This window comes from Ranitomeya variabilis, chromosome 4, assembly GCF_051348905.1.
Source record: "Ranitomeya variabilis isolate aRanVar5 chromosome 4, aRanVar5.hap1, whole genome shotgun sequence".
NCBI classification, from domain to species: domain Eukaryota; kingdom Metazoa; phylum Chordata; class Amphibia; order Anura; family Dendrobatidae; genus Ranitomeya; species Ranitomeya variabilis.
This window is the reverse complement of record NC_135235.1, coordinates 674,683,778-674,755,866: the sequence shown is the minus strand read 5'-3', so window position 1 is coordinate 674,755,866 and position 72,089 is coordinate 674,683,778.

Genomic DNA, 72,089 nt, shown 5'->3' with positions numbered 1-72,089 from the left:
TTTACCCCTCTGGTTACAAAGCCGACACTAACACAACGTGATCGCAGATTTATTTTATTTTTTGTCTCTTGATTCTTGTGTTATAACATTTTATTATTGGAGCAGAGTGAAATCCGTCACATATTACTCATGTCACTTTTACATCACAAATACTTCTCAGGTTACAGACATAGAAGATTATTAGTAATTAGTAATAAGCTGTAATATCAGTGCTATAAAGATACAACAAATCCATGTCCAGTAATATTCTCAGGGCACAGGACACATCCCACCATTACACATCTCAGTGTTGGAGCTGGGGGGCGCCGTCCTGTGATTGATGGATAAATGTCTGACATTTTATTACCTCTGTAAGAAACACGACTTTATTGGGAATGTGAAATACCTATAAAGATGGCGCTTATCAGCCTGCAGATCCCTGCGGGTATGTAGGTGTAAGGGAACCTGCCATGTAATATAAGGCTAATAACGGCAGATATGGGGTTAATGTATAGGCTAATAGCGCTCTGACACTGTGAGTGAGAGGGTGAGAGATGCTCTCTCTGATGCCCCGGCAGTGCGGGAAATGGTATCAGACACGTTTTTGAGGCATTTTTATTGTGAACCACTAATCACATTTAAAAGAGTATGAATTCACGTGAAATCATGAATTTCAGGAAATTGGACTCAAACTCGATCCTCTGCGGATTGATCCGCTCATCTGTAATATATATGCATATATACTCCTTTCCCACATTAGTCGTATAAGTACGTCCAAGATCGTCTCCTCTACCTGTATGCTTCTGGCTCCGGCGATGAGCCTGCAACCTCTCTGGCACATGTCAGCTGATTTCATTAGCTGACACGTGCCCCTAACAGCCTCGGGTGGAATCATGATCCCCCCACAGCTGTTAACATGTTAAATGCCGCTTTTAATATATCACAGTGGCATTTAACATGATCGCGACGGAAGTGCGTCAGAAACCCCATCCATCGGCTCTCGTGTCACATGTCCTTGGGTCACCGATGGGTTGGTATGACAACACGGTGTCTGCAGGAGACTCCTGTGGTTGTTATTGTCTGATAGCTATGAGGGGCCGCCCAGCGGTCGGCGCTCACACCTGATGAGCATTTTAGCTACACATACTGTAGCAGGGCTAAAGGCCTGCTATGTGCAGCACAAGCGATCAGAAGATCGCAGCTTCAAGTCTCCTTAGGGGACTATTGAGTAAAGTAAAAAGTAAAAAAAAGTTTAAAAAAAAATAAATAAAAAGTTTAAATCACCCCCCATTCTTCCCATTCAAAATAAAACAATTAAAAAAAAAATAAAAAATATGTGTTTGGTATCGCCGAGTTCAGAATCGCCTGATCTATTAATATACAAAAATAATTAATCCAATCAGTAAATGACGTAACAAGAAAAAAAATCAAGACTCCTGAATTACGTATTTTTGGTCGCCGCAACATTGCATTAAAATACAATAATGGTATATTATCTACACCAAAATGGTATCAATAAAAACGTCAGCTCAGCTCGCAAAAAATAAGCCCTCACCCAGCCCCAGATCACAAAAAATGACGACTTTGTTCTTTACAAACTTTGGATTTTTTTTTCACTACTTAAATAGAAAAGAAATATCAAGAGAAACAAATCTTGGACCCGCAAAAGCTCTGGAATAAGCGCAAAACGGCTGTTGTCCTCCTTCACTTCCCGCTCCCCCTGCTGCTCTAAGGATTGTCCCACCACATGGAATAAATGACATTAGTTTTTTAAAAAGCTATGGGGAGTGCTGCTTTATATAGAAAAAAATCCTATATCAGCATGGGTTTATGAGAAATCGCTCATGTCAAACCAATCTAATCAGTTTTTATGAAGAGGTAAGCTATAGGATGGACCACGGTGAGTCATTGGACGTGGTATATCTCGATTTTTCCAAAGCGTTTGATACCGTGCAGCACAAGAGGTTGGTACACAAAATGAGAATGCTTGGTCTGGGGGAAAATGTGTGTAAATGGGTTAGTAACTGGCTTAGTGATAGAAAGCAGAGGGTGGTTATAAATGGTATAGTCTCTAACTGGGTCGCTGTGACCAGTGGGGTACCGCAGGGGTCGGTATTGGGACCTGTTCTCTTCAACATATTCATTAATGATCTGGTAGAAGGTTTACACAGTAAAATATTGATATTTGCAGATGATACAAAACTATGTAAAGCAGTTAATACAAGAGAAGATAGTATTCTGCTACAGATGGATCTGGATAAGTTGGAAACTTGGGCTGAAAGGTGGCAGATGAGGTTTAACAATGATAAATGTAAGGTTATACACATGGGAAGAAGGAATCAATATCACCATTACACACTGAACGGGAAACCACTGGGTAAATCTGACAGGGAGAAGGACTTGGGGATCCTAGTTAATGATAAACTTACCTGGAGCAGCCAGTGCCAGGCAGCAGCTGCCAAGGCAAACAGGATCATGGGGTGCATTAAAAGAGGTCTGGATACACATGATGAGAGCATTATACTGCCTCTGTACAAATCCCTAGTTAGACCGCACATGGAGTACTGTGTCCAGTTTTGGGCACCGGTGCTCAGGAAGGATATAATGGAACTAGAGAGAGTACAAAGGAGGGCAACAAAGTTAATAAAGGGGATGGGAGAACTACAATACCCAGATAGATTAGCGAAATTAGGATTATTTAGTCTAGAAAAAAGACGACTGAGGGGCGATCTAATAACCATGTATAAGTATGTAAGGGGACAATACAAATATCTCGCTGAGGATCTGTTTATACCAAGGAAGGTGACGGGCACAAGGGGGCATTCTTTGCGTCTGGAGGAGAGAAGGTTTTTCCACCAACATAGAAGAGGATTCTTTACTGTTAGGGCAGTGAGAATCTGGAATTGCTTGCCTGAGGAGGTGGTGATGGCGAACTCAGTCGAGGGGTTCAAGAGAGGCCTGGATGTCTTCCTGGAGCAGAACAATATTGTATCATACAATTATTAGGTTCTGTAGAAGGATGTAGATCTGGGGATTTATTATGATGGAATATAGGAATATAGGCTGAACTGGATGGACAAATGTCTTTTTTCGGCCTTACTAACTATGTTACTATGTTACTATGTTACTATACCTGCAGCATTGGACTGGAGCACTTTGGGCCCACCAGAGAAAATCATTCTTGTGGCCCGCTATGTAGCTACATTGAAATAAATACAAGACCACCAATTGTGCGGTAACACGCTAATATCAGGGTATAAAAAGGTAGCATACATCTTAATGATATAGCAGGGGTTGGGGTAGCCCCCTCATAGAAAATAATGTAGCCCTCATATTATAAAATGTAGCCCCCCTCATAGAATATAATATAGCCCCCTCATAGAGTATAATGCGGACCCCCCATAGAATACAATGCAGCCCTACAGTATTATGGCCACCACGTACGCCCTCGCTCACTGATATATACCGTATTTTTCGGACCGTAAGACACACCTAGGTGTTAGAGGCGGAAATTAGAGAAAAAAATTGAAGTAAAAAATGTGGTAAATTCTGTACTAATATCCCCCATCCTGGTATATATATTTCTCCAATCCAGGTAAACATAGCCCCCCTCATCACCATCCTGGCATGCATGGCCCCCTCATCACCATCCTGGTATACAATGTCCCCTCATCCCCATCATGGTATATATGGCACCCTGATCCCTATCCTGGTATATATGGCCCCCTCATCCCTATCCTGGTATACATGGCCCCCTCATCCCTATCCTGGTATGTATGGCCCCCTCATCCCTATCTTGGTATGCATGGCACCCTGATTCCTTTCCTGGCATACATGGCCCCCTCATCCCTATCCTGGTATGCATGGCCCCCTCATCCCTTTCCTGGTATGCATGGCCCCCTCATCCCTTTCCTGGTATGCATGGCCCTCTCATCCCTATCCTGGTATACATGGCACTCTGATCCTCATCCTGGTTTGCATGGCTCCCTCATCCCATTTCTGGTATGCATGGCCACCTCATCCCTATCCTGGTTTGCATGGCCCCCTCATTGATTTCCTGGTATACATGGCCCCCTCATCCCTATCCTGGTATGCATGGCCCCATCATCCCTATTCTGGTATACATGGCCCCCTCATCCCTATCCTGGTATGCATGGCCCCCATCCCTATCCTGGTATGCATGGCCCCATCCCTATCCTGGTATATATTGTCCCCTCATCCATATCCTGATATGCATGGCCCCCATCCTGGTATATATTGTCCCCTCATCCCTATCCTGGTATGCATGGCACCCTGATCCCTATCCTGGTATACATGGCCCCTGTCCTGAATCCCCAATGGCTAGGGATAGCACAGGATTAGCAAAGTATAATAAATATCGGACGAGCTCTAGGGTGATGGAACCTGGGCTGACCGCTGCCCTACGCCTGACAAACGCAACTAGAGATAGCCAGGGAGCGTGCCTACGTTGGTTCTAGACGCCACGCACCAGCCTAAGAGCTAACTAGTACTGCAGAGGAAACAAAGACCTCACTTGCCTCCAGAGGAATTAACCCCAAAGATATAGTTGCCCCCCACATGTATTGACGGTGAAATGAGAGGAAGGCACACACATAGAGATGATGTACACTCACCGGCCACTTTATTAGGTACACCATGCTAGTAACGGGTTGGACCCCCTTTTGCCTTCAGAACTGCCTCAATTCTTCGTGGCATAGATTCAACAAGGTGCTGGAAGCATTCCTCAGAGATTTTGGTCCATATTGACATGATGGCATCACACAGTTGCCGCAGATTTGTTGGCTGCACATCCCAAAGATGCTCCATACAAGTTGTTTACGCCAAATTCTGACCCTACCATCCGAATGTCGCAGCAGAAATCGAGACTCATCAGACCAAGCAACGTTTTTCCAATCTTCTACTGTCCAATTTCGATGAGCTTGTACAAATTGTAGCCTCAGTTTCCTGTTCTTAGCTGAAAGGAGTGGTACCCGGTGTGGTCTTCTGCTGCTGTAGCCCATCTGCCTCAAAGTTCGACGCACTGTGCGTTCAGAGATGCTCTTAGGCCTACCTTGGTTGTAACGGGTGGCAATTTGAGTCACTGTTGCCTTTCTATCATCTCGAACCAGTCTGCCCATTCTCCTCTGACCTCTGGCATCAACAAGGCATTTCCGCCCACAGAACTGCCGCTCACTGGATTTTTTTTCTTTTTCGGACCATTCTCTGTAAACCCTAGAGATGGTTGTGCGCGAAAATCCCAGTAGATCAGCAGTTTCTGAAATACTCAGACCAGCCCTTCTGGCACCAACAACCATGCCACGTTCAAAGGCACTCAAATCACCTTTCTTCCTCATACTGATGCTCGGTTTGAACTGCAGGAGATTGTCTTGACCATGTCTACATGCCTAAATGCACTGAGTTGCCGCCATGTGATTGGCTGATTAGAAATTAAGTGTTAACAAGAAGTTGGACAGGTGTACCTAATAAAGTGGCCAGTGAGTGTATATAGCTTTAGCAAATAGAGGCCTGCTGAAAACTAGAAAGCAGAATGACACAAAAGGGGACTGAGCGGTCAGCAAAAAACCCTAATCAAAAAAACCATCCTGAGATTACAAGAACCCATGTGCCAACTCATGGCACATGGGGAGAACCTCAGTCCACTAGAGCAACCAGCTAACAAAGAGACATTCTAAGCAAGCTGGACAAAAAACCAAACAACTGAAAATCAGCACTTAGCTTATCCTGAAAGATCTGGGAGCAGGTAGGCAGGAACCAAACAGAGCACATCTGAACACATTGATAGCCGGCAAGGGAAATGACAGAAAGGCCAGGTAAAATAGGAAACACCCAGCCTCTGATGGACAGATGGAAACCAAAGGCCGCAACCCACCAAAGTCACCCAGTACCAGCAGTAACCACCAGAGGGAGCCCGCAAACAGAATCCATAACAGTACCCCCCCCTTGAGGAGGGGTCACCGAACCCTCACGAGAACCCCCAGGGCGATCAGGGTGAGCTCTATGGAAGGCGCGGACCAAATCAGTCGCATGAACATCGGAGGCGACCACCCAGGAATTGTCCTCCTGACCATAACCCTTCCACTTAACCAAATACTGGAGTTTGCGTCTGGAAACACGAGAATCCAAGATCTTTTCAACAACATACTCCAATTCTCCCTCCACCAGCACCGGAGCAGGAGGCTCGACCGAAGGAACAACAGGCACCTCATACCTCCGCAACAACGACCGATGGAACACATTATGAATAGCGAACGATGCTGGGAGATCCAAACGGAAAGATACAGGGTTAAGAATCTCCGAGATCCTATAAGGACCGATGAACCGAGGCTTGAACTTAGGAGAAGAGACCTTCATAGGGACAAAACGAGAAGACAACCACACCAAGTCCCCAACAAAAAGTCGGGGGCCCACGCGGCGACGGCGATTAGCAAACTGCTGAGTCTTCTCCTGAGATAACTTCAAATTGTCCACCACCTGATTCCAAATGTGATGTAGCCTGTCCACCACCACGTCCACTCCAGAACAATCCGAAGACTCCACCTGACCAGAGGAAAAACGAGGATGAAACCCCGAATTACAAAAAAAAGGAGAGACCAACGTGGCCGAACTAGCCCGATTATTAAGAGCAAATTCGGCCAGTGGCAAAAAAGCAACCCAGTCATCCTGATCAGCAGAAACAAAACACCTCAAATAAGTTTCCAAGGTCTGATTAGTTCGCTCCGTCTGGCCATTCGTCTGAGGATGGAATGCAGACGAGAAAGACAAATCAATGCCCATCTTGGCACAAGACGTCCGCCAAAATCTAGACACAAACTGGGATCCCCTGTCAGAAACGATATTCTCCGGAATCCCATGCAAACGAACCACGTTCTGAAAAAACAAAGGAACCAACTCAGAGGAGGAGGGCAACTTAGGCAAGGGCACCAAATGAACCATCTTAGAAAAGCGGTCACACACAACCCAGATAACGGACATTTTCTGTGAAACCGGGAGATCAGAAATAAAATCCATGGAAATGTGCGTCCAAGGCCTCTTCGGGATGGGCAAGGATAACAACAACCCACTAGCCCGTGAACAGCAAGGCTTAGCTCGAGCACACACTTCACAAGACTGCACAAAGGTACGCACATCCCTAGACAAGGAAGGCCACCAAAAAGACCTGGCCACCAAGTCTCTTGTACCAAATATTCCAGGATGACCAGCCAACACAGAAGAATGGACCTCGGAGATGACTCTACTGGTCCAATCATCCGGAACAAACAGTCTTTCTGGTGGACATCGATCCGGTTTATCCACCTGAAACTCCTGCAATGCGCGTCGCAAGTCTGGGGATACGGCGGACAATATTACCCCATCCCTAAGGATACCAGCAGGCCCAGTGTCTCCAGGAGAGTCAGGCACAAAACTCCTGGAAAGAGCATCTGCCTTCACATTCTTTGAACCTGGCAGGTATGAAACCACGAAATTGAAACGAGAAAAAAATAACGACCAACGAGCCTGTCTAGGATTCAAACGCCTGGCAGACTCAAGGTAAATGAGATTCTTGTGATCAGTCAAGACCACCACGCGATGTTTAGCACCCTCAAGCCAATGACGCCACTCCTCAAATGCCCACTTCATGGCCAAAAGCTCCCGATTACCCACATCATAATTGCGCCCGGCGGGCGAGAATTTTCTAGAGAAGAAAGCACATGGCTTCATCACCGAGCCATTAGAACTTCTCTGTGACAAAACCGCCCCCGCTCCAATCTCGGAAGCATCAACCTCCACCTGGAAAGGAAGTGAAACATCTGGTTGACACAACACAGGAGCAGAAGAAAACCGGCGCTTAAGTTCCCGAAAGGCCTCCACGGCCGTAGGAGACCAATCAGCAACATCAGCACCCTTTTTAGTCAAATCAGTCAAAGGTTTAACAATACTGGAAAAATTAGCAATGAACCGACGATAAAAATTAGCAAACCCCAAGAACTTCTGAAGGCTCTTAACAGATGTAGGTTGTGTCCAGTCACAAATAGCCTGAACCTTAACGGGATCCATCTCAATAGTAGAAGGAGAAAAAATGTACCCCAAAAAAGAAATCTTCTGGACTCCGAAGAGACACTTTGAGCCCTTCACAAACAGAGAATTGGCCCGCAAAACCTGAAACACCTTCCTGACCTGTAGAACATGAGACTCCCAGTCATCAGAAAACACCAAAATATCATCCAAATACACAATCATAAACTTATCCAGATATTCACGGAAAATATTGTGCATAAAGGACTGAAAGACTGACGGAGCATTGGAGAGTCCAAAAGGCATTACCAAATACTCAAAATGGCCCTCAGGCGTATTAAATGCGGTTTTCCACTCATCACCCTGTTTTATCCGCACCAGATTATACGCACCACGAAGATCTATTTTAGTGAACCACCTAGCCCCCTTAATGCGAGCAAACAAATCAGTAAATAATGGCAATGGATACTGGTATTTGACTGTAATCTTATTCAGAAGGCGATAATCTATACAAGGCCTCAGGGAACCATCTTTTTTTGCCACAAAAAAAAAACCTGCTCCCAGAGGGGACGAAGATGGACGAATATGTCCCTTTTCCAAGGACTCCTTAATATAATTCCGCATAGCAGTATGCTCTGGCAGTGACAGATTAAATAAACGACCCTTAGGGAACTTACTGCCAGGAATCAATTCTATAGCACAGTCACACTCTCTATGGGGAGGGAGCGAATTGAGCTTAGGCTCCTCAAAAACATCCCTATAATCCGACAAAAACGCAGGGATCTCCGAAGGAGTAGATGAAGCGATAGAAATCGGAGGTGCATAATCATGAACCCCCTGACATCCCCAGCTTAGCACAGACATTGTTTTCCAGTCCAGGACAGGATTATGAGTTTGTAACCATGGCAGACCAAGCACTAGTACATCATGTAAATTATACAGTACAAGGAAGGGAATCACCTCCTGATGAACGGGAGTCATGCGCATGGTCACTTGTGTCCAATACTGCGGTTTATTCATAGCCAATGGTGTAGAATCAATTCCTTTCAGAGGAATAGGAACTTCCAGAGGCTCTAGACTAAAACCGCAGCGTTTAGCAAATGACCAATCCATAAGACTCAGGGCAGCGCCTGAATCCACATAGGCATCGACGGAAATGGAAGACAGTGAAAAAATCAGAGTCACAGACAAAATGAACTTAGACTGCAGAGTATCAATGGCAAAAGATTTATCAACCCTTTTTGTGCGTTTAGAGCATGCTGATATAACATGAGCTGAATCACCACAATAAAAACACAAACCATTTTTCCGCCTATAATTTTGCCGTTCACTTCTGGACTGAATTCTATCACATTGCATAGTCTCAGGTGCCTGTTCAGAAGACACCGCCAACTGGTGCACGGGTTTGCGCTCCCGTAAACGCCGATCAATCTGAATGGCCATAGCCATAGACTCATTCAGACCTGTAGGCGCAGGGAACCCCACCATAATATCCTTAATGGCCTCAGAAAGACCATTTCTGAAGTTTGCAGCCAGGGCGCACTCATTCCACTGAGTAAGCACCGACCATTTCCGAAATTTCTGACAATATATTTCCGCTTCATCATGCCCCTGAGAGAGGGCTAATAAAGCCTTTTCAGCCTGAATCTCTAGGTTAGGTTCCTCATAGAGCAATCCCAATGCCAGAAAAAACGCATCCACACTGAGCAATGCAGGATCCCCTGGTGCCAATGCAAATGCCCAATTCTGAGGGTCGCCCCGTAGGAACGATATAACAATCTTGACCTGTTGAGCAGGGTCTCCAGAGGAGCGAGATTTCAAAGAGAGAAACAATTTACAATTGTTCCTGAAATTCAGGAAGGTAGATCTATCTCCAGAAAAACACTCTGGAATAGGAATTCTAGGTTCAGACATGGGAGTGTGAACAACGAAATCCTGTATGTTTTGAACCTTTGCCGCGAGATTACTCAGGCTGGAAGCCAAACTCTGGACATCCATGATAAACAGCTAAGATCAGAGCCATTCAAGGGTTAAGAGGAGGTAAGAAGCAGCTAGACAGCAATTAAGGGCTAGGCAGCAAAACTCTGAAGGGAAAAAAAAAAAAAAATTTCCCTTGAACACTTCTATTTCTCCTGCTTCAGCCCAAACAATTAACACTTTGTGGGCTGGCTATACTGTCCTGAATCCCCAATGGCTAGGGATAGCACAGGATTAGCAAAGTATAATAAATATCGGACGAGCTCTAGGGTGATGGAACCTGGGCTGACCGCTGCCCTACGCCTGACAAACGCAACTAGAGATAGCCAGGGAGCGTGCCTACGTTGGTTCTAGACGCCACGCACCAGCCTAAGAGCTAACTAGTACTGCAGAGGAAACAAAGACCTCACTTGCCTCCAGAGGAATTAACCCCAAAGATATAGTTGCCCCCCACATGTATTGACGGTGAAATGAGAGGAAGGCACACACATAGAGATGATGTATATAGCTTTAGCAAATAGAGGCCCGCTGAAAACTAGAAAGCAGAATGACACAAAAGGGGACTGAGCGGTCAGCAAAAAACCCTAATCAAAAAAACCATCCTGAGATTACAAGAACCCATGTGCCAACTCATGGCACATGGGGAGAACCTCAGTCCACTAGAGCAACCAGCTAACAAAGAGACATTCTAAGCAAGCTGGACAAAAAACCAAACAACTGAAAATCAGCACTTAGCTTATCCTGAAAGATCTGGGAGCAGGTAGGCAGGAACCAAACAGAGCACATCTGAACACATTGATAGCCGGCAAGGGAAATGACAGAAAGGCCAGGTAAAATAGGAAACACCCAGCCTTTGATGGACAGATGGAAACCAAAGGCCGCAACCCACCAAAGTCACCCAGTACCAGCAGTAACCACCAGAGGGAGCCCGCAAACAGAATCCATAACAGGCCCCCTTATCCCTAACCTGGCATGCATGGTCCGCCCATCCTGGTATGCATGGCCCCCTCATTCCTGTTCTGATATGCATGGCCCCCTCATCCCTATCCTGGTGTGCATGGCCCCCTCATCCCCAGCCTGGTATGCATGGCCCCATCATCCCTATCCTGGTATGCATGGGATTGTCATCACCATCCTGGTATACATGGCACCCTGATCCTTATCCTGGTTTATATTGTCCCCTCATCTCTATCCTGGTATGCATGGTCCCCTCATCTCTATCCTGGTATGCATGGTCCCCTCATCCCTATCCTGGTATGCATGGCCCCCTCATCCCTTTCCTGGTATGCATGGCCCCCTCATCCCTTTCCTGGTATGCATGGCCCCCTCGTCCCTTTCCTGGTATGCATGGCCCCCTCATTCCCCATTCTGGTATGCATGGTCACCTCTTACGGCACACGGACGGCATGTTTACACGGACACATAGACTTATATTGGTCCTTGTCATCTGTGCTGCAGCCTTTTCACTTGCAGTTTTGTTTCCCATTCATTTGACTAGGGAAACAAACACTGAAAGACCACAGCAACAGATTTATAAAAAAAAGTGTCTTCTGGCCGGTGTCCGTGTCTGGCCAGTGTCTGTGTCTGGCCCCTGTCCGTGTCTGTCCAGTGTCTGTGTCTGGCCGGCGTCCGTGTCTGGCCTGTGTCTGGCCGGTGTCCGTGTCTGTGTCTGGCCAGTGTCCGTGTCTGGCTGCGTCCGTGTCTGGCCGGTGTCCGTGTCTGGCCGCTGTCCGTATTTGGCCGGTGTCCGTGTCTGGTCGGTGTCCGTGTCTGGCTGCTGTCCGTATCTGGCCGGTGTCCATGTCTGGCCGGTGTACGTGTCTGGCAGGTATCCGTGTCTGGCTGCTGTCCATATCTGGCCTCTGTCTGTATCTGGCCAGTGTCCATGTCTGGCCAGTGTCCGTGTCTGGCCGCTGTCCGTATCTGGCCGGTGTACGTGTCTGGCAGGTGTCCGTGTCTGGCCACTTTCCATATCTGGCCTCTGTCCGTGTCTGGCCGGTGTCCGTATCTGGCCTCTGTCCATGTCTGACCGGTGTCTGTGTCTGGCCGATGTCCGTGTCTGGCCGCTGTCCGTATCTGGCCGGTGTATGTATCTGGCAAGTGTCTGCATCTGGCCGCTGTCGGTATCTGGCCTCTGTCCGTGTCTGGCCAGTGTCTGTGTCTGGCCGGTGTCCGTGTCAGGCCGGTGTCCGTGTCTGGCCGCTGTCCGTGTCTGGCCGCTGTCCGTATCTGGCCTCTGTCTGTGTCTGGCCAGTGTCCGTGTCTGGCCGGTGTCCGTGTCTGGCCGCTGTCCGTATCTGGCCTCTGTCTGTGTCTGGCCAGTGTCCGTGTCTGGCCGGTGTCCGTGTCTGGCCAGTGTCCGTGTCTGGCCGGTGTCCGTGTCAGGCCGGTGTCCATATCAGGCCGGTGTCCATATCAGGCCGGTGTCCGTGTCTGGCCGCTGTCTGTATCTGGCCACTGTCCGTGTCTGGCCGCTGTCTGTATCTAGCCATTGTCTGTGTCTGGCCACTGCCCGTATCTGGCCGGTGTCCGTGTCTGGCCGACGTCCGTGTCTGGCTGGCGTCCGTCTCTGGCCGGTGTCTGTGTTTGGCTGCTGCACTGGGACAGCGTGGAATAGTATAGACTGCACTATTCCACACAATAGTATATTAGGCCCTGTTCACACTGAGCTTCTGCAGGGTGTCCGGGGGCTCTGCCTGAATCCCCCTAAAATAGGAGTCACATAAATGAATTCCATTTGTTTCTTTTTTCTGAAATTGACCGTCTGATGTATTTTCTTAGAGTCTCAGTTTGTGTTTTTCTTCTAGGGTCCACTTTTCTGTAGCAGTTGGGGCAGACGAACACATTCAGAAAAAAAAAAAAATCACATGGAATTCATGTGAGCTCCTTTCCTGTCATTGCAATCTATGTCTCTATACAGGATTCAGGCAGAACCCACCGGGCGCAGTAAAGACAGTGTGAACAGGCCGTAATGTAAAGCACAGGCATTAGACATTAACTGCTGATCTCTATTATGGCGACTCTACAATTACAGAATTATATATGCAGCACATATACACAGATATAAACTATACATGTACACATTACATATACTTTATACATATAGAAACATTCACTATATACTATATATACAGTATACAGACACATACACATATATCAAGTATATACACACAGAAACATTCAGTTTATATACAGTATGCTCACATACATATACGGTTTATACATATATATTTACACAATATACTGCGCACATGCAGTATACATATATAATAAATACACACACACACTGTATACTGTATGTACATGCATATACAGTACTTCAAGCTGTCATTGATGTTAGAGGGGGAATACACGGTAATAAGAAATGGGGTAGGTGAACTTTTGATCAGGGTCATTTGGGTGTTTTGGGTTGTCATTATGATTTATAAAGAGAAAACACAGTAGTTTGACAATAAATGGCTTCACCCAACCACTAACCATGAGTGGAGGAAAGGTTTTGGTGTTATCATTCATATTCTCTGAGAACAGGCCAAGAAAGAAAAAATTCTGACAGGGTATGTAAACTTTTGTGCACAACTATATATTTATATATTTACACACCGCAGATATACACAATCATACTATATACTGTATATATGTACACACATACTATATACACACATACACACACTGTATACTGTACATGTACACACGGATACACATATATATGTATACTTAGCAGGTCCTGCTGATTCACTTGTGCAGATCCCAGGACAGTGGTTTAGGAGCAGCCATGATGAGTAGGAGGGGACACAGAGAGGGCTGCAGACATCTTCCTGACCCCCGCGCCATCTAAACTGTGCTGTGAGACGGCCCCTCCCCCTCACTCTCACATTCTAACCCGACATTGCCGGCTATTAAAGTGAAATTAATATTCACTGCTCTCCACGCCCATGAGCTCATTTCTCTTTAGCAGCAGGCACAAGCTTTAGCCAGCAGCCAGCTCCTGCCTCCTGTCACCCGCTGCTCCCCCGCTGCTGGTGCTGGGCAGACCCCCTGACAGGCCCCATAGCAGCTGTGTGGTGTGCCGTTATTAGTGACACACCACTGGCTGTGGCCCCTGAGGCAGCGGGGGCCCTCAGCAGCTGCCGGCCCTGTATGCCAGCAGATGTCAGTGCCTGGGCCCACTGGAGAATGTTCCGGTGGGCCAGTCCGACCTGGTGTACATGTTTGGTATCTGCATGCTCATACTGACCTGGAGAATCATCATGGCAGGTCAGTTTTAGCATTTGGTGAACATAGTTAAAAAAAAATAAAAAACAATTGTGGAACTACTCTTTTTTTTGCAATTTGGCCGCAGTTTGATTTTTTCTCATTTTTCAGTACATTATATGGCAAAACCAATGGCGTCAATCAAAAGTGCAACTCGTCCCGCAAAACACAAACCCTGACATGGCCATAGTGACGGAAAATAACAAAGTTATGGGGCAAAAAACAGAAACACCCAAGGTGGTGAAGGGGTTAACTGATGTGATCTACTGGGTCACTTTATTATTATGGCGGAATTACAATTTGTTGTTTACCATTTCACTTCACTTGGGAATATTTTTCTCCCATTTTTCAGCACATTATGTGGTAACATGAAGGGAGACTTTCATTATTACTTTTCAGCCTGCAACAATCAGTCCTTCATGGGAAAATAATGTTTTATGATTTATGGAAAGGAAAAAGGAAGGAAACTGGAAAAATGTCCCAGTCTCCAAGGGGTTAAGAGGTGTGACATAGAGGAGGTCCCAGGAATATCCATTACACAGCAGCAGGGTGAGTGTCTCCTGTGTCTCCTCGCTCTCTGCTCAGGTCATTAGGATGGTCACCGAAGGCTCTTTCTAGCCTGGAGGGGATGGAGCTGAGGAAACCGTGTTGGAAATCTGGTGTCAGGAACACATAAATGATCGGATTCAGGCAACTGTTCAGATAAGCCAGACTGGTAGTGATAGTGGGTGCTATATAGAATGTACTGTAAGACCAATAATAGGTTGTTATGTAATATCCATAATACCAGGCTATTAGTGGGCAGATGTAATATGGAAACCAGCAGATGAAGAAACACGATATAACAGCGGTGATGATCCTGGAGGATCTCTGAGATCTCTGGGATCTCTTACTGTTTCTAAGTTTGTAGAAAATGGTGACATAAGAGGCGACGATGATGAGAAACGGGATCACACACATCATAACCAATCTGATCCACTGAATGGTCAGATGTAACTCTGGGTTATAAGGAGATATGGGATAATCATATACACACCATTCATATAGATCACCTACATGGTAGTCATGCACATAATACAGAGCACCGGCCACAGTGATGCTCAGCCCCCAGATGACAGCTGCAATGATTCTCACCAGGTTACGAGATCTATGGACTTTGGCCCAGAATGGCCACATGACGGACACCCAGCGGTCAGTACTCATGGCCGTAAGGAGGAGAACACTGGCGCTCATGTTCACATTAAACAGAACAATGTTCGCTACACAATATGCAACACCTGTGCCGAGAGAGTAATATGCAGCCCAGTCAGCAATTCTCAGGGGGAGAGATGAGCAGCACAGGAAGTCCGCGATGGCCAGGTGGAGGAACCACACAGCACTGATTGTGTTCTTCATCCTGAATCCGGCAATCCAGATGACTAATCCATTACCGATAATCCCGAGAGCAGAAACAATGCTGAATAATGTAATGGACGTCTTCTGCATAATCTTATCATAATCAATCGCGTCGTATCCGCCAGATGACCTGAGGAGACAGAACAGGGCAGACATTAGGGGAATGGAGAGTTTATAGTTCCATCAGTTTCTCCCTTGTACCTGGAGGACGGGGCTGACATCACAGTGGGGTCACACTGTAGGAAGGTAATAAGGCTAATCTGTAATACATATGGTCGTACATCCAGACACCTCCCAGGTAGAGGGATGGACCATGCACATTCTGGCCACGCCCCTGACCATGCCCATTTCCCTTTTCTCCCCCAGCAGGAGGAGTTGTCAGAGGGGCGCTAGCAATGAGGGACATTCAGCAGATGCCTGAGACTGCCAGGGGTAGACCCAAATCCAGGACTGTCCGCTGTATCCAGCACAGGTGGGACTAGAGATGGATCGATCCCGGTGTAACCGGCCAGATTATACCCCCCGCCCAGAATATACCTGGGGTTACAGTGTAACAGAGCTGAGCCGTGTGTGTACAAGGTGTACGGAGCAGAGTCGTGTGTGTATGGAGCAGAGCCGTGTGTGTACGAGGTATACGGAGTGGACCCGCGTGTGTACGAGGTGACCGGAGCGGATCCGCGTGTGTGTGCGGAGCGGAGCCGCGTGTATGCAAGGTGTACGGAGCGGAGCCACGTGTGTAAGATGTGTACGGAGCAGAGCCGTGTGTGTACGTGGTGCACGGAGCGAAGCCGCCTGTGTACAAGGTGTACGAAGCAGAGTCGTGTGTGTACAAGGTGTACGGAGCAGAGCCGTGTGTGTACGAGGTATACGGAATGGACCCACATGTGTACGAGGTGTACGGAGCTGTCACGATATTGTATGAAATATCATATAAGTTTAGTTTCTTTTGTCCGACCCCATGTTGTGTAGAAAAGGTTTTATTGCTCTAGTCGTAAATTCCAGGCTTTGGGCAAGTTCCTCATCTCCCCTCCCATTTAGAAGCAGCTAGAACTGGTAAAGAAGTTTCCCAGAATCCATGAAGTCCTTTGTTCCAATATTGTAAGATTCTGGGCCAACGACTGGGGATAAGAAAATAATAGATACATATTGTGAATCTCCCTCGGCGGTTCTGTCCGCCACTCTAAACATGGGCTTCTAACTTCATCAGGTATAAAGTAGGGATTTCTCTGTAATTATGCATCACAAATAGGACATATTTAATCTCATTAGAATGCCAACGTTAATACAAGATGAATGCTGGGTTTGTTATGACTATGACATGTTCTGTAGCGGAGTTATAGGTATTAGGCAAATTTAGGTTGAATTTAGTTAAACTGAAGAGATAAGAGGTTCTGGGAAAAGCAACCCTTTTTGGTGATGTCACCGAGCTACACTTTATAAGTTTCTACCCTCACCCTAGCCTAGAGTCTGTCTGCTGGAGTCTGTGTGAGCCTGATCTTACTCCAGAGTCCTGATGCATTGGGACATATGGGAACTTCACTAGCCTGGTTGCCTCAAATGATCTGAACACATGTAAGTGTTATTTCTCATTTAACCCCTGTTTGTTTTATAATTACCTTGTACATATTTGCAATTGTCTCTTTTGTAACATCCTTGTAATATTTTTATATAAACACTGCCTTAAACTTTTATGGAGTATAATGGTTAATACTAGTTCGTTCTTCTTGTTCTAAAACGTACCTTAAGCCTTCTGAAGAGAATTACGCTACTGTTTTGGGTTAGCTTCGGACCCGTTTAATCGAAGCTGGTGGCAGCAATACCGTGCACTGTGCCTTTGGGAGTCGTTGTAGCGACGGCGACATTGATAATTATTGTTCCTGCCTGAGTGGGAGTAGTTTATCGCGTCGCTGCAGCATGCCCAATAGCCAGTACATAGCAGGCAGCCTGTCTGGTGACTAATTACCCTAGGTGCAGTACCTAATCTGACCTGAGAGTAAGGGGGGCGCCAGAGAGCTGCAAGTTTCAAGTGGAACTGTAAGCGGGATATACATAAATCCCTGCAGTTTGTGGTATATTGTAGAGCAGTGGAATACCTAAAATAAGCCCCTGCTCTAAACTAAGAGGTCAATAGCCTTGTGTGTGGTTTTTTCATCACATTGTAGCAGTGGAGGGATAACTAAGATAAGCCCCCCTGCACATGTGATAGCCGTCTGTTGGCCTAAAGTCACCCCGATCCGTGACGTAGGGGTGACGGTCACGGTGTGAATCGTGACATAATTGGGTGCAGAGGTCTGGATTCCTGACACAGTTCAAAATTGGTAACAGGATTTAACAGGCAGCATTGCTTTGTTCAGTGGAGGAAAACTGTAATGAGTGGCAGACACAGTTCGTAGGCCCAAGTAATAAAGTGGGCCAAATAAAGTTCAAAATTGGTAACAGGAGTAAACAGGCGGCACTGCTTTGTTCAGTGGAGGAGGACAACAAGCAGCGGCAGACACCGTTAGTAGGCCCAACCAAGCAAGTAGGCCAAATACAGTTTAATATTTCCTATAGGCTGAAAGCCTGAAGATTGAAGCACAACTTTGTTCAGTGGAGGAGAACAGCAAGGAGCGGCAGACACTGTTAGTCAGCCCAACCAAACAAGTAGACCAAATGCAGTTTCATATTTGAAATAGGCCGAAAGCCTGAAGATTGAAGCACAGCTTTGTTCAGTGGAGGAGAACAGCAAGGAGCGGCAGACACCGTTAGTCGGCCCAACCAAACAAGTAGGCTAAATGCAGTTTCATATTTCAAATAGGCCGAAAGCCTGAAGATTGAAGCTCAGCTTTGTTCAGTGGAGGAGAACAGCAAGGAGCGGCAGACACCGTTAGTCGGCCTAACCAAACAAGTAGGCCAAATGCAGTTTCATATTAAAATAGGCTGAAAGCCTGAAGATTGAAGCTCAGCTTTGTTCAGTGGAGGAGAACATCAAGGAGCGGCAGACACCGTTAGTCGGCCCAACCAAACAAGTAGGCCAAATGCAGTTTCATATTTGAAATAGGCCGAAAGCCTGAAGATTGAAGCTCAGCTTTGTTCAGTGGAGGAGACAAGCAAGGAGCAGCAGACACCGTTAGTCGGCCCAACCAAACAAATAGGCCAAATGCAGTTTCATATTTGAAATAGGCCGAAAGCCTGAAGATTGAAGCACAGCTTTGTTCATTGGAGGACAGCTGTATTAAGTGGTGCAGACAGAGATAGGCAGTAGGCCTAAAATAAAAAAGTAGGCTCAAAGCAGTGTAAAATAGGTTACAGGGGTACACAGGCAGCACAGCTGTGTTCAGTGGAGGACAGCTGTATTGAGTGGCGCAGACAGAGACATGTAGTAGGCCTAAAATAAAAAAATAGGCTCAAAGCAGTGTAAAATAGGATACAGGGGTACACAGGCGGCATAGGTTTGATCAGTGGAGGACAGCTGTAAGGAGTGGATGACACAGTTAGTAGGGCAAAATAATAAAGTGAGGTAAATGTCTTCCCAAAAAATTTTCATACATAAACTGGTGGCATAGCTACGTACAGGGGTGGGCTCCTCTGCTGAGTAGCAGACAGTGGTAGTTGGCGCAAAGTATTAACTGGTGTAAATGGAGGCCAGGGCCCCTGTATATTTTTGCTGTCATCTATCAATCAAACAAAATTTAATTGGCAGTGCCATTGAAGGATTTAACAGCACAGACTACACAGTGGTGGAGCCGGGAGAGGAAAGTTTTGCAAGTGTTAGAGCGCAGTTTGAGCTGGGGGGGACACTCTCTCGTGGGCGGCGGTACTGGCCCAGGGCCCCTCATATTACCACGGTGTGTCTGACGCTGGTTGTGCACCACCACCGTCAGAGACACTTCATTGTACTATGAGGGACCCTGTGCTAGTGCCGTCGCCCAAGAGTTGGCACACCCACCTGTCCAGGCAAACGGCACTCGCACGGGTGCTTGCGCTAGGTGGTGACCACGGCCCTGTGGGGGGAGTCAGCCCATTTAGGGAGGTAAAAAAATGGCCTATGGTGGACATTCAGCAGCTGAAAATGGAGGAATTGGAGCAGTCAGTAAGAGGAGGCCAAAAGCAAGACCTTTTTCAGGCAAGCTACATGTCAGCAGGGGAAGGTGGGGCAAAATAATTAGAAATCCATGATTGGTTCATTTTAATGAAGGTTAAATCATCAACATTTTGGGTAGCCAGACGAGTCCTTTTTTCGGTCAGTATTGAACCAGCAGCACTGAATACTCTTTCTGATAGCACACTAGCAGCTGGGCAAGTGAGATCCTGTAATGCATATTCTGCCAATTCAGGCCAGGTGTCTATTTTAGATGCCCAGTAATCAAAGGGGAATGACAGGTGAGGGAGAACATCAATAAAGGAGGAAAAATAATTCGTAACCATACTGGACAAATGTTGTCTCCTGTCACTTTGAATTGATGCAGCGGTACCTGTCGTGTCTGCGGTCATTGCGAAATCACTCCACAACCTGGTCATAAAACCCCTCTGTCCAACGCACTTCTGATTTGTGCACCTCTAACACCTCTGCCATGTTGCCCCCTCCAGCTCGTGTGAGAACCATCACCGCCGCTGTGTGGAATGCCTGAACCAAACGGTCTACAAGAGTTGCTTGTTTGGTAGCCAATATTTGCTCAAGGTTCTCATGTGGCATGATATTTTGCAATTTCCCTTTATAGCGTGGATCCAGGAGGCAGGCCAACCAGTAATCGTCATCGGTCATCATTTTTAAAATGCGGGGGTCCCTTTTTAGGATACACAAGGCATAATCAGCCAGGTGGGCCAATGTTCCAGGTGTCAATTCACTGCTTGTGCTGGGTTAAGGAGCACTTTTTTTCAAATCAACATCAGTTGTCTCCCTCAAAAACCCTGTACCTGACCTTGCAAAGACACCAGTTTCTATTGCCCCCTGAGAAGCTTCCTCCTCCCATAAATATTCATCCCCATCATCCTCCTCCTCCTCTTCGTCCGCCACCTCGTCCAGGAGAGTTCCCTGTGCAGACAATGGCTGACTGTCATCAAGGCTTCCCTCCTCCTCGGCTGCAGACGCCTGCTCCTTAATGTGCGTCAAACTTTGCATCAGCAGACGCATTAGTGGGATGCTCATGCTTATGATGGCGTCGTCTGCACTTACCAGCCGTGTGCATTCCTCAAAACACTGAAGGACTTGACAGAGGTCTTGTAGCTTCGACCACTGCACATCTGACATCTCCATGACTGCCATCCAACTGCCTGCCCGTGTATGTGTATCCTCCCACAAATACATTACAGCATGCCTCTGTTCGCACAGCCTCTGAAGCATGTGCAGTGTGGAGTTCCACCTTGTTGCTACGTCGATTATTAGGTGGTGCTGGGGAAGCTTCAACGATCGCTGATGATTCTGCATACGGCTGGAGTGTACGGGCGACCGGCGGATGTGCGAGCAAAGTCTTCGCACCTTCAGGAGCAGGGCTGGTAACCCCAGATAACTTTTCAGGAAGCACTGCATCACCAGGTTCAAGGTGTGAGCCAGGCAAGGTATGTGTTTCAGTTCTGAAAGGGCTTTGGCAGCCATAAAATTCTTTCCGTTATCACTGACTACCTTGCCTGCCTCAAGATGTACACTGCCCAGCCATGACTGAGTTTCTTGCTGCAAGAACTCGGCCAGAACTTCCACGGTGTGTCTGTTGTCACCCAAACACTTCATTTCCAACACAGCCTGCTGACGCTTACCACTAGCTGTTCCATAATGGGACACCTCGTGTGCAACACTGGCAGCTGCGGATGGAGTGGTAGGGCGACTGCGCTCTGTGGACGAGCTTTCGGTTCTGGAGGAGGAGGAGGAGGGTTGTCGTACGCCTACTGACAACTGTTTCCTAGACCTTGGGCTAGGCAGAACTGTCCCACTATGGCTGTCACCTGTGGATCCTGCATCCACCACATTAAGCCAGTGTGCCGTGATGGACACGTAACATCCCTGGCCATGCCTACTGGTCCATGCATCTGTTGTGAGGTGCACCTTTCTACTGACTGATTGCCTGAGTGCATGGTCTTTGACATGCTGGTAGTGGAGGGCTGGGATGGCTTTTCTCGAAAAGAAGTGTCGACTAGGTAGGTCATAGCGTGGTACTGCATAGGCCATCAGGGCTTTGAAAGCTTTGCTTTCAACCAACTGGTAGGGCATTATCTCTAACGAGATTAGTCTAGCAATGTGGGTGTTCAAACCCTGTGTACGTGGATGAGGGGGTGAGTACTTTCTTTTCCTAACGAGAGTCTCTTGTAGGGTGAGCTGGAATGGAGAGGTGCATATGGTGGAACAAGCGGATTGAGAGAGGGTTGGTGATGGTATTCTCGATGTTGACCTACATACAGTGTTTCCTACCAAAAACCTTGTGATTCCCTGACTGCTTTGGCCTTGCGACGATACCTCCACATTTGCTGCTGGTGGTGTCCTAACCGGTGGGCTTACAGTGAGGGAAGCAATGTAGCATTGCTGACTACCTTCATTCTGAGCAGGTGCACCAATGGTATGGGCCGTTTGGCAGTTAGTTCAGGCTTGCAAGTGCATGCTGGTTAAATGTCTACGCATGCACGTTGTATTTAAATTTTTGAAATTCTGCCCTCTGCTAAAGGTCTTTGAGCATTTCTTACAGATAACTTTGCACTGATCATTCAGATCTTGGTTATAAAATTGCCACACTACACTCTTCCTACTATCGAATACCTTATCAGACATTGCACGCTGTGCTGCTTTCACCGGATGGCCACGCTGTCCTAAAACTGGTTTTGTTTTTGACACACATTTTTGGCCTGATACGGGCCTGCCAGATGAAAGATGTTGCGATGTTGATGCCTGCTGTGGCTCATCCTCCTCTGCTTCAGAGCTACTGCCAGCTGCACCCTGTTTCCCCAATGGCTGCCAATCTGGGTCAACAACTGGGTCATCTATCACCTCCTCTTCAATGTCCTGTGCACCTTCCTCTGTGTCACCGTGTAAGGTGCTATAGCGTTCAGGACGGGGCACCATAGTCTCATCAGGGTCAGATTCTGGCTGAGTACAGTGCAAGGGCAATGTTGTGATCTGAGTCAGTGGAACAGCATAAAAATCTAGCTGTGGCTGTGCATCTGTGCACACCATGTCTGATTCATCTTGTAATGGGCTGTGAACTATTTCCCTTTCTAACCCTGGCACGGTATGTGTAAAGAGCTCCATGGAGTAACCTGTAGTGTCACCTGCTGCATCCTTCACTTTTGCTTTGGGTGAAGGACACAAGGAAGCGACTTGTTCCTGACCGTGAGCATCCACTGAGGACTCGCTGCTTTTAAATTTGGAACTTTCGGAAGAGGAGGCGAAAGAGCTAGAGGCTGAGTCAGCAAGGAAAGCCAAAACTTTTTCCTGCTGCTCCGGCTTTAAAAGCGGTTTTCCTACTCCCAGAAAAAGGAGCGTTCGAGGCCTTCTGTAGCCAGACGATGACGGTGGCTCAACAACTCGAGCCTTAGGTGCTATTTTGCCTTTCCCACTACCACCAGATGCTCCACCACCACCACCAACATCATTACCAGCTGGCAATGACCGCCCACGGCCTCTTCCACCAGACTTCCTCATTTTTGGGAAAGTGTATGTCACGATATGGTATGAAATATCATATAAGTTTAGTTCTGTTGCTAGCAAGCTGTGGGCTAAACCCCCCCCCCTTCCCTTTCACTCAGCCAAGAGCTGCCTTGTCAATGTACACAGGTGAAGAAGTAGGGATTGCTCTGTAAATAATAGGACATATTTGATCTCATTAGAAAGCCCATCTTAATGCCAGATGAATGCTGGGTTTGTCACAACTATGACATGTTCTGGAGCGAAGTTATGGGCATCAGATATATTTAATGCACAGTGAGTAACCCTGACGAGGTAGGAGGGGTTGGAAAAGCCAGCCCTTTCTGTGAGGTCACAGACTGTAGGTTTTAAGTGCTGGCAGGCGTCCAAGAGATCATTTTGGAGTCTTCTTGTCCTTTCCTGAAGTGCCCTCAGCACGTCCAATGAGCTGGGATGTATGGTTGCCTGCAATGCAATGATCTGAGAAATGTGAGTGTTACCTTTTCTTCATTTAATCCTTTTATTTTCATAATTACCTTGTACATATTTGCAATTGTCTCATTTGTAACATCTTTGTAAAATATTTTTATAAAGCACTGCCTACACCTTATGGGGTATAGTATTTCATGCCAGTTATTTCTCCCTGCTCTAAACACGTACCCTGTCTCTAGAAGGGAATTTACGCTACTGTGTTGGGTTAGCTCCGGACCCGTTTAATCGGAGCTGGTGGCAGCAATACCGTGTACAGGCTGTTGGGTGTCACTGCAGCGACTGCGGCTTGATAATTATCGTTCCTGCCCGAGCAGGAGTAGTTATCGCCTCGCTGCAGCGTGCCCAATAGCCAGAACATAGCAGGCAGCCTTTCTGGCGACTAATTACCCTAGGTGCAGTACCTAATCTGACCTGACGGTAAGGGGGGCGCCAGAGAGCTGCAAGGTTTAAGTGGAACTGTAAGCAGGATACACAAATCCTTGCAGTTCATGGTATATTGAAGAGCAGTGGGATACCTAAAATAAGCCCCTGCTGTAACCTAAGAGGTCATTAAACTTGTGTGTGTTTTTTTATCACATTGTGGCAGTGGAGGGATAACTAAGATAAGCCCCCTGCACATGTGATAGCCGTCTGTTGGTCTAAAGTCACCCCAATCCGTGACATATTGGTGGCAGTGGTCAGGAATCCCTGTGGATTTCGTGACAAACTGCTGGCCACGGCTAAGGGATCTTGACAGTCACGGTGTGAATCGTGACAATTGGTGGCAAGGCGGTGGGATATTAGAGCATTAGTGATTTGGTTTGAGCAATCATTCCTCTCACTAAAAACTTGCAGAAAGTTCTTGTGAGGACTCTGCGCAAATAAGTTTGGGAGAACGAACTCAGTGCTTATTAGTTGTGAGACAATTGTGTACTGGTAATTATCCCCTCCCTTTCTCTTCGTTTTTCTATCCTATCTTTTATTTGGCAACCATGGCTGCAAAAGGAGAAGCCTGGTACACCCAGCAGAAGAAGGACACTCTTGCTGGGATATGCACGTACCATGGCCTGAACCCCCAGGGTAAGAACAAGGCTCAAATGGTCGCTGAACTGATGCAATTTGAAGCAGACCGAGCCAGGCCACAGAGCCCAGAGGATGCAGAAGCCAGCACCAGCGAACATGGTGGTGCAGCAGAGGTCCAACCACTGAATACGGGCCCTACTGGCAACCAGGGGGGCGCAGACCTCCTCCTGCAGCTGGCTCTGCAACAATGCTCCGCAGATGACCTAGAGAGACGCCTGCAGCTGATCCAGCAATACCAGGAGCGAGCCGAGCGAGAGGCAGAGAGAGCCGAGCGAGAGGCCCAGGCCCAGCGAGCCGAGCGAGAGGCCCAAGCGCAGCGGGAGTACCAGCTGCAGATGGCCCAACTGCAAATGCAGGGATCGTCCCAGTCCAGCCGTGAGCCCAGCAGCGCTCAGATACCTAAGCCCCGGCCTGACCACTTCCCTGTTATGGAAAAGGATGGGGACTTGGACACTTTTCTGCGGGCCTTTGAGAAAGCCTGCAGGCAGTACCAGCTACCTACACAAGAATGGGCACGATACCTGACACCAGGGCTGAGAGGCAAAGCTCTGGAGGCGTTTGCTGCCCTCCCTCAAGAACAAGATGGTGACTATGAGGCTATCAAGCAGGCCCTCATAGCCAAGTACCAGCTTACACCCGAGGTGTACCGTAAAAAGTTCCGGACCCTCCAATGTGGCCCACACGACAGTTACAGTGATGTGGTGCATGGACTGGGGACCCACTTTGACCAGTGGACCCAAGGACTGTCAGTGACCACCTTTGCACAGCTGCGCGACCTGATGATCAAAGACCAGTTCTTCCATCTTTGCCCAGCTGAGGTGCGACAGTTCGTGATGGACAGAGAACCCAAAGACGTGACGAAAGCAGCGCAGATTGCCGATGCCTATGAGGCCAACCGGAGATCGGAAGTGCTTAAGCCAGTCACCTCCAGCTGGAGAGGGGGTAAGCCTGCATCCATCGCCAGTACCCCTGCCAGCCAACACACCAGAGGTCTTGTCCCCGTGGCCAACAGCACCAGACCCACCACCGAACTTCGACAGTGTTACCACTGCAGGCAGCCTGGTCATATCAGTCCCCAGTGTCCAGTCAAGCAGAAGAACCCCCCCAGCCAAGGCCCCAGGGCCTAATGCAGCAGTTCTTTTGGTGGGTGGTGTGGTTGGGAGGGTGTGTGACAACGTACAGCACGTCACTGTGGGAGGCCATGTTGCTACAGGCCTCAAGGACACCGGGGCTGAACGAACCCTCATCCGACCCGAACTGGCGGCCCCTGAAGAAATCATTCCAGGGAAAACCCTAACTGTCACTGGGATTGGGGGCACCAGCTGTCCCTTACCGATGGCCCGGGTTTATATTGATTGGGGTGCTGGGAGCGGGGTGAAGGAAGTGGGGCTATCTGATAATTTGCCCACTGATGTTTTGTTGGGGACTGATTTGGGGAGGTTGGTTGCATACTACGTCGTTGACACCCCTCCCCAATCTGCTAATAAGGGTAACGTTAACCCTGATGATGATGATGATGATGGGAAATCGCATGTGTTACCTGACCATGCTTTATCTTGTAATGATGCATCTGTTAACCATTTTTTCCCTAGGATTGATGGTGAAAATGTTGTACCTGTGCCAACTGAATCTGATAATGATGTTTCTGTGCAAGTTGATGTGTCCATAGGTACAGGAGTGCTCAGCCACGTCGCTCTGCGGAGTGAGACGGCTGAGGAACCCCTGGCAGGGGCAAGTGTCGAGTGTCGGTGCTACAAGAAATGGGGAGATACATGGGAACCGTGAGGAAGGTGATGCCATGCAATTGACCAGTGCCACCGAGGAAGGTAACTGGCCCATAAGTAGCAATGCTCCTGCGGTAATGGGGGTGGATGGGGAGGTAGAGCCCATAGCAGCGTCGGCTGATGGGTCTGTAGAAATCCCCGGGGAGACAGCCTACGTAGCTGCTGTCACCCGCAGTCAGAGTGCCCGGAACGCAGATACCTGTTTGCCTCCCAGACCCTCCTCAGTCATCAGCATGACTGAACCAGAGGTGAACCCAGAGCAGGTCCCAGAGGGCTCCCGTGGGGAAGGGACCCTGACGTCGCTTCTGGCTTCCCCTAGCCAGGAGTTTCAGGCTGCTCAGCACACAGATGCGAGCCTAGAGAGTTTGAGACAACTCGCCGGGACGCCATTCTCCGAGACTGATAAGGAGAAGGTGTTCTGGGAAGGAGGAAGATTGTACCGGGAGACAGTACCCGGAGAATCACAAAAGGAGTGGTTGAGGGAAAGACAGCTGGTCGTCCCGCAGCAATTCCGGGGTGAGTTGTTGCGAATTGCCCATGAGATCCCGCTAGCTGGACACTTGGGGATCAGCAAAACTAAGGCCCGGCTGTCTCAACACTTCTATTGGCCTAAGATGGGGACAGATGTGTCAAACTACTGCCGCTCCTGTGTCACCTGTCAAAGAGTGGGGAAGGCGGGGCCTGCTCTTAAGGCGCCCCTGTTCCCTTTGCCAGTGATAGAGGAGCCTTTCCAGAGGATTGCGGTGGACCTTGTGGGCCCGCTGGCCGTCCCCAGCAGCTCTGGAAAGTGATTTATTCTTACTGTGGTAGACTACGCTACCCGGTACCCAGAGGCAGTAGCTCTGTCTTCAACTAGGGAAGATAAGGTGGCGGATGCCCTGTTGGCTATCTTTGCACGGGTAGGATTTCCCAGAGAAATGCTTACTGATCAAGGGACCCAATTTATGTCTCACCTAATGGAGGCTCTCTGTAAGAAAATGCAGGTGAAGCACCTGGTATCGAGTGCGTATCACCCACAGACCAATGGCTTGTGTGAATGCTTCAATGGTACCCTCAAACAGATGCTACGCATGCTGGTTGAGACACAAGGGTGCGACTGGGAGCGGTACCTCCCACACCTGCTGTTCGCTTACCGAGAGGTTCCGCAGGCCTCGACGGGGTTCTCCCCCTTCGAGCTCCTGTATGGCAGGCGAGTCCGGGGACCCCTTGGGTTGGTTAGAGAATCCTGGGAAGAGGAGCCGAACCCTTCTGAAGTGTCCATAGTGGAGTATGTCATGCGCTTCCGTGACAAGATGCAGACCTTGACGCAGTTGGTGCATGACAACATGACGCAGGCTCAGGCTGATCAGAAGCACTGGTACGACCAGAACGCCTGGGAGCGGACCTACCACGTGGGTCAAAAGGTGTGGGTGCTGGTCCCCGTACCAACGGATAAGCTATAGGCAGCCTGGGAAGGCCCGTACGTCGTCCACCAACAGCTCAACCCGGTCACCTACGTGGTCACGCTTGACCACACTCGGGGTAGGCGAAAGGCCTTTCACGTCAACATGATGAAGGCTCATCACGAACGTGAACCTTTCGTCCTACCGGTCTGCAGTCCACCCGAAGAAGGGGAGGAAGACACCCTCCTGGACATGCTGGCCCAAGCCAAGGCCGGTGGGTCCATTGAGGACGTGGAGGTGAGCGCCTCGCTAGATGAACCACAGCGGTTGCAGTTGAAAACCACCCTGGAACCCTTCCGGGTCGTGTTCTCCAACCGGCCGGGAAGGACTGAGTTAGCCGTCCACGAGGTGGATACCGGGAATCACGCCCCACTACGGCGAACACCCTATCGAATCTCTGACCAGGTGCAGCAGATTATGCGCCAGGAGATCGATGAGATGTTACAGCTGGGGGTGATTCGACGGTCAAAGAGCGCGTGGGCCTCACCGGTAGTTCTCGTGCCAAAGAAGGACCGGACCACCCGGTTCTGCGTGGACTACAGGGGGCTCAATGCCATTACAGCCTCTGACGCGCACCCAATGCCGTGCATCGAAGAGCTGCTTGAGAAGTTAGCGGGCGCAAAATACCTGACAATAATGGATCTGAGTCGCGGATACTGGCAGATTCCCCTGAGCCCCGAGGCGCAGGAGAAGTCAGCCTTTATCACACCCTTTGGACTGTACGAGTCCACGGTCATGCCCTTCGGCATGAAGAATGCCCCTGCCACTTTCCAGCGGATGGTCAATCTCCTGCTTCAGGGACTGGAGAAGTATGCAGTGGCGTACTTAGATGACATTGCCATCTTCAGTCCCTCCTGGGATGAACACCTGCAGCATCTCGAGGAGGTGCTCGGGCGAATTCACCGATCAGGACTGACTATCAAGCCGGGAAAGTGCCAGATGGGCATGAGGGGGGTTCACTACCTGGGGCACCGGGTAGGTGGAAACACCCTAAAGCCAGAGCCTGACAAAGTGGGCGTGATCGTGAACTGGCCCACTCCCAGGACCAAGAAACAGGTGATGTCCTTCCTGGGCACTGCAGGGTACTATAGGCACTTCGTGCAGCACTATAGTAGCCTGGCAAAACCTTTGACGGACCTCACCAGGAAGAAGCTACCCCACATCGTCAACTGGACAGATGGCTGTGAGGGGGCCTTCCAGGCGTTGAAAACCACACTGTGCAACACCCGTGTGTTGAAAGCAGTCGACAGCAGTCGACCATTCTTGGTACAGACTGATGCCAGCGAGTTTGGCCTTGGTGCTGTGCTCAGCCAGGTTGACTCGGAGGACCAAGAGCACCCCGTGTTGTACCTGAGCCGGAAACTTTTGCCAAGGGAAGTGGCCTACTCCACCATCGAGAAGGAGTGCCTGGCCATAGTCTGGGCCCTGCAGCGCTTGCAGCCCTACTTGTACGGTCGCACCTTCACTGTGGTGACCGACCACGACCCTCTGCGCTGGCTAAGCACCATGTGTGGAACCAATGGCAGGTTGCTACGCTGGAGCCTTGCCCTTCAGCAATTTGATTTCACCATCAAACACAAAGCCGGCAAAGAGCATGGGAATGCAGATGGACTCTCCCGCCAGGGTGAACCCACGGAGGTGCGCATGGAGGCATACCGAGAGGTTCTGCTGCCGTAGCGCACGCTAAAAGGGGAGGTGTCACGATATGGTATGAAATATCATATAAGTTTAGATCTGTTGCTAGCAAGCTGTGGGCTAAAAAAAAACCCCTTCCCTTTCACTCAGCCAAGAGCTGCCTTGTCAATGTACACGGGTGAAGAAGTAGGGATTGCTCTGTAAATAATAGGGCATATTTGATCTCATTAGAAAGCCCACGTTAATCCCAGATGAATGCTGGGTTTGTCACAACTATGACATGTTCTGGAGCGAAGTTACGGGCATCAGATATATTTAATGCACAGTGAGTAACCCTGACGAGGTAGGAGGGGTTGGAAAAGCCAGCCCTTTCTGTGAGGTCACAGACTGTAGGCTTTAAGTGCTGGCAGGCGTCCAAGAGATCATTTTGGAGTCTTCTTGTCCTTTCCTGAAGTGCCCTCAGCACGTCCAATGAGCTGGGACGTATGGTTGCCTGCAATGTAATGATCTGAGAAATGTGAGTGTTACCTTTTCTTCATTTAATCCTTTTATTTTCATAATTACCTTGTACATATTTGCAATTGTCTCATTTGTAACATCTTTGTAAAATATTTTTATAAAGCACTGCCTACACCTTGTGGGGTAAAGTATTTCATGCCAGTTATTTCTCCCTGCTCTAAACACATACCCTGTCTCTTGAAGAGAATTTACGCTACTGTGTTGGGTTAGCTCCGGACCCGTTTAATCGGAGCTGGTGGCAGCAATACCGTGTACAGGCCGTTGGGTGTCACTGCAGCGACTGCGGCTTGATAATTATCGTTCCTGCCCGAGCGGGAGTAGTTATCGCCTCGCTGCAGCGTGCCCAATAGCCAGTACATAGCAGGCAGCCTTTCTGGTGACTAATTACCCTAGGTGCAGTACCTAATCTGACCTGACGGTAAGGGGGGTGCCAGAGAGCTGCAAGGTTTAAGTGGAACTGTAAGCGGGATACACAAATCCCTGCAGTTCATGGTATATTGAAGAGCAGTGGGATACCTAAAATAAGGCCCTGCTGTAGACTAAGAGGTCCCTAGCCTTGTGTGTGTTTCTTTTTTCATCACATTGTGGCAGTGGAGGGATAACTAAGATAAGCCCCCTGCACATGTGATAGCCGTCTGTTGGTCTAAAGTCACCCCAATCCGTGACATATTGGTGGCAGTGGTCAGGAATCCCTGTGGATTTCGTGACAAACTGCTGGCCGCGGCTAAGGGATCTTGACAGTCACGGTGTGAATCTTGACAGTGTAAACAAACTATCAACCGTTATATGGTACTGTAAAGCAAGATAGAAGGTGTATATAAACTTTTTGATAATTTAACTCTCCCATGTGTGGGAGACTGCTGCAAAAAACAGGCCCACTGTATTACACTACACAGTATAAGTGGCAGAAAGTGGCTGGAAGATATACGCCAAACAGAACTGACCCAGATCCACTTAGTGGCAATATAAATCTCCCTTTTTATGTGTGGGAGACTGCGGCAAAAATAAGGCCCACTGTATTACACTACACAGTATAAGTGGCAGAAAGTGGCTGGAAGATATACGCCAAACAGAAATGACGCAGATGCACTTAGTGGCAATATAAATCTCCCTTTTTTGTGTGGGAGACTGCTGCAAAAATCAGGCCCACTGTATTACACTACACAGTATAAGTGGCAGAAAATGGCTGGCAGATATACGCCAAACAGAAATTAAGCAGATGCACTTAGTGGCAATATAAGTCTCCCTTTTTATGTGTGGGAGACTGCTGCAAAAATAAGGCCCACTGTATTACACTACATAGTATAAGTGGCAGAAAGTGGCTGGCAGATATACGACAAACAGAAATGACGCAGATGCACTTAGTGGCAATATAAAGCTCCCTTTTTATGTGTGGGAGACTGCTGCAAAAATAAGGCCCACTGTATTACACTACACAGTAAAAGTGGCAGAAAGTGGCTGGCAGATATACGCCAAACAGGACTGACGCAGATGCACTTAGTGGCAATACAAATCTCCCTTTTTATGTGTGGGAGACTGCTGCAAAACTAAGGCCCACTGTATTACACTACACAGTATAAGTGTCAGAAAGGGACTGGCAGATATATGCCAAACAGGACTGACCCAGATGCACTTAGTGGCAATATAAATCTCCCTTTTTATGTGTGGGAGGCTGCTGCAAAAATAAGGCCCACTGTATTACACTAAACAGTAAAAGTGGCAGAAAGTGGCTGGCAGATATACGCCAAACAGAAATGACGCAGATGCACTTAGTGGCAATATAAATCTCCCGTTTTATGTGTGGGAGACTGCTACAAAAATCAGGCCCACTGTATTACACTACACAGTATAAGTGGCAGAAAATGGCTGGCAGATATAAGCCAAACAGAACTTACCCAGATGCACTTAGTGGCAATATAAATCTCCCTTTTTATGTGTGGGAGACTGCGGCAAAAATCAGGCCCACTGTATTACACTACACAGTATAAGTGGCAGAAAGTGGCTGGCAGATATACGCCAAACAGAAATTAAGCAGATGCACTTAGTGGCAATATAAATCTCCCTTTTTATGTGTGGGAGACTGCTGCAAAAATAAGGCCCACTGTATTACACTACACAGTATAAGTGGCAGAAAGTGGCTGGCAGATATACGACAAACAGAAATGACGCAGATGCACTTAGTGGCAATATAAAGCTCCCTTTTTATGTGTGGGAGACAGCTGCAAAAATAAGGCCCACTGTATTACACTACACAGTATAAGTGTCAGAAAGGGGCTGGCAGATATACGCCAAACAGGACTGACCCAGATGCACTTAGTGGCAATATAAATCTCCCTTTTTATGTGTGGGAGACTGCTGCAAAAATAAGGCCCACTGTATTACACTAAACAGTAAAAGTGGCAGAAAGTGGCTGGCAGATATATGCCAAACAGAAATGATGCAGATGCACTTAGTGGCAATATAAATCTCCCGTTTTATGTGTGGGAGACTGCTGCAAAAATAAGGCCCACTGTATTACACTACACAGTGTAAGTGTCAGAAAGGGGCTGGCAGATATACGCCAAACAGAAATGACACAGATGCACTTAGTGGCAATATAAATCTCCCTTTTTATGTGTGGGAGACTGCGGTAAAAATCAGGCCCACTGTATTACACTACACAGTATAAGTGGCAGAAAATGGCTGGAAGATATTTAAAATGAAAGGGACTGTACTACAATAACAATTTCCCTACAATGATCTCAGGAAAAGTATGGCAGCCAGCAATAAAAAGGACTGCTGCACACAAAAGTGTGGACAAATAAACAATAGAACTGTGCAGAAAGGAGCAACAGGATTTTTGCTTTAAAAAAGCAGTTGGTTTGCACAGCGGCGAACAAACAGCAATGCAGCTATCAGGGAGCCTTATAAGGCAGCCTAATAAGCTACAGAGCTGATGCACAGAAATCTAGCCTCCACTGTCCCTGCAAAGAAAAGGTGGTGTTGGACAGTGGAAATCGCTACAGCACAAGCGTTTTGGGGTTAATCTTCCCTCCCTAACTATATCCCTGCTTCTGACGAAGCTGCAGCAACCTCTCCCTATGCTCAGATCGGCATTAGTAAGATGGCGGTCGGCGTGCACGCCTCTTTATAGCCCCTGTGACGCCGCAGAAAGCAAGCCAATCACTGTCATGCCCTTCTCTAAGATGGTGGGGACCGAGACCTATGTCATCACGCTGCCCACACTCTGCGTCCACCTTCGTTGGCTGAGAAATGGCACTGAAAGCATCATACGAAATGCGACTTTGGCGCTAAGATCGCCGACAGCATGGCCGATCCCACACTGGGATCGGGTCGGGTTTCACGAAACCCGACTTTGCCGAAAGTCGGCGATTTTTGAAAATGTCCGATCCGTTTCGCTCAACCCAAGTGGTGGATATACATTCTTCTGGAGTGGTCGAGGTAGCACTGAAAAACGAGAAGCAGGCGTGGGATTTGCTATCAAAACTCATCTTGCTTGTAAACTTACCAGGCTTCCGGAGGACATCAACGACCGTCTGATGACATTTTAGCTCCCACTTACAAACAAGAAACACGTGACTCTGATCAATGCCTATGCTCCCACGATGACAAATCTGGATGACATTAAAGATAAGTTCTACGATGAACTTGACACACTTATTTCAGCAATCCCACAGGCAGACAAGCTCAATATACTTGGAGACTTTAATGCCAGAGTGGGAACAGACCATCAAAACTAGGAAGGGGTCATTGGGAGACACGGCACTGGCAAGTGTAATAGTAATGGCCTGCTGCTGCTCAAGATGTGTGCCACACATGACCTTGTCATCACCAACACTTTATTCCACTTACCAACACACAAGAAGACATCATGGATGCACCCACGCTCAAGGCATTGGCATCTAATTGATTACATCATTGCCAGGAAAAGGAATGAGATGGACTTTAGAGTGACGAGGGCCATGTGCGGTGCAGACTGCTGGACTGATCATCGCCTCATTGTGTCTAAGTGCAGGCTCCGCATCCCGCCTGCGAGGAGACCCCAAGGGCAGAAAACGACAAAGAGGCTGAATATCTATAAGCTGCAAAATAAAAGAATTGCAAGGGAATTTGCCAATGACCTTGATGGCAGACTGTTAAATATACTACAGGCAGAGGAGATTGGCATTGAGGAACAGTGGACAATTCTGAGAGATGCTGTTTATAATACTGCTCTGGAGCATCTCGGATCAGCAGCCAGAAAAAATCAAGACTGGTTCAATGAAAACGACGAGGAAATAAAGACACTCCTAGAAGAGAAACATCAGCGGTATAAGGTGTATCAAAATGACCCCACGTCGTTAGCTAAGAAAGGTGCCTTTACCAACATAAAAAGAAAGGTACAAATCAAGCTACGCGAGATGCAGGATATCTGGTTTAGCAAGAAGGCCGACAAAATTCAGGGCTATGCAGATACCCATGACCAGAAACTCTTCTACGATGCGCTCAAAGCTGTATATGGACCCCAGTCATCAAGCTCTTCATCTCTGCTTAATGCAGATGGAACTAAGCTGCTGACATAAAAGAAACAAATTCTGGAACGGTGGGCTGAGCACTTTAATAATATTCTTAATCGCCCTGCCAATATCAATGATGAGGCTATTGCTCGCCTGCCCCAGGTAGAAATCAACAAGGAGCTTGATGTTCTTCCAAGTGGAGATGAAGTCAGGAAAGCAGTAAAACAACTTTCTTGTGGAAAAGCACCCGGAAATGATACTATACCTGCTGAGGTATATAAAGCTGGCGGCCCTGTTCTGATGCAAACGGTGACCAAACTATTCCAATATATGTGTACAAAGGAACAGGTTCCACAACAGATGAAAGATGCCAGCATAATTCACATATACAAGAGGAAAGGTAATCGCCAATCTTGTGACAACCATCGAGGCATCTCCCTTCTGTCCACTGCAGGCAAGATATTGGCTCGTCTCTTGCTCAACCGCCTTTTACATGACCTTGAGCAAGGACTATTACCCGAAAGCCAGTGTGGTTTCTGTGCTAAACGTGGAACAGTAGTTATGGTCTTTTCAGCACATCATCTTTAGGAAAAGTGCCAGAAGCAACACCGTGACCTTTATGTAACTTTTGTTGATTTGACCAAGGCTTTCGACACAGTCAGTAGAGACAGCCTATGGAAGATCATGGGAAAATTCGGCTGCCCGAGCAAGTTCATCTCAGTCATCCGGCAGTTCCATGATGGCATGATGGTGAAGGTTCTGAACGATGGAGACGTATCTGAGGCTTTCTGTTGTGAATTCTGTTGTGGGTTCTGCTCTTGGGCTCCCTCCGGTGGTTATAAGTGGTAGTGCTGCTGTTTGTCCTTCACAGCAGTCATCAGGTGCGTCCACTTCGGACGGGGCTATTTAGTCTGGCTTCACCCTTTAGTGAGTGCCAGTTGTTCATTGTTTCTGGAGGATTAACATCCCTTCCTGGTCGCTCCTGCTTGCAGTTCATTTCTTCAAGATAAGTTCTGCTTGTTTTTCTGCCCACATGTTGTGGGCCTCATTGTTCAGTGCATTGCATGTTTTTTTTTGTCCAGCTTTATCTGTGTAAGGATTTATGCAGCCAAGCTGGAATCTCTGGAGAGGCAGATTTACCCTCCATGTCTTTAGTTAGATGTGGAGTTTTTGTATTATCTGTGGTGGACATTTCTTAGTATTTTAATACTGACCGCGTAGTCCTCTGTCCTATCTTTTCTATCTAGCTAGATTGGCCTCCTTTGCAAAATTCTGTTTTCAGCCTGTGTATGTTTTTTCCTCTCCTCTCACAGTCAATATTTGTGGGGGGCTGCCTATCCTTTGGGAATTTTCTCTGAGGCAAGATAGTTTTCCCTTTTCTATCTATAGGGTTAATTAGTCCTCCGGCTGTGTCGAGGTGTCTAGGATTGGTAGGTACATCCCACGGTTACTTCTAGTTGCGGTGTTAAGTCAAGGGTCTGCGGTCAGTACAGTTACTACATTCTCCAGAGTACGTCTCATGCCGCTCCTAGGCCACCAGATCATAACAGTACAACTGGCCAACAATGAGTTAACCGCATCTCAAAAGAAGGGAAAGAAAGTGCTGAGCCATTTTTTTTTTCTGTACTCTGTTGTGTTTTTTATTTCCCTCTTACCTCTGGGTGGCTCAGGAGATAGGCGCTGACATGGATGTTAAGGGACTTGCTTCTCGTGTGGATCAACTTGCTGCTAGAGTACAGGGTATTTTTGATTATATCGTGCAGACTCCTGTTTTAGAGCCTAGAATTCCTACCCTTGATCTGTTTTTTGGGGACAGGTCCAAATTTTTGAGCTTTAAAAATAATTGTAAACTGTTTTCTGCTCTGAAGCCCCGTTCCTCTGGTGATCCCATCCAGCAGGTAAAAATTGTCATATCTCTGTTGCGTGGCGACCCTCAGGATTGGGCATTTTCCCTGGAATCTGGGAATCCGGCCTTGCTTAATGTAGACACCTTTTTTCAGGCGCTTGAGTTATTGTATGATGAGCCTAATTCTGTGGATCATGCTGAGAAAACCTTGTTGGCCCTGTGTCAGGGTCAAGAAGCGGCAGAATCGTATTGCCAGAAATTTAGAAAATGGTCTGTGCTTACTAAATGGAATGAGGATGCTTTGGCGGCAATTTTCAGAAAGGGTCTTTCTGAATCTGTTAAAGATGTTATGGTGGGGTTCCCCACGCCTGCAGGTCTGAGTGATTCTATGTCTCTGGCCATTCAAATTGATCGGCGCTTGCGTGAGCGCAGAGTTGTGCACACTATGGAGTTGTCTTCCGAGCGGAGTGCTGAGCCTATGCAGTGTGATAGGATTGTGTCTAGAGCTGAACGCCAAGGATTCAGACGTCAGAATAGGTTGTGCTTTTACTGCGGCGATTCTGCTCATGTTATTTCTGATTGCCCTAAGCGTGCCAAGAGAATCGCTAATTCCGTTACCATCAATACTGTACAAATTAAATTTCTGTTATCTGTGACCCTGATCTGCTCATTATCATCATTTTCTGTCATGGCATATGTGGATTCAGGCGCCGCTTTAAATTTAATGGACTTAGAATTTGCCAGACGTTGTGGTTTTCCCTTACAGCCTTTCCAGAGTCCTATCCCTTTGAGGGGCATTGATGCTACACCATTGGCTAAAAATAAACCTCAGTTTTGGACACAGTTAACCATGTGCATGGCGCCAGCCCATCAGGAAGATTGTCGTTTCCTGGTGTTGCATAATTTGCATGATGCTATTGTGCTGGGGTTTCCATGGTTACAGGTACATAATCCGGTGTTGGATTGGAAATCTAAGTCTGTGACTAGTTGGGGTTGTCAGGGGGTTCATGATGACGTTCCTCTGATGTCAATTTCCTCCTCCCCCTCTTCTGAAATTCCTGAGTTTCTGTCAGATTTCCAGGATGTTTTCGATGAGCCCAAGTCCAGTTCCCTTCCACCGCATAGGGACTGTGATTGTGCTATTGACTTGATTCCAGGCTGTAAGTTCCCTAAGGGCCGACTTTTCAACCTGTCTGTGCCTGAACATGCCGCCATGCGTAGTTATGTTAAGGAGTCTTTGGAGAAGGGGCATATTCGGCCATCTTCTTCTCCATTGGGAGCAGGTTTTTTTTTTGTTGCCAAGAAGGATGGCTCCTTGAGACCCTGTATTGATTATCGCCTCTTGAATAAGATCACGGTCAAATTCCAATACCCTTTGCCTTTGCTTTCTGATTTGTTTGCCAGGATTAAGGGGGCTAGTTGGTTTACTAAGATTGACCTTCGAGGGGCATATAATCTTGTTCGTATTAAGCAGGGTGACGAATGGAAAACTGAGTTTAATATGCCAGAGGGCCATTTTGAATATCTTGTGATGCCATTCGGACTCTCTAATGCCCCATCTGTGTTTCAGTCCTTCATGCATGATATTTTTCGGAATTATCTTGATAAATTCATGATTGTATATTTGGATGATATTTTGATTTTTTCAGATGATTGGGAGTCTCATGTGAAACAAGTCAGGATGGTATTTCAGGTCCTTCGTGATAATGCCTTGTTTGTCAAGAGGTCTAAGTGCCTCTTTGGAGTACAGAAGGTTTCTTTTTTGGGCTTCATTTTTTCTCCATCATCTATAGAAATGGATCCGGTTAAGGTTCAGGCCATTCATCATTGGATCCAGCCCACATCCGTGAAGAGCCTTCAGAAATTTTTGGGCTTTGCTAATTTTTATCGCCGTTTCATTGCCAACTTCTCCAGTGTGGTTAAACCCCTGACCGATTTGACGAGGAAGGGCGCTGATGTAACGAATTGGTCCTCTGAGGCTGTTTCTGCTTTTCAGGAGCTTAAGCACCGATTTACTTCTGCCCCTGTGTTGCATCAGCTGGATGTTTCTCTTCCTTTTCAGGTTGAGGTTGACGCTTCTGAGATTGGGGCAAGGGCCGTTTTGTCTCAGAGGAATTCTGATGGTTCCTTGATGAAACCGTGTGCCTTCTTTTCTCGAAAGTTTTCGCCTGTGGAACGCAATTATGATGTCGGCAATCGTGAGTTGTTGGCTATGAAGTGGGCATTTGAGGAGTGGCGACATTGGCTTGAGGGGGCCAAGCACCGTATTGTGGTCTTGACCGATCATAAGAATCTGATTTACCTCGAGTCTGCCAAACGGCTGAATCCTAGACAGGCCCGATGGTCCCTGTTTTTCTCCCGTTTTGATTTTGTTGTCTCGTATCTTCCGGGCTCTAAGAATGTTAAGGCTGATGCCCTCTCTAGGAGTTTTTTGCCTGATTCCCCTGGGGTTCTTGAGCCGGTTGGTATTCTGAAGGAGGGGGTGATTCTTTCTGCCATCTCCCCTGATTTGCGACGGGTTCTTCAGTAGTTTCAGGCTGATAAACCTGATCGTTGTCCAGCGGGGAAACTGTTTGTTCCTGACAGATGGACTAGTAAAGTGATTTCTGAGGTTCACTGTTCTGTGTTGGCTGGGCATCCTGGGATTTTTGGTACCAGAGATTTGGTTAGTAGGTCCTTTTGGTGGCCTTCTTTGTCACGGGATGTGCATTCTTTTGTGCAGTCCTGTGGGACTTGTGCGCGGGCCAAACCTTGCTGCTCCTACGCCAGTGGGTTGCTTTTGCCTTTGCCGGTCCCTGAGAGGCCTTGGATGCATATTTCTATGGATTTTATTTCGGATCTTCCTGTTTCCCAGAGGATGTCGGTTATCTGGGTGGTCTGTGACTGGTTTTCTAAGATGGTTCATTTGGTATCTTTGCCTAAATTGCCTTCCTCTTCTGAGTTGGTTCCGTTGTTTTTTTAGCATGTGGTTCGTTTGCATGGCATTCCGGAGAATATTGTGTCCGATAGAGGTTCCCAGTTTGTTTCTAGGTTTTGGCGGTCCTTTTGTGCTAAGCTGGGCATTGATTTGTCTTTTTCTTCCGCATTTCATCCTCAGACAAACGGCCAAACCGAGCGAACTAACCAGACTTTGGAAACTTATTTGAGATGCTTTGTGTCTGCCAGGATGATTGGGTGGCTTTCTTGCCATTGGCCGAGTTTGCCCTTAATAATCGGGCTAGTTCTGCTACCTTGGTTTCACCCTTCTTTTGTAATTCTGGGTTTCATCCTCGTTTTTCTTCAGGGCAGGTTGAGTCTTCTGATTGCCCTAGGGTGGACTCTGTGGTTTACAGGTTGCAGCAAATTTGGGCTCATGTTGTGGACAATTTGGTGTTGTCTCAGGAGGAGGCTCAGCGTTTTGCCAACCGTCGGCGTGTGGGTTCCCGGCTTCGGGTTGGGGATTTGGTCTGGTTGTCTTCATGTTCCTATGAAGGTTTCTTCCCGAAGTTCAAGCCTCGGTTTATTGGTCCTTATAGGATTTCTGAGATTATCAATCCAGTGTCTTTTCGTTTGGCCCTTCCAGCCTCTTTTTCCATCCATAATGTTTTTCATAGATCTTTGTTGCGGAAATATGTGGTGCATGTGGTTCCCTCTGTTGATCCTCCTGCCCCGGTGTTGATTGATGGGGAGTTGGAGTATGTTGTGGAAAAGATCTTGGATTCTCGTTTTTCAAGACGGAGGCTTCAGTATCTTGTCAAGTGGAAGGGTTATGGCCAGGAGGATAATTCTTGGGTTGTTGCCTCCGATGTTCATGCTGACGATTTGGTTCGTGCCTTCCATTTGGCTTGTCCTGATCGGCCTGGGGGCTCTGGTGAGGGTTCGGTGACCCCTCCTCAAGGGGGGGGGGGTACTGTTGTGAATTCTGTTGTGGGTTCTGCTCTTGGGCTCCCTCCGGTGGTTATAAGTGGTAGTGCTGCTGTTTGTCCTTCACAGCAGTCATCAGGTGCATCCACTTCGGACGGGGCTATTTAGTCTGGCTTCACCCTTTAGCGAGTGCCAGTTGTTCATTGTTTCTGGAGGATTCACATCCTTTCCTGGTCGCTCCTGCTTGCAGTTCATTTCTTCAAGATAAGTTCTGCTTGTTTTTCTGCCCACATGTTGTGGGCCTCATTGTTCAGTGCATTGCATGTTTTTTTTTGTCCAGCTTTATCTGTGTAAGGATTTATGCAGCCAAGCTGGAATCTCTGGAGAGGCAGATTTACCCTCCATGTCTTTAGTTAGATGTGGAGTTTTTGTATTATCTGTGGTGGACATTTCTTAGTTTTTTAATACTGACCGCATAGTCCTCTGTCCTATCTTTTCTATCTAGCTAGATTGGCCTCCTTTGCTAAATTCTGTTTTCAGCCTGTGTATGTTTTTTCCTCTCCTCTCACAGTCAATATTTGTGGGGGGCTGCCTATCCTTTGGGAATTTTCTCTGAGGCAAGATAGTTTTCCCTTTTCTATCTATAGGGTTAATTAGTCCTCCGGCTGTGTCGAGGTGTCTAGGATTGGTAGGTACATCCCACGGCTACTTCTAGTTGCGGTGTTAAGTCCAGGGTCTGCGGTCAGTACAGTTACCACATTCTCCAGAGTACGTCTCATGCCGCTCCTAGGCCACCAGATCATAACAGCTTTCCCAGTAGCAAACGGCGTAAAACAAGGCTGTGTGCTTGCTCCAACCCTGTTCAGTATGCTGTTCTCTGCAATGTTAAGTGATGCCTTTAACAACTGTGGAAAATGAAATGCTAGGTGAAATCCCAAGAAACAATGAAAACCCTATATTAAGGGTCACCAATCTAACCCAAGAAGAGGTGCGAAACTGGCTAAATAAGATTAAAATAGATAAATCTCCAGGTCCGGATGGCATACACCCATGAGTACTAAGAGAACTAAGTAATGTAATAGATAAACCATTATTTCTTATTTTTAGGGACTCTATAGCGACGGTGTCTGTTCCGCAGGACTGGCGCATAGCAAATGTGGTGCCAATATTCAAAAAGGGCTCTAAAAGTGAACCTGGAAATTATAGGCCAGTAAGTCTAACCTCTATTGTTGGTAAAATATTTGAAGGGTTTCTGAGGGATGTTATTCTGGATTATCTTAATGAGAATAACTGTTTAACTCTATATCAGCATGGTTTATGAGAAATCGCTCCTGTCAAACCAATCTAATCAGTTTTTATGAAGAGGTAAGCGATAGGCTGGACCACGGTGAGTCATTGGACGTGGTATATCTCGATTTTTCCAAAGCGTTTGATACCGTGCCGCACAAGAGGTTGGTACACAAAATGAGAATGCTTGGTCTGGGGGAAAATGTGTGTAAATGGGTTAGTAACTGGCTTAGTGATAGAAAGCAGAGGGTGGTTATAAATGGTATAGTCTCTAACTGGGTCGCTGTGACCAGTGGGGTGAAACAGGGGTCGGTATTGGGACCTGTTCTCTTCAACATATTGATTAATGATCTGGTAGAAGGTTTACACAGTAAAATATCGATATTTGCAGATGATACAAAACTATGTAAAGCAGTTAATACAAGAGAAGATAGTATTCTGCTACAGATGGATCTGGATAAGTTGGAAACTTGGGCTGAAAGGTGGCAGATGAGGTTTAACAATGATAAATGTAAGGTTATACACATGGGAAGAAGGAATCAATATCACCATTACACACTGAACGGGAAAACACTGGGTAAATCTGACAGGGAGAAGGACTTCGGGATCCTAGTTAATGATAAACGTACCTGGAGCAGCCAGTGCCAGGCAGCAGCTGCCAAGGCAAACAGGATCATGGGGTGCATTAAAAGAGGTCTGGATACACATGATGAGAGCATTATACTGCCTCTGTACAAATCCCTAGTTAGACCGCACATGAAGTACTGTGTCCAGTTTTGGGCACCGGTGCTCAGGAAGGATATAATGGAACTAGAGAGAGTACAAAGGAGGGCAACAAAATTAATAAAGGGGATGGGAGAACTACAATACCCAGATAGATTAGCGAAATTAGGATTATTTAGTCTAGAAAAAAGACGACTGAGGAGTAGTGTTGAGCATTCCGATGCTGCAAGTATCGGGTATCGGCCGATACTTGCTGTATCGGAATTCCGATACCGGGATTCCGATACTCTTGTGGTATCGGGTATCGGGTATCGGAACAACATTTTATTTTAATTCTCTCTTTTACACATTTTAACATTGTTAAAATGTGTAAAAGAGAGAATTAAAATAAAAAATATCGCTATACTCACCTGTCCGACGCAGCCGGGACCTCAGCGCAGGAACCGGCAGCGTTGTTTGTTTAAAATTCCCGCTTTTACATGGTTACGCGAACTCCCGGCTTGTGATTGGTCAGGGCGCCCATGTTGCCGGGCCGCGGACCAATCACAGCAAGCCGTGACGAAAATACGTCACGGCTTGCTGTGATTGGTCCGCGTCCCGGCAACATGGCCGCCATTAACCAATCACAAGCCGTGACGTCACGGGAGGCTGGACTTGCGCGCTTTTGAAAAAGCGCGCGTGTCCAGCCTCCAGTGACGTCCCGGCTTATGATTGGTTGCGCCGCGATCAACCAATCACAAGCCGGGAGGCTGGACACGCGCGCAATTTTAAAATGCGCGCTTGTCCTGCCTCCCGTGACGTCACGGCTTGTGATTGGTTAATGGCGGCCATGTTGCCGGGCCGCGGACCAATCACAGCAAGCCGTGACGTATTTTCGTCACGGCTTGCTGTGATTGGTCCGCGTCCCGGCAACATGGCGCCGTGACCAATCATAAGCCGGGACGTCACTGGAGGCTGGACACGCGCGCTTTTTCAAAAGCGCGCAAGTCCAGCCTCCCGTGACGTCACGGCTTGTGATTGGTTAATGGCGGCCATGTTGCCGGGACGCGGACCAATCACAGCAAGCCGTGACGTATTTTCGTCACGGCTTGCTGTGATTGGTCCGCGGCCCGGCAACATGGGCGCCCTGACCAATCACAAGCCGGGAGTTCGCGTAACCATGTAAAAGCGGGAATTTTAAACAAACAACGCTGCCGGTTCCTGCGCTGAGGTCCCGGCTGCGTCGGAGAGGTAAAGTATAGCGATATTTTTTATTTTAATTCTTTCTTTTACACATTTATATGGTTCCCAGGGCCTGAAGGAGAGTTTCCTCTCCTTCAGACCCTGGGAACCATCAGGAATACCGTCCGATACTTGAGTCCCATTGACTTGTATTGGTATCGGGTATCGGTATCGGATTGGATCCGATACTTTGCCGGTATCGGCCGATACTTTCCGATACCGATACTTTCAAGTATCGGACGGTATCGCTCAACACTACTGAGGAGCGATCTAATAACCATGTATAAGTATATAAGGGGACAATACAAATTTCTCGCTGAGGATCTGTTTATACCAAGGAAGGTGACGGGCACAAGGGGGCATTCTTTGCGTCTGGAGGAGAGAAGGTTTTTCCACCAACATAGAAGAGGATTCTTTACTGTTAGGGCAGTGAGAATCTGGAATTGCTTGCCTGAGGAGGTGGTGATGGCGAACTCAGTCGAGGGGTTCAAGAGAGGCCTGGATGTCTTCCTGGAGCAGAACAATATTGTATCATACAATTTTTAGGTTCTAGAGACCTATAGCGAACTGGAGTCTTATGCCCCTGAATGATGAGGTACTACCAAAACTATTGTAACAATAATAACCTTTATTAAACATAAAAACACACACCAATAGACAATGTGTCTAGTAAAAATGACCGGAAAATGGTGATGACACAGAAAATCAGAGACAGTGACACCCTGTATGCAAAATAGCAGCACTAAATAACGTATAGGGGATGCCCAGTGTATATGACACCCCATATAATACAAACACCTGTGTAATGTTTGTATAGCCACAACCCCTCCAAAGTAAGAGGTATAGCAGCGCCTAATTAAAGCCCAATATCATAATAAACCAATGTAAACAGCAGAGGGCATTATAAAGTGCAAACAAGTGCATGGCAAAAAACGCTACTCCAAGTGCTTACCCATGTGGGTGCGGTGTCAGCTGAATCCGTGTAGCCCCGATGCACGTTTCGCTATATCTAGCTTCCTCGGGAGGCTTGTGTCAATTATTAGGTTCTGCAGAAGGACGTAGATCTGGGGATTTATTATGATGGAATATAGGCTGAACTGGATGGACAAATGTCTTTTTTCGGCCTTACTTACTAACTATGTAACTATGAATCCCAATTCAACCCAAAATGCCTGAAGGCGGTTACGAAAGTGCATGAGACTGTTATCCATGAATTATTACTTGCTGATGACTGTGCACTTAACGCTAGCACGGAACAGCAGATGCAGGATGAAATGGACTGTTTTTCATAAGCTTGCGAAAGTTTTGGTCCCGAGATCAACATTAGAAAAACCGAAGTCATGTATCAACCGGTTCCAGGAAAACTGTACAAGGAGCCACGTATCACGGTGAAGGAGCAAAACCTCAAAGCAGTCGATAACTTCACCTACTTAGGCAGCACACTTTCCCGTGAAGTAACCATAGATGCTGAGGTTAATAACAGAATTGCCAAAGCCAGTGCCGCCTTCGGGAGACTGCGTAAGAACGTCTGGGAACGAAGGGGACTCAGCCTTACCACCAAGCTGAAGGTCTACTGCACGGTGGTCCTCACCACACTTCTCTATGCTAGCGAGACCTGGACAGTGTACAGCCAGCATGCTAAACAGCTTAATCATTTCCACATGAGTTGCCTCCGCAGACTCCTCCACATCAGGTGGCAAGACAATGTCCCGGACACAGCAATTCTGGAACAAACTGGGCTCTGCAGCGTTTACACTCTCCTGCTGAAAGTCCAAGCCAGGTGGGCTGGACATGTGGTCAGAATGCCTGACAGCCGACTACCAAAACAACTGCTGTACGGAGAACTGTGCCAAGGAATGCGAGCAGTTGGGGGGGGGCAGAAGAAGTGCTATAAAGACTGCTTTAAGATGTCTCTCAAAAACCTGGAAGTCAACACCAATGAATGGGAAGAGCTTGCCCTGGATCGTCTCGGTTGGCGGGGCAGGATCACCTCAGGAGCACATGCAGCTGAAGATAGGAAAATCTTTGACGCAAAAAGAAAGCACGCTGTACGCAAGGCACAAGTAGAATCTGGTGTACTGACCACATCTGCTTCCTTATGTCAAGTATGTGGGCGAACCTTCAGGGCCCGGATTGGACTCATCAGCCACCTCCGGACCCATAACTACTAATTCTCTTCTAACCCTGAAGTCATGGTCATCTACGAAAAAGAAGAACCAACATCAATTCTAACATCTGCCATTTTCTGGATGGCAAATGTGCTGCTCCTGGTGGTGAACATCTTAGTCTAAGGCTACACACCACATCACCAAATCCTTGTTACCCAGTAATGACCACTAACGGCCAATACTATATTCCTTCGGGAAGTGAACAGGCTTTACCCATGTTTCCTGTCTCAGTGGTTTCCAATAGGGCACCGACCCTTTCTCCTATCACTCCTGTCTTGAATCCAGCAATCCTCCCACCTGGATCGTCCCCGGCACTGACCCTTTCTACTGTCACTTCCACTGCCAATTTAGCTGCACACCCAGACGAGATGCTCCAAGCAATGGCCTCTCCTCTCAATGCTTCCACTACAAAAGCACTCTCACGCAGTCTACCTAACCCTATACCCGGTACCTCACAGGCTCTCTCGCAGCCAAGCACACACCTGTATGGGACGGTGGCAACTATATCAAGGGGGGCTCAATCTAGGAGGGGGATACCAATAGCACAGGAAGCACAAAGGGGAGGGAATGTTGGCAACCTATTTTTGAAAAAGAAAGTCCTGAGGGACCCTTGTTAGTGGTGGGAAAGGGTGAAATAACAACAATGGAAAAGAATGCTATTGTTAATGCTGCCAATTCTCGGTTAGAGCACAATGGAGGTGTAGCTAGAGCTACAGTGGAAGCAGGAGGGGCGACTATTCAATATGACAGTCAAATCATTGTTGAGTCACGTGGTCAGATAGCTGTTGGGAACATATTGGTGACTAAATCTGGTAATCTTCCATGTAGAATGATCATACACGCTGTGACCCCTACTTTTGACCCTATTCATCCAGACGTTAGTACTCAACAACTTCGTGCAGCAATAACTCACATTTTAGAGTATGCGAATATTAGTGAGCAGATTGAGACCTTGACAATTCCCGCCATTGGTGTTGGCATTTTCGGTTTCCCTGTTCATGCATGTACAAGAGAAATCATTTGAATAAACAAGTGTAGCCCCCCAAGCATTTGCTGCCTCTCTGAAATCAGGTTGATTAGTATTGAGGACAGGACTGTTAAAGCTTTTAAGACTGCCTGCGTCACCTGGACCCCACAACATATTGGAGCTTCCCAAATAGAGCCCCTCATTCCAGGATTGTTACTTCCTCCTGCTCCTCATACAAATGTGATTACATCTGTACTCCCGGTGCAATCTCTACTCCGGCCCCAGGTGCCACCACCAACAGTGCCAATGCTCATGTCTGAGGAGCCCACCCTCTATGTCAAGATGTCTGAGGAGCCCACCCTCTATGTCAAGTTTACACCCCAGCAAGCTGCTACTCTGTTGAACCAAGTTCCAGATCCAGAAAAACAGCCGATGCCTTTCTACAGAAGCATGCTTCAAATCCAAAGTAATTACCCAGCCATGTGGCAAGATCTCATTTCCCTGGCAAATCTCAAAGCAGGCGATGCATATTGACCTGTTATGGAAATCGCGTTCAATGATGCCTCACTTGCCAGTGACACTACATGGAACTCTGGTGTTGAGTTCTGCCAACAACTTAAGACATGGGCCTCTGATGAGTTGGCTGACCTATCACATATTGTCGTCAATGGATTCCAGATGCCTCCAACCTGATGCAGCCATTGTACGATGACCTCAAGATGTCAGCATTTCCACTATGTCCCAAATCCGTGGAAGCTTTCTACGCTCTTAAACAGGCCATACAGTCTGCACCAGCTCTTGGAATCCCAAATTCTGATATCATCTTAAGACATCTGGTTCCCTTAATAGCGCCACACAACATAAAAGCTATTTTTGAAACCTAAACGTCTGTCACTGCAGCGTCATATGAGACTCCAATATTCCCTCTTGGTCCGGATAATGTCACTCTTGTCCGCTGCACCATCCTCAATCCGTCCATGCTGCTTCCTCTTTCCAGGGGGGATGTGGATGATAATACTCATGCTCTCGGAGAAGACGTCTCTACACACTCAGAGGATCATGACTGTCTCTAACAAATGCAGGAAGAAGCATTCTCCAAGAAAAACGTGTCTGAAGACCCATTCCCACATGCTGACCTGACATTCTACACTGATGGTTCCAGATTTGCAGATGAAACAGGAATGTTCCATACGGGATATGCCGTGGTTACACATGACCAGGTCATCTCAGCTGGATCCCTACCACCGCACATGTCTGCACAAGAAGCGGAACTTAAGGCTTTGACATTGGCTTGTCAGGAAGCGACGGAGAAGGTGGTCAACATCTACACGGATTCAAGATATGCTTTCAGAGTGGCTCATGACTTTGGCAGTATCTGAGCAGCCAGAGGATACCTAACGTCCAGTGGAACTCCTGTAAAACATGCTGCTACCATACAAAAACTTGTGGCTGCTCTAGATCTACCTTTGGAGGTTGCAGTGATCAAGATTAAAGCTCACGTGAGAATGGATTCTCTAGAAGCAAGGGGGAACTTCCTTGCTGACAAAACAGCAAAAACCTATGCTGCGGATCCATTTGGGAAAGAGAAAGCAGCGGTATACGTGTCACAAGACACTGAAGAAGGGCCTAAAAGCTCTCTTATGAGGATTATCCATCTACATCAAGACAAGACATCAGATGATGAAAAGAAGTCATGGCAAGAAGGAGGAGCTATATAGGATGAAGATGGAGTCTGGAGGATGAACATAAAGGTCTGTCTACCCTGTAATCTGTACCCCTCAGTGACAGAATGAGCACATGGCATCACCCACAGAGGCAAGAATCAGATGAATTACCTGATTTGGAAGACTTATATGGCACCTGGGATCTCTACTGTCACCCAAAAATATTGCAAGTCCTGCCTTGTGTGTGCAACATGCAATCCAGCACCGCCTCAGAAAGTTACTCAGAAACATTTGGCTAAACCACTCTATCCCTTTCAGAGTATTCAGATTGATCACATTCAAATGCCAAAAGTAGGGAAGTACGAGTATGTACTGGTAGTGACTGACATGTTCTCAAGATGGCCCGAAGCCTATCCAGGAACAAACATGACTGCCAGAGTGACTGTTAAGACACTGATGACTGAAGTAGCATGCAGATATGGGGTCCCAGAGGTAATTGAGAGTGACCAAGGACCCACATTCATTGCAGCACTGACTAAGGAACTATGGACATTGGTGGGAGCTGATTTGGATTACATTCTCCATATCACCCCCAGATCAGTGGAAAATGAATAACCAAAAACACAACAAAAATCAACATAGCTAAGGCAGATCCTTATTTAATTGCCATAAAGGTAAATTAGTTACTTATGCTGTGGATAAACCGTAGAACAAAGAAGCTACAAATCAGGACAAGTCGCTAAAGAATACAGCAAGAAGATTATGGGTCACAAGGGCCCAAAAGAAACGACCTATACATCCAAGTAGAACAATGTATAAAACTTTAAACTTTATTACTTCACAAAAATTATCAAAAATAGGAAAAATACACAAACATACATCACATTAACAAGAACAGGTGAAGTGCAGTACTACATGGTATAAATATGTGATGTATATTTGTGTATTTTTCATAATATTTGTGAAGTAATAAAGTTTAAAGTTTTATACATTGTTCTACTTGGATGTATAGGTCGTTTCTTTTGGGCCCTTGTGACCCATAATCTTCTTGCAGTGGGAAAGTAGAAAGATTGAATGGCACCTTGAAAAATAAAATATTGAAAGCCAGTCAGGAGGTCAGACTTGGACAGACATTTTGCCCATTGCCTTATACTCAGTCAGAAACACTCCAAGGGGTCCCACTAAACTCACACTATACAAGATTCTTTTTGGGGGGCCTCCAAGGCTGGGTCAATATTTTCCACAACAGCTAGCCTTAGGAAGTGATACTCTTGTAAATTATGTAATTGCCCTTACTAAAGAACTGTCAGTAACACATGTACAAGTTTTATCATCCATTCCAGATCCGGATTCCAGTGAAGGTACCCATACTTTCCAACCTGGTGACTACGTGCTGGTAAAGAAGTTCATCAGAAAGACATCCCTGGAGTCGAGATTTGAGGGTCCCTACCCAGTGCTCCTGACTACTACTTTGGTCAGGGTTGCTGAACGCCTCCTGGAACAATCTCTCACATTGTAAACTTGTTAGACAGTTAGGGACAGAGTAGGATCTGTCCTGCTTGTCAAAGTCCAGCTACAAAGGGAGGTTTTCCACAAGGGAAAACTTGTCTCAAACTGGTGAAAACTCCAATTCCCCCCTCCCGGGCGAGACGGTCAGATCTAGGATGTGTTACATCAGGGTGAGTGACATGTGTATTTTATGAAACCATGGAGATGGGAAATTGGAAAGTAATAGATCCAGCAGGTAGCAAAGTCCCGAGGACATGGGTAACACGCTCCGATATACCTCCCTACCTCCCCGATATACCCATAATTGGTCACACATTCTCTGGTGTCAATAGCATCCGTATTGTCATGAAGCCTCTGATGTCATAGTGACACTTAACACCGATGGGTTAATGAACCATGTTGGGATCAAGATAAAAAAAAAAGGTTAATAAAGTATTTAGAGGGGACTGTTGAGGAGAGCCATAAGATCAAATACTTAATTAACCTCAAGACATAAGAGATTGAGAGGAGCGACCCATAACGTGTATTGTTTAACCTTACATAAGCTTTCTCAAATCAAAGTAAGAAACTAAAGATGGCTGCCATTTCCTGTTTCACCACACCATGTGCTGATATCCAAAATGACGCCCACCCTGATGACCTCATGGATCCACCCACAGTGATGCCCACTTTGATGACCTCATGGACCAACCCACCCTGATAACCTCATGGATCCGCCCACAGACTTGCTCATTGCCCAACCCACTAACCAATGGAATACATCCAATCACTCCCATTTTAGAGCTAACCGAGCCCCCCTTACAGGGGTTATTTAAACCTGTGTTCTGACTAAATAAAGACCCTTAGAGCTGAGCCATAGATTGATCAAGGAGAGTTTACATCTGACTGTGTGTGTCTGGTGTATTTCTTTAGTGCGCACCTGATCAATATCCATTAGGCCAGGAGTAGGTAACTAGAGTGAACATTTCTTATTGTTCAACCTAACATACTGTGTGTAAGGGATGTGAAATGTTTATTGTCGCTTCTTCTCCCCAACCCCTTTTAGCGTAAATACTGTATGTTATTGATGTGTTCATACACGGTGGTACTGCTACACATAAAGTGTATTACCACCGTGTATAACAGTACTGCTACACATTACAAGTGTATTGCTCTGATTATATATATATATATATATTTTTTAATGTTTTAATGTTTGGCATAATTTGCACACTGTTGATAAGGAAAGTTTGTCCCCGAGCCCAGTTCAGTGTTTGGGGCGTAGTGTCCCTAGTTGGCCACTAGAGGGGGGGCACTATAGGATACAGTTAGAATAGGAGGTGTAAGGTGGGGATAAGTTAGAGAGAGCTTCCTGACTGAGACAGTCAGGGCCTGGGCTGCCTGGCCAGGAGTCATCGTGCCCTGCAACGTTCAATTAAGGGGCTCAGCATAGTACGCCTAGCACAGAATAGTTCTTCTAGGAGGAAGAAGTGCGCCAGTGCTGCAGATGCAGCTGAAGAGAATCTGTCCCCCTAAAGGAGTAAAGTCTGATCAGCACGGGCAGTACAAGCAAGATGTGGCAGATCTTTGCCTAGGCAGCAGTTCCTAGAACCATTGCGAAACGGTGTATGACTCCCATATTTGAGGCAAGGATTCTGGAGGACACAGACTCTGCGAGACCGGAAGATACGGTCCGACCCGGTGCTGAACATAGAGGAGGAGAGGACAGAGCAGGGACAGAAAAGAAGGTACTGTGTTGTGAACTCCGTTTTCGGGCTCCCTCTTGTGGTCACAGATGGTATTGTGTGACTTTGGTTTTTTGGCTCCCCCTGGTGGTTTGGTTTATTATCCTGCGGGTCTGCTGGATCAGCTGCCTCGTTATTCACCAGGGAGGCTCCTATTTAGCTCTGCTTCACTTCCACTTGTTGCCGGCTGTCAATGTATTCAGTGCTATTCTGATTACTCCTGATTATCTCGTTTTCTGCCTCTTCAGGATAAGCTAAGTTCTGTTTGAATATTTTTTGCTCATCTGCCTGCAATATGATTTCTGTGTATGATGAGTCTAGTCCAGCTTGCTAACATGTGATTTCTTTTTGCTGTTAAGCTCTGGGGTACGGAGTTGCTTCCCCCGCACCGTTAGTTGGTGCGGGGGCTCGAGCAATCTCTGCGTGGATATTTTGAATAGGGTTTTTTATAGACCGCACAGTTTCCTTCCTATTTTCTGCTATCTAGTATTAGCGGGCCTCATTTGCTAAATCTGATTTCATCTCTGCGTTTGTGCTTTCCCCTTAACTCACCATTAATATTTGTGGGGGGCTATTCTATATCTTTGGGGGCATTCCACTGAGGCAAGTGAGGACTTACTTTCCCTCCACGAATAGTCAGTTTCTCAGGCCGTGACGAGACGTCTAGGATTTTTAGGTAACGTTCCACGGCTGCCTATAGTTGTTTGCGGATAGGATCAGGTTGCGGTCAATCTAGTTACCACTTCCCCCAGAGCTAGTAGTCTGTTCAGTTACTTAGCTAGTCCGACCTGCGATCCTTGCCACTAGGATCATAACAGTACAGCCGGCCTATAAAGTGTTAATTGCATGGCAGAAGCAGGAGAAAAGAAGCTTGGAAAATTTTTTTTTTTTTTTTTCTCTGCCGTGTGTCTAGCTGCTGTGTGTCTGGCTCCTCTCCTCCTCTTAATCTTGGTGTGGCTCTGAGTTCAGCTGCTGATATGGATATCCAAAGTTTAGCCTCCAGTGTAGATCATCTTGCTGCAAGGGTACAAAGTATTCAGGATTTTGTTGTGCACAGTCCTATGTCAGAGCCTAGAATACCTATTCCGGAGTTGTTTTCTGGAGATAGATCTAGGTTCCTGAATTTTAAGAACAATTGCAAGTTCTTTCTTTCTTTCTGGGGATTCTGTTCAGCAAGTTAAGATTATTATTTCTTTCTTGCGTGGCGATCCTCAAGATTGGGCTTTCGCATTGGCTCCAGGGGATCCTGCATTGCTCAGTGTGGATGCGTCTTTTCTGGCCCTTGGATTGCTCTATGAGGAACCTAATCTTGAGAACCAGGCTGAAAAAGCGTTGTTGGCCCTCTCTCAGGGGCAAGATGATGCAGAGGTGTACTGCCAGAAATTTCGGAAATGGTCGGTGCTTACTCAATGGAATGAGTGTGCCCTGGCTGCAAATTTCAGAAAAGGTCTTTCTGAAGCCATTAAGAATGTCATGGTGGGGTTCCCTACGCCTGCAGGTCTGAATGAGTCAATGACTCTGGCCATTCAGATTGATCGGCGTTTGCGGGAGCGCAAACCTGCGCACCATTTGGCGGTGTCTTCTGAACAGACATCTGAGTCTATGCAATGTGATAGAATTCTGACCAGAAGTGAACGGCAAAATTATAGATGGCAAAATGGGTTGTGCTTTTACTGTGGTGACTCAGCTCATGTTATCTCAGCATGCTCTAAGCGCACAAAAAAGATTGATAAATCTGTCACTATCGGTACTTTACAGCCTAAGTTTATTTTGTCTGTTACCCTGATTTGTTCCCTGTCATCTTACCCGGTTATGGCTTTTGTGGATTCAGGTGCTGCCCTGAGTCTGATGGATTTGTCATTTGCCAGGCGCTGTGGTTTTGTTTTGGAGCCTTTAAAATTCCCTATTCCACTAAGGGGAATTGATGCAACACCATTGGCTATGAATAAACCTCAGTACTGGACACAAGTGACCATGTGCATGACTCCTGTTCATCAGGAGGTGATTCGCTTTCTTGTGTTGCATAATTTGCATGATGTTGTCGTGTTGGGCCTGCCATGGTTGCAGACTCATAATCCAGTCCTGGATTGGAAAGCAATGTCTGTGTCAAGTTGGGGTTGTCAGGGAATTCATGGCGATGCTCCTGTGGTGTCAATTGCTTCATCCACTCCTTCTGAGGTCCCTGCGTTTTTGTCAGATTACGAGGATGTATTTGACGAGCCCAAACTCAGTTCTCTACCTCCTCATAGGGATTGTAATTGTGCTATAAATTTGATTCCTGGTAGTAAGTTTCCTAAGGGACGACTTTTCAATTTGTCAGTGCCGGAGCATGCTGCTATGCGGAGTTATATAAAGGAGTCTTTGGAGAAAGGACTTATTCGCCCCTCCTCCTCCCCTCTTGGTGCGGGGTTCTTTTTTGTGGCTAAGAAGGATGGTTCCTTGAGACCTTGTGTTGATTTTCGCCTTCTAAACAAAATCACGGTCAAATTTCAGTATCCTTTGCCATTGTTATCTGATCTGTTTGCTCGCATTAGGGGGTCTAGTTGGTTCACCAAGATAGATCTTCGTGGTGCGTATAACCTTGTGCGTATTAAGCAGGGTGATGAATGGAAAACTGCATTTAATACGCCCGAAGGCCATTTTGAGTACTTGGTGATGCCTTTTGGACTTTCTAACGCTCCTTCTGTCTTTCAGTCCTTTATGCACGACATCTTCCGTGAATATCTGGATAAATTTATGATTGTGTATCTGGATGATATTCTGTTTTTTTCGGATGATTGGGAGTCCCATGTTAAGCAGGTCAGGATGGTGTTTCAGGTCCTGCGTGCCAATGCTTTATTTGTGAAGGGCTCAAAATGTCTTTTTGGAGTCCAGAAGGTCTCTTTTTTGGGATTCATTTTTTCTCCTTCTGCTATTGAGATGGACCCAGTCAAGGTTCAGGCTATTCATGACTGGACTCAGCCTACATCTGTTAAGAGTCTTCAGAAGTTCTTGGGTTTTGCTAATTTTTACCGTCGCTTCATTGCTAATTTTTCTGGTGTTGTTAAGCCATTGACGGATTTGACCAAGAAGGGTTCTGATGTTACTAATTGGTCTCCTGCGGCTGTGGAGGCCTTTCAGGAGCTGAAGCGCTGGTTTTCTTCGGCTCCGGTCTTATGTCAGCCAGACGTCTCCCTTCCTTTCCAGGTCGAGGTTGATGCTTCTGAGATTGGAGCGGGGGCTGTTTTGTCGCAGAGAAGCTCTGATGGCTCTGTGATGAAGCCATGTGCTTTCTTTTCAAGAAAGTTTTTGCCTGCCGAGCGGAATTATGATGTTGGTAATCGGGAGTTGTTGGCTATGAAGTGGGCATTTGAGGAGTGGCGACATTGGCTCGAGGGAGCTAAGCATCGTGTGGTGGTCTTGACTGATCACAAGAATTTGATTTATCTCGAGTCAGCCAAGCGGCTGAATCCTAGACAGGCTCGTTGGTCATTGTTTTTCTCTCGTTTTGATTTCGTGGTCTCATACCTGCCTGGTTCGAAGAATGTGAAGGCTGATGCTCTTTCTAGGAGTTTTGTGCCTGACTCTCCTGGTGATTCAGAGCCAGCTGGTATCCTCAGGGAAGGGGTGATTTTGTCTGCCATCTCCCCAGATTTGCGACGAGTGCTGCAGGAGTTTCAGGTGGATAGACCTGACCGTTGTCCACCGGAGAGACTGTTTGTCCCGGATAGATGGACCAGCAGAGTTATTTCCGAGGTTCATTCTTCGGTGTTGGCAGGCCATCCTGGGATTTTTGGTACCAGAGATTTGGTGGCTAGGTCCTTCTGGTGGCCTTCCTTGTCGCGGGATGTGCGTTCCTTTGTGCAGTCTTGTGGAATTTGTGCTCGGGCTAAGCCTTGCTGTTCTCGTGCCAGTGGCTTGTTGTTGCCTTTGCCTGTCCCGAAGAGGCCTTGGACGCACATTTCCATGGATTTTATTTCAGATCTCCCTGTCTCTCAGAGAATGTCGGTCATTTGGGTGGTGTGTGATCGTTTTTCTAAAATGGTCCATTTGGTGCCCTTGCCTAAGTTGCCTTCCTCCTCCGAGTTGGTTCCTCTGTTTTTTCAAAATGTGGTTCGTTTGTATGGGATCCCTGAAAATATTGTTTCCGACAGAGGATCCCAGTTTGTGTCTAGATTTTGGCGGACCTTTTGTGCTAAGATGGGCATTAATTTGTCTTTTTCGTCGGCCTTCCATCCTCAGACGAATGGCCAAACCGAGCGCACTAATCAGACTTTGGAAACCTATTTAAGATGTTTTGTTTCTGCTGATCAGGACGACTGGGTGACTTTTTTGCCATTGGCCGAGTTTGCCCTTAATAATCGGGCTAGTTCTGCTACTTTGGTTTCGCCTTTTTTTTGTAATTCAGGGTTTCATCCTCATTTTTCCTCGGGTCAAGTGGAGTCTTCTGACTGTCCTGGAGTGGATGTTGTGGAGGATAGGTTGCATCAGATTTGGAATCATGTGGTGGACAATTTGAAGCTGTCACAAGAGAAGGCTCAGCGCTTTGCCAACCGCCGTCGCTGTGTGGGTCCCCGACTTCGCGTTGGGGATTTGGTGTGGTTGTCTTCTCGCTTTGTTCCTATGAAGGTCTCCTCTCCTAAGTTTAAGCCTCGGTTTATCGGTCCTTATAAGATTTTGGAAGTCCTTAACCCTGTGTCATTTCGTTTGGACCTCCCGGCATCGTTTGCTATTCATAATGTGTTCCATCGGTCGTTGTTGCGGAGGTATGTGGTGCCTGTGGTTCCTTCGGTTGAGCCTCCTGCCCCTGTGCTGGTTGAGGGAGAATTGGAATACGTGGTGGAGAAGATCTTGGATTCTCGTATTTCTAGACAGAGGCTTCAGTATTTGGTTAAGTGGAAAGGCTATGGTCAGGAGGATAATTCCTGGGTTGTCGCCTCTAATGTTCATGCGGCCGATTTGGTTCGTGCCTTCCATGTGGCTCACCCTGATCGCCCTGGGGGTTTTGATGAGGGTTCGGTGACCCCTCCTCAAGGGGGGGGTACTGTTGTGAACTCCGTTTTCGGGCTCCCTCTTGTGGTCACAGATGGTATTGTGTGACTTTGGTTTTTTGGCTCCCCCTGTTGGTTTGGTTTATTATCCTGCGGGTCTGCTGGATCAGCTGCCTCGTTATTCACCAGGGAGGCTCCTATTTAGCTCTGCTTCACTTCCACTTGTTGCCGGCTGTCAATGTATTCAGTGCTATTCTGATTACTCCTGATTATCTCGTTTTCTGCCTCTTCAGGATAAGCTAAGTTCTGTTTGAATATTTTTTGCTCATCTGCCTGCAATATGATTTCTGTGTATGATGAGTCTAGTCCAGCTTGCTAACATGTGATTTCTTTTTGCTGGTAAGCTCTTGGGTATGGAGTTGCTTCCCCCGCACCGTTAGTTGGTGCGGGGGCTCGAGCAATTTCTGCGTGGATATTTTGAATAGGGTTTTTTATTGACCGCACAGTTTCCTTCCTATTTTCTGCTATCTAGTATTAGCGGGCCTCATTTGCTAAATCTTATTTCATCTCTGCGTTTGTGCTTTCCCCTTAACTCACCGTTAATATTTGTGGGCGGCTATTCTATATCTTTGGGGGCATTCCACTGAGGCAAGTGAGGACTTACTTTCCCTCCAGGAATAGTCAGTTTCTCAGGCCGTGACGAGACGTCTAGGATTTTTAGGTAACGTTCCACGGCTGCCTATAGTTGTTTGCGGATAGGATCAGGTTGCGGTCAATCTAGTTACCACTTCCCCCAGAGCTAGTAGTCTGTTCAGTTACTTAGCTAGTCCGACCTGCGATCCTTGCCACTAGGATCATAACAGTACTGACTGCCTGTATTTGAGCAAGCTGTGCTGAGTAAACAAGTTCATATTGAAGTTAAGCCTTAGTGTGTCAACTTTATTTCGAAACCATCCAGGAGGAATACATCCCCGTATCGGGCAAGTTCAGATGGCCAGAGAGTCAGCACAGAGGTAACGCAGCAGAGAAATGTGAACGTTTGCTGGGAAGGGACCGGGGAGTGATCCAAGGATTGCTATTGGCCATGACGACCTCCCTGGCTCCCTCTTCCTACATTTGGTGTAGTCGATAATTAATTTAAGGAGAAAGATACGGAGCATTGATGAACAAAATATAAACGTTTATTCCATAAATTAGTACATAAACAGACGTAAAGTTCAATAGCAATTTTAACATTATCTAGTAACAGGAGCAACATGAATGTCTAAGAAATGCTGAAAAAAACCCCCATCCCAACCCCACGAATGATGCTCCGCAATGGGAAGCATACAAGCAAGCCCCCCCTCAGTGATAACACATGGTAAAGTGCTGGGTGCAAATAGACGGCCACAATAGGCCTGACTCAAGTAAGGCACCGAACTACCAGACAAGCGTCTATACATCGGACCCCATAATAACACCGCAAGTGTAAGGTGGCTGGTAATAGTGCAAAGCTTACCGATAGCAGGGGCAAGGTGGGGAGACGGTCAGGAGGTGGACCCCGACGCGCGTTTCGTGGCAGCACCGTGCCGCTTCCTCAAGGGGATTTGGTGTAGTCTGCAGGATCTCACTGCCCCATATGGCGGTGAAGCCAGCATGGCAAAGAAGAAAGAAAGAACTGTGATTGATGTGACTAAAGATGAAACTCCGGGAGGAATGGATGCCCTTGAGGTGATAAGAACACTGAATATGTCTACAGATTCATCAAGGACTGATTTGACAAAGATGGCAGCTGAGGTGGCGGAGAATGGTGCCAAAATGGGAGGTCACTGCTGTGCCTGCATTCCTCTGTGGGCGTAACTGCGTGGAAATGGTGAGAAGATCTTTTAGGCGGCGCCTCCGGAGAATGTGCCGAAGACACCTTGCCCCAAGTCTACTAAGATTGCTGGAGAGAGAATGGGAGGAGCGACAGGAAGTGACCCAGCCCTGGAATGGGTGGGGCCCAGAAAAGAGTCACAGGTGCAGCTGCGTGGTATCATTACACAACTCGGCACCAGCAACAATGCATCTTTCGGTGGCTCTGGAGGGGTTAGCCTCCTAGAGTAGCAATGGCGACAAGAGAGAGGTTAGACCCGGTTCGTGCAGCGGCGCAGTGAGGAGTGAGGACCGATGCCCTTACCTGAAGCCGGAAGACCTCGGCCACTGCCTGAGGTCATATGTTATCCAGATGGAGACAAGCGACAGAGCCCGGTTGGGCGGAGCAACCAACATCGGAAGCCTGTGGAGTAGGAGTCCGGACATCCATCGAGACCAGAGCCGTCGGCTTAAAGGCCGAAGCCTTCACGACCATGGGAGCCTGAACCGGAAGCTAGGCCACAGCGAGGACTACCTCCAGAGAGACCACTCCGCGCCACCTTCTCGGAAGTAGACAGCAGCCACGCCAACAACGGGGCCAGAAAGCTACAAGAGGTGGTGAGTGAGCCTCGACCCGTGTCCCAAGGCAGTGAGACCCCTTCCACGTCACCTGCTCCTGGGGTCCCATCCCAGCCCATCCACAGGGAGTCAGAGGTCCAGTGCTGCACTACAGCTCACCGGGTGCTGGAGGGGAGGTGCACCATGTATCACCAGGCGCCCCAGGGAGCCGCCGGTCCTGCTCACCTCGCGCGGGCTCCCTTCCCTTCCCCAATCAACAGGCATGGATCACTGGGGTCGTAGAACAAAAGAAGAAGAGGGAGAAGATAGTTCAGGCCGAGTTGCACCAGCCGGGAGGTGGCGCTATGGCTGGTCGCCGCACCTATGGCCAGCTTACTTATGTGGAAACAGGACGTGGCTACGGCTTTATTTGCGAGGTCAAGATCCATCATAAGGTCTACGTGAACACGGCCTTAGTAAAATTTGGAAGTCTTCTAAAGGAGGCACACTGGGTCTATTTCTACAGAGAGAACTGCTCTCAGGGCTATTTTGCCGTGGCGGTGGCCCTATGCACCCCGGAGGAGATAGCATAACATGCGGACTCGAGCTTGGCACGGTCGAGTGCCCGTGATGTTCCTGCCACCCCTGCCTCTCCGAGGCAACTTATGATTGCTGTGACCGCAGAGTCACACCTGTCCTGGGATCAGGAAATGGAACCTGTTGTTATCAGAGCACCACGAGGCACGTGCAGTTGAGATAAGACACTGCAACCATAAAGTTTGTGGTGCCGTTGCACTGTATGTGAAAGGACTTGTCAGGGCGGAGGAGAGGCCCTGCTGCTTTTCCCAGTATATAGGGAAGTTTTTTGACCGGAAGGGGTTATAAGGCCTTATGTTCGCTGTTCATTTGCCTGATCTGGAGGATTGCGAGCTGTGTATTATATTTAGAGCCTATGGACTCTTTTTTTTTTGTTGCACTCGTTGTGCCCATTCTTCTGGGGAAGCAGGACTCTCCAGGGAACTATGTTTTCCGATACAAGAGTACCATATTTAAAGGAAAGGGGTGGTCTCCCGTTAAAGATATTATGGACTTGACTCATATTGAGTCCTTTCTATTGTTTTATGATGTTTCCATATTAAAGTTTTGTAATGGTTGGGGACAATCATCTTAAAAGAAAGGGGGAAATGTAGGGGATGTGAAATGTTTATTGTCCCCTTCTTCTCCAAAACCCCTTTCAGTGTAAATACTGTATGTTATTGATGTGTTCATACACGGTGGTACTGCTACACATAAAGTGTATTACCACCGTGCATAAGAGTACTGCTACACATTACAAGTATATTGCTCTGATTATATATATATATATATACATATACACTCACCGGCCACTTTATTAGGTACACCATGCTAGTAACGGGTTGGACCCCCTTTTGCCTTCAGAACTGCCTCAATTCTTCGTGGCATAGATTCAACAAGGTGCTGGAAGCATTCCTCAGAGATTTTGGTCCATATTGACATGATGGCATCACACAGTTGCCGCAGATTTGTCGGCTGCACATCCCAAAGATGATCCATACAAGGCAGGATGGATCCATGCTTTCATGTTGTTTACGCCAAATTCTGACCCTACCATCCGAATGTCGCAGCAGAAATCGAGACTCATCAGACCAAGCAACGTTTTTCCAATCTTCTACTGTCCAATTTCGATGAGCTTGTACAAATTGTAGCCTCAGTTTCCTGTTCTTAGCTGAAAGGAGCGGTACCCGGTGTGGTCTTCTGCTGCTGTAGCCCATCTGCCTCAAAGTTCGACGCACTGTGCGTTCAGAGATGCTCTTAGGCCTACCTTGGTTGTAACGGGTGGCGATTTGAGTCACTGTTGCCTTTCTATCAGCTCGAACCAGTCTGCCCATTCTCCTCTGACCTCTGGCATCAACAAGGCATTTCCGCCCACAGAACTGCCGCTCACTGGATTTTTTTTCTTTTTCGGACCATTCTCTGTAAACCCTAGAGATGGTTGTGCGTGAAAATCCCAGTAGATCAGCAGTTTCTGAAATACTCAGACCAGCCCTTCTGGCACCAACAACCATGCCACATTCAAAGGCACTCAAATCACCTTTCTTCCCCATACTGATGCTCGGTTTGAACTGCAGGAGATTGTCTTGACCATGTCTACATGCCTAAATGCACTGAGTTGCCGCCATGTGATTGGCTGATTAGAAATTAAGTGTTAACAAGAAGTTGGACAGGTGTACCTAATAAAGTGGCCAGTGAGTGTATATATATGTTTTACATGTTTGGCATAATTTGCACACCGTTGATAGGGAAAGTTTGTCCCCGGGCCCAGTTTAGCTTTATTTGTAGTGTTGAGCATTCCGATACCGCAAGTATCGGGTATCGGCCGATACTAGCGGTATCGGAATTCCGATACCGAGATCCGATACTTGCCGCATATCGGATACCGGAATCGGAAGTTCCCAGGATTCAAACTGCACGAATTCAGCCAATGAGGAATGATTCTGAGTGTGGGCACATCCTGTTCAGCATGGTGGGCATGTAACTACTGGCAAGGCTGTGATTGGCTGCTGAAATGATGTCATGCTGCAGTTTAAAAGTCGCTGGCGCCATTTTGCGCTCACTCTGCTGTGAATTCAGTTAGTGACAGGACGCTGTGTGCTGACTGAGGGCCAGTTGAGATAGTGATTTGCTTCATTGTTCTTTTCCAAGGCTAATTTAGCAACCGCTGTGTTCACCTACTAATCACCTTGCTTTTGCCTTGCAGCGCTGTTTTCACAGCGATCTGCAAGGTCTCTGTGTGTGTGTGTGTGTGTGTGCAGCCCACTCTCTAGTCTGTGTGCAGCCATAGGCCATAGCTGGTTGTATTCAGTTCAGGGAGGGTGGTTCACTGCCTCATACTGTTCTATTTTCTTTTTTTTTTTTTTCAAGTAGTGCAGGCTGCTGCACATTTTTTCTAATAATTCCTATTAGTGACTTTCCACCCATATCCAGCTAAATTGTGGAAAAAACACTAGATAGGATAACGTAGAGGAGTGTTTTTGGGCCTTGCAGTGCCGTTTACGGCTGTCTGCATGGTCTCCATGTGACTGCAGCTCGCCCTGTAGTCTGTGTGCAGCCATAGCCGGTTGTATCCAGCTCAGGGTGCGTCACTGCGTCATACCGTAAAATCCATTTTCCTTTTTTTAAGTAGTGCAGGCTGCTGCACATTTTTTCAAAAAACTCCTATTAGTGTCTTTCCACCCGTATCCAGCTAAATTGTGGAAAAACACTACATAGGATAACGTAGAGGAGTGTTTTTGGGCCTTGCAGCGCCGTTTACGGCTGTCTGCACGGTCTCCGTGTGAGTGCAGCTCTCCCTGTTGTCAGTTCAGCCCCCACAAAATAAATAAATAATAAAGTTCACCAAACACACCACTTTACAGTTGTGTAGGCCACATTAGCTCATATTAAAGTCTAGTCCACACTTTAGAAAATTAGTGTTTCTTATACCTGTAAGGAGCTGTTCAGGAATAAGCACACAAAGCCGTTAGTACTTTTCTGCTTATCTTTATCAGTCAACCAAGATGAAGAAGGCAGGGAGTAAGGCACGTGGCCGTGGGCGCGGAGCAGGGAGAGGACGTGGGGATTCTGTGCCTGCTGCGGGCGCCGGTGACTCATCATCACCCAGTTTCAGCAGGGAACAGTCCTTCATGCGCAGCTTTGTCGGAGAGCGCCGTAAACCGCTGCTGCGTTAAGACCAAATTGAAGCCGTTGTCGGATGGATGGCAGCTAACGCATCGACTTCAATTAGTGCCACATCCTCTCAGACACAGAGCACTGGAGAGCACCCATCTGTCTCTTCACCACCTGCCAAATTGCCCAGGCAGACAGAGAGCCCAGGACAGGAGCCGTCTCTACTTCTGTTCTCTGAATCTCTTGGCTTGGAAACAGGGGGCCAGCCAAGCAGCATTGGAGAAATGGAAGGAGAGGCAGTGTGCAGTGATGCCCAACAGCTTTTTCTCTCTGAGTCTGAAGAGGCGGGTGGGCCAGTGCCTCCGGTCACCACACCGCAGAACGCATCCGCTGATGACACTCAGGTGCCACTTTCTGGTGCGTGCTCTGCTGCTGAGACTACCCAGGAGGAGCAGTTGGTGGCAGAGGGTAGTATAGATGATGAGGTCCTTGACCACTCCAAGGATTGCAGGAATCCAGTCTGTACGCATTGACTCCTCCTCTTACACAAGTTCCTCAGAATCATCGCTGCAGGAGCCGTCACAGTCCACCTCCACATGGACCCGTGAACGTTTACCTGTTACGACCGACATGAGCACAGCCGTGGCCAAACGTCAACAGGCCGTCTTGAAATTAATTTCTTTGGGGAATCGAAGCCACACAGCGCAGGAGCTCTGGAATGCCATCAAGCAGGAGAGCGATGTGTGGTTTGTGGCAGCGAATCTCCAGCCAGGCATGGTAGTGTGTGATAATGGCCGAAATCTGGTGGCAGCTCTGGGCCTCGGCAACCTCACTCACATCCCATGTCTGGCACATGTGCTCAATTTGGTCGTGCAGAGTTTTTTGAGGGACTATCCGGATCTTGATGCACTGCTGCACAAGGTCCGCCTAGAGTGTGCTCACTTGCGGCGTTCCAGCACGGCAAAATCGCGCATTGCGGTTCTGCAGCGCCGATTCCGCTTTCCGGAACATCGCATCATATGTGACCTACCTACCAGGTGGAATTCCACGTTACATATGTTGGAGCGGTTGTGTGAGCAGCAGCAAGCAGTAATGGAGTACCAGCTGCATCAGGCGCAAAGAAGTCGCACTCTGCGCCGTTCAGACTTCACAACCACAGAGTGGGCCACTATGAAGGACGTCTTCCAGGTTTTGCGTCCCTTCGATTATTCCACGCGGATGGCGAGTGCAGATGATGCACTAGTCAGCATGACTGTCCCCCTTATCTGCCTGCTTGAAAAATCACTGCAAGCGCTAAGGGATGATGTTGTGGAAGAGGTGGAGGATGAGGATTCACCATTTCCATCATCTTCTGGACAGTCAGCGCCACGTGGTTCCTCACAAACGCGTAGGCAGGGGACACTTTGTGAGGAGGATGAGGAGGAGTCAATGGAGGAGGAAGACATCCGTCCAGAGGAGGGAGTTACACAATTGTCCAGTAGTCAGTGTGTACAGCGAGGGTGGGGTGATGACGAGCGGGCAGAGATCACGCCTCAAGCAGGGGACAGCGTTTCTTGGCCAGTTGGCAGTCTGCAGCACATGGTGGATTACATGCTGCAGTGCCTGAGAAATGACCGCCGCATCGCCCACATTCTCAACATGTCTGATTATTGGATGTTCACCCTCCTCGATCCTCGCTACCGGGACAACGTAGAAAGCCTCATCACACCGTTGAACCGGGAGCGAAAAATGCGGGAGTACCAAGACACACTGGTGAATTCCATCATCTTCTCCATTCCAAGTGAGAGAAGTGCTGCTAGTGCATTACAAAGCAGCTCAGTGCATCCAGGCAGTGGAGGAGGCTCTGTTCAAAGAGGGAGCAGAAGCAGTGCCTCTGCCCAAGGCAAGACCAGTATGGCCCAACTGTGGCACAGTTTTGTGTGCCCGCCACAAAAGTCTACACCATCACAGACGGCTCCAGTCAGCAGGAGGCAACGGTTCCGTCAGATGGTGACAGACTACATGTCTTGCCCTCTTGCTGTAGTCCCAGACGGCTCTTCCCCTTTCAAGTTTTGGGTCTCAAAGCTGGATACATGGCCAGAGCTAAGCCAGTATGCATTGGAGGTGCTGGCTTGCCCTGCGGCTAGTGTATTATCGGAACGCGTCTTTAGTGCTGCAGGTGGTGTACTAACTGACCATCGCATGCGACTATCCTCCGATAACGTTGACCGGCTTACTTTCCTGAAAATGAACCAGGCCTGGATCTCGCAGGAATTTGTCACTCCTCTTCCTGATTAAATAATTAGGTGACTGTCTACAGTATCCAGGTCTCCTGTTGTGTTCATGTTTCTACCACCTGAACTTTAATTCCTGGGGTCCAACACCGCCAGTTGAGGCTCAGAAGTGCCGTCTGCACAGTCAAAACATACGACCCAGTGTTATTGGGTGTCAGTAACGTCAGCTGATCCCCAGCTGTGTAGCCGGCAATGTGTCCTGCGACCGCCACGCTGACACAACAACTGAAATGTAAGGGAACCTGTCCCCCCCCAGGCGTTTGTTACTGAAAGAGCCACCTTGTGCAGCAGTAATGCTGCACAAGGAAAAGGTAGCTATTTTTGTTTAGCTCCTTGCACACGCAGAACTTAACACTTATAAAATGTGTCCACTGATACCGTAAAACCGTCCCGGAGGTGAGACTTTCCTTCGTAATGTGACGCAGCACAGCCGTCATTCTTACCCCCTTGGCGCCGTGCGCTGGCTCCTCAGCGTTGTTTGATTCTGTCCCGAAGCCTGCGCTGTTATGTTATCCCTTGGCCAGGCACACTTAGCGCTGCCCCTCTTCTGACATCATTTGGTGTCAGGCTGACTGCGCCTGTGCGTCCACGCTGGCCGAGATCCCGCCTCGCAGTGTCTTCTGATTTAATCACACTGTGGGCCTGTGATCCATGGGCATGCACAGTGCATATCTTCACCTCCGCCTCTCACTCATCTCCCTTCGCCTTCTTCAGACTGTGCGCCGTCAGCTGATCCCTAATAGCATGCCACGGCCGTGACACCGCACAGTCTGAGGAAGCCGGAGGGAGGGGAGTGAGAGGTGAGGATATGCACTGCGCATGGCCACGGATCCCAGGCCCGCGGTGGGATTACATTAGACGACACTGCGAGGCGGGCTCTCGGCCAGTGCGGCCGCACAGGCGCAGCCAGACTGACACCAAATGATGTCAGAAGATGGGCAGCGCTAAGTGTGCCTGGCCAAGGGATAACATAACAGCGCAGGCTCCGGGACGGAATCAAACAACGCTGAGGAGCCGGGGCACGGCGCCAAGGGGGTAGGAATGACGGCTGTGCTGCGTCATATTATGAAGGAAAGTCCCACCTCCGGTACAGTCTGTGTTGTGGATTCTGTTTGTGGGCTCCCTCTGGTGGTTACTGCTGGTACTGGGTGACTTTGGTGGGTTGCGGCCTTTGGTTTCCACCTGTCCATCAGAGGCTGGGTGGTTCCTATTTTACCTGGCCTTTCTGTCATTCCCTTGCCGGCTATCAATGTATTCAGATGTGCTCTGTTTGGTTCCTGCCTACCTGCTCCCAGATCTTTCAGGATAAGCTAAGTGCTGATTTTCAGTTGTTGGTTTTTTTGTCCAGCTTGCTTATTATGTCTCTATGCTAGCTGGTAGCTCTAGTGGACTGAGGTTCTCCCCATGTGCCATGAGTTGGCACATGGGTTCTTGTAATCTCAGGATGGTTTTTTTGATTAGGGTTTTTTGCTGACCGCTCAGACCCCTTTTGTATCGTTCTGCTTTCTAGTTTACAGCGGGCCTCTATTTGCTGAACCTATATATATCATCTCTATGTGTGTGCCTTCCTCTCATTTCACCGTCAATACATGTGGGGGGCAACTATACCTTTTGGGGTTCATTCCTCTGAAGGCAAGTGAGGTCTTATTTTCTCTGCAGTACTAGTTAGCTCTTAGGCTGGTGCGTGGCGTCTAGAACCAACGTAGGCACGCTACCTGGCTATCTCTAGTTGCGTTTGTCAGGCGTAGGGCAGCGGTCAGCCCAGGTACCATCACCCTAGAGCTCGTCCGATATTTTGTATTACTTTGCTTGTCCCTTGCTATCCCTAGCCATTGGGATTCATGACAGTATAGCCGGCCCACAAAGTGTTAATTGTTTGGGCTGAAGCAGGAGAAAAAGAAGTGTTTAAGGGAATTTTTTTTTTTTTTCCTTCAGAGTTTTGCTGCCTAGCCCTTAATTGCTGTCTAGCTGCTTCTTACCTCCTCTTAACCCTTGAATGGCTCTGATATTAGCTGTTTAACATGGATGTCCAGAGTTTGGCTTCCAGCCTGAGTAATCTCGCGGCAAAAGTTCAAAACATACAGGATTTTGTTGTTCACACTTCCATGTCTGAACCTAGAATTCCTATTCCAGGGTTCTTTTCTGGAGATAGATCTACCTTCCTGAATTTCAGGAACAATTGTAAATTGTTTCTTTCTTTAAAATCTCGCTCCTCTGGAGACCCTGCTCAACAGGTTAAGATTGTAATATCTTTCCTGCGGGGCGACCCTCAGAATTGGGCATTTGCATTGGCACCAGGGGATCCTGCATTGCTCAATGTGGATGCGTTTTTTCTGGCATTGGGATTGCTCTATGAGGAACCCAACCTGGAGATTCAGGCTGAAAAGGCTTTATTAGCCCTTTCTCAGGGGCATGATGAAGTGGAAATATATTGTCAAAAATTTCGGAAATGGTCGGTGCTTACTCAGTGGAATGAGTGCACCCTGGCTGCAAACTTCAGAAATGGTCTTTCCGAGGCCATTAAGGATATTATGGTGGGGTTCCCTACGCCTACAGGTCTGAATGAGTCGATGGCTATGGCCATTCAGATTGATCGGCGTTTACGGGAGCGCAAACCCGTGCACCACTTGGCGGTGTCTTCTGAACAGGCACCTGAGACTATGCAATGTGATAGAATTCAGTCCAGAAGTGAACGGCAAAATTATAGGCGGAAAAATGGATTGTGTTTTTATTGTGGTGATTCAGCTCATGTTATATCAGCATGCTCTAAACGCACAAAAAGGGTTGATAAATCTTTTGCCATTGGTACTCTGCAGCCTAAGTTCATTTTGTCTGTGACTCTGATTTTTTCACTGTCTTCCATTTCCGTCGATGCCTATGTGGATTCAGGCGCTGCCCTGAGTCTTATGGATTGGTCATTTGCTAAACGCTGCGGTTTTAGTCTGGAGCCTCTGGAAGTTCCTATCCCTCTGAAGGGAATTGACTCTACACCATTGGCTATGAATAAGCCGCAGTATTGGACACAAGTGACCATGCGCATGACTCCCGTTCATCAGGAGGTGATTCGCTTCCTTGTACTGTATAATTTACATGATGTACTAGTGCTTGGTCTGCCATGGTTACAAACTCATAATCCTGTCCTGGACTGGAAAACAATGTCTGTGTTAAGCTGGGGATGTCAGGGGGTTCATGATGATGCACCTCCGATTTCAATCGCTTCATCTACTCCTTCTGAGATCCCTGCGTTTTTGTCTGACTATAGGGATGTTTTTGAGGAGCCTAAGCTCAATTCGCTCCCTCCTCATAGAGAGTGTGACTGTGCTATAGAATTGATTCCTGGCAGTAAGTTCCCTAAGGGTCGTTTATTTAATCTGTCACTGCCAGAGCATACTGCTATGCGGAATTATATTAAGGAGTCCTTGGAAAAGGGACATATTCGTCCATCTTCGTCCCCTCTGGGAGCAGGTTTTTTTTTCGTGGCCAAAAAAGATGGTTCCCTGAGGCCTTGTATAGATTATCGCCTTCTGAATAAGATTACAGTCAAATATCAGTATCCACTGCCATTATTGACTGATTTGTTTGCTCGCATTAAGGGGGCTAGGTGGTTCACTAAGATAGATCTTCGCGGTGCGTATAATCTGGTGCGGATAAAACAGGGTGACGAGTGGAAAACCGCATTTAATACGCCTGAGGGCCATTTTGAGTATTTGGTAATGCCTTTTGGACTCTCCAATGCTCCGTCAGTCTTTCAGTCCTTTATGCACAATATTTTCCGTGAATATCTGGATAAGTTTATGATTGTGTATTTGGATGATATTTTGGTGTTTTCTGATGACTGGGAGTCTCATGTTTTACAGGTCAGGAAGGTGTTTCAGGTTCTGCGGGCCAATTCTCTGTTTGTGAAGGGCTCAAAGTGTCTCTTCGGAGTCCAGAAGATTTCTTTTTTGGGGTACATTTTTTCTCCTTCTACTATTGAGATGGATCCCGTCAAGGTTCAGGCGATTTGTGACTGGACACAACCTACATCTGTTAAGAGCCTTCAGAAGTTCTTGGGGTTTGCTAATTTTTATCGTCGGTTCATTGCTAATTTTTCCAGTATTGTTAAACCTTTGACTGATTTGACTAAAAAGGGTGCTGATGTTGCTGATTGGTCTCCTGCGGCTGTGGAGGCCGGTTTTCTTCTGCTCCTGTGTTGTGTCAACCAGATGTTTCACTTCCTTTTCAGGTTGAGGTTGATGCTTCCGAGATTGGAGCGGGGGCGGTTTTGTCACAGAGAAGTTCTAATGGCTCGGTGATGAAGCCATGTGCATTCTTCTCTAGAAAATTCTCGCCCGCCGAGCGCAATTATGATGTGGGTAATCGGGAGCTTTTGGCCATGAAGTGGGCATTTGAGGAGTGGCGTCATTGGCTTGAGGGTGCTAAACATCGTGTGGTGGTCTTGACTGATCACAAGAATCTCATTTACCTTGAGTCTGCCAGGCGTTTGAATCCTAGACAGGCTCGTTGGTCGTTGTTTTTTTCTCGTTTCAATTTCATGGTTTCATACCTGCCAGGTTCTAAGAATGTGAAGGCAGATGCTCTTTCCAGGAGTTTTGTGCCTGACTCTCCTGGAGACTCTGGGCCTACTGGTATCCTTAGGGATGGGGTAATATTGTCCGCCGTATCCCCAGACTTGCGACGTGCATTGCAGGAGTTTCAGGTGGATAAACCGGATCGTTGTCCGCCAGAAAGACTGTTTGTTCCGGATGATTGGACCAGTAGAGTCATCTCCGAGGTCCATTCTTCTGTGTTGGCTGGTCATCCTGGAATATTTGGTACTAGAGACTTGGTGGCCAGGTCTTTTTGGTGGCCTTCCTTGTCTAGGGATGTGCGTACCTTTGTGCAGTCTTGTGAAGTGTGTGCTCGAGCTAAGCCTTGCTGTTCTCGGGCCAGTGGGTTGTTGTTATCCTTGCCCATCCCGAAGAGGCCTTGGACGCACATTTCCATGGATTTTATTTCTGATCTCCCGGTTTCACAGAAAATGTCCGTTATCTGGGTTGTGTGTGACCACTTTTCTAAGATGGTTCATTTGGTGCCCTTGCCTAAGTTGCCTTCCTCCTCTGAGTTGGTCCCTTTATTTTTTCAGAACGTGGTTCGTTTGCATGGGATTCCGGAGAATATCGTTTCTGACAGGGGATCCCAGTTTGTGTCTAGATTTTGGCGGACGTTTTGTGCCAAGATGGGCATTGATTTGTCTTTCTCGTCTGCATTCCATCCTCAGACGAATGGCCAGACGGAGCGAACTAATCAGACCTTGGAAACTTATTTGAGGTGTTTTGTTTCTGCTGATCAAGATGACTGGGTTGCTTTTTTGCCACTGGCCGAATTTGCTCTTAATAATCGGGCTAGTTCTGCCACGTTGGTCTCTCCTTTTTTTTGTAATTCGGGGTTTCATCCTCGTTTTTCCTCTGGTCAGGTGGAGTCTTCGGATTGTCCTGGAGTGGATGTGGTGGTGGACAGGCTACATCAGATTTGGAATCAGGTGGTGGACAATTTGAAGTTATCTCAGGAGAAGACTCAGCAGTTTGCTAATCGCCGTCGCCGCGTGGGTCCCCGACTTCTTGTTGGGGATTTGGTGTGGTTGTCTTCTCGTTTTGTCCCTATGAAGGTCTCTTCTCCTAAGTTCAAGCCTCGGTTCATCGGTCCTTATAGGATCTCAGAGATTCTTAACCCTGTATCTTTTCGTTTGGATCTCCCAGCATCGTTTGCTATTCATAATGTGTTCCATCGGTCGTTGTTGCGGAGGTATGAGGTGCCCGTTGTTCCTTCGGTTGAGCCTCCTGCTCCGGTGCTAGTGGAGGGAGAATTGGAGTATGTTGTTGAGAAGATCTTGGATTCTCGTGTTTCCAGACGCAAACTCCAGTATTTGGTTAAGTGGAAGGGTTATGGTCAGGAGGATAATTCCTGGGTGGTCGCCTCCGATGTTCATGCGACTGATTTGGTCCGCGCCTTCCATAGAGCTCACCCTGATCGCCCTGGGGGTTCTCGTGAGGGTTCGGTGACCCCTCACCAAGGGGGGGGTACTGTTGTGGATTCTGTTTGTGGGCTCCCTCTGGTGGTTACTGCTGGTACTGGGTGACTTTGGTGGGTTGCGGCCTTTGGTTTCCACCTGTCCATCAGAGGCTGGGTGGTTCCTATTTTACCTGGCCTTTCTGTCATTCCCTTGCCGGCTATCAATGTATTCAGATGTGCTCTGTTTGGTTCCTGCCTACCTGCTCACAGATCTTTCAGGATAAGCTAAGTGCTGATTTTCAGTTGTTGGTTTTTTTGTCCAGCTTGCTTATTATGTCTCTATGCTAGCTGGTAGCTCTAGTGGACTGAGGTTCTCCCCATGTGCCATGAGTTGGCACATGGGTTCTTGTAATCTCAGGATGGTTTTTTTGATTAGGGTTTTTTGCTGACCGCTCAGACCCCTTTTGTATCGTTCTGCTTTCTAGTTTACAGCGGGCCTCTATTTGCTGAACCTATATATATCATCTCTATGTGTGTGCCTTCCTCTCATTTCACCGTCAATACATGTGGGGGGCAACTATACCTTTTGGGGTTCATTCCTCTGAAGGCAAGTGAGGTCTTATTTTCTCTGCAGTACTAGTTAGCTCTTAGGCTGGTGCGTGGCGTCTAGAACCAACGTAGGCACGCTCCCTGGCTATCTCTAGTTGCGTTTGTCAGGCGTAGGGCAGCGGTCAGCCCAGGTTCCATCACCCTAGAGCTCGTCCGATATTTTGTATTACTTTGCTTGTCCCTTGCTATCCCTAGCCATTGGGATTCATGACAGGTCTCATGGTATCAGGGGACACATTTTATAAGTGTTTAGTTCTGTGTTTGCAAGGAGCATAATGAAAAGAGCCACCTTTTCCTTTTGCATCCTTTGTGCTGCACAAGCTGGCTCTTTCAGCTACAAACGCCTTGGGGGGGTTAAAGGTTCCCTTTCGACTTTCTCCAATCAGGCTTCGGCCTACACTGTGTTCCTCTGCTCCTCCTGCTGTCCCTGGGCTCCAACACCACTAGTTGGTGCCTGGAAGTGTTGTCCGCACAGTCAACACTTGCTGCCGTGTTATTGGGGTTCAGTAACGTCAGCTGCTCCCCTGCTGTGTGCTGCAATACCTCCTATCTGCTCCTCCTGCTGTCCCTGGGCTCCAACACC